At 32.4% G+C, this 67,832-nt stretch overlaps 1 protein-coding gene and 3 long non-coding RNA genes across 6 annotated transcripts; 3 read left to right on the forward strand and 1 right to left on the reverse strand.

The window, feature by feature from the left end:
* The first annotated feature begins 17,789 nt into the window (after positions 1 to 17,789).
* Positions 17,790 to 23,863, forward strand: LOC143051121 (uncharacterized). The gene is made up of 5 exons (XR_012970605.1): positions 17,790 to 17,901; positions 18,284 to 18,424; positions 18,769 to 18,909; positions 22,229 to 22,327; positions 23,744 to 23,863. It is a non-coding gene; the product is annotated as an uncharacterized LOC143051121 (long non-coding RNA).
* A 2,162-nt stretch (positions 23,864 to 26,025) lies between these two features.
* Positions 26,026 to 28,315, forward strand: LOC143052103 (uncharacterized). Of its 2 annotated transcripts, none has more exons than XR_012970983.1 (3): positions 26,026 to 26,434; positions 26,851 to 27,146; positions 27,836 to 28,315. It is a non-coding gene; the product is annotated as an uncharacterized LOC143052103 (long non-coding RNA). The 2 variants fall into 2 exon arrangements; XR_012970984.1 differs by having other exon boundaries at positions 27,024 to 27,146.
* A 1,445-nt stretch (positions 28,316 to 29,760) lies between these two features.
* Positions 29,761 to 43,916, reverse strand: LOC143052102 (endoglucanase E-4-like). Of its 2 annotated transcripts, none has more exons than XM_076225064.1 (12): positions 43,806 to 43,916; positions 41,113 to 41,322; positions 40,620 to 40,827; positions 39,778 to 39,948; positions 38,192 to 38,376; positions 37,582 to 37,741; positions 36,912 to 37,023; positions 34,425 to 34,575; positions 33,280 to 33,436; positions 32,560 to 32,725; positions 30,732 to 30,922; positions 29,761 to 29,838 (listed from the first exon to the last, which is right to left on the reverse strand). In XM_076225064.1, the coding sequence occupies exons 2-12, from the start codon at positions 41,293 to 41,295 to the stop codon at positions 29,801 to 29,803; spliced, it is 1,722 nt and encodes a 573-aa protein (XP_076081179.1). In that variant the 5' UTR covers positions 41,296 to 41,322; positions 43,806 to 43,916; the 3' UTR covers positions 29,761 to 29,800. The 2 variants fall into 2 exon arrangements, with proteins under 2 accessions (XP_076081179.1, XP_076081178.1); XM_076225063.1 differs by having other exon boundaries at positions 41,113 to 41,305; positions 43,806 to 43,894.
* A 3,040-nt stretch (positions 43,917 to 46,956) lies between these two features.
* LOC143051122 (uncharacterized) lies at positions 46,957 to 50,459 on the forward strand. The gene is made up of 4 exons (XR_012970606.1): positions 46,957 to 47,037; positions 47,512 to 47,594; positions 49,569 to 49,665; positions 50,184 to 50,459. It is a non-coding gene; the product is annotated as an uncharacterized LOC143051122 (long non-coding RNA).
* Positions 50,460 to 67,832: the final 17,373 nt, after the last annotated feature.

Raw genomic sequence — 67,832 nt, forward strand, 5'->3', positions numbered from 1 at the left:
TGACCATTCTGATAGTTCCTCTGCTGGTTACCTCCCCCTTGGTTCCTATTTTGGTTTTGGGACATACCCTTTATATTTCTGGACAATGAGATCATTTCTCTTTTAAAATCACTCAATTCATTTTTTAAGGATTTTAAATCTTCCCCCTTGTCATCATTCAACTCTGTATTAAATTTAGCATTAGTCTGAACTGAATCTGCCTGTCTAACCATCCTCCCTTTTTGTCTCTCTGCTAACTTTAACGTCTCTAGCCTAACAGCTAGTGTTTCTGCTTCATGTATGGATTTAGGGTTAGATTCCCTAAGTCTTAGTCTTAAATCAGCATCTTGTAAAACATCTATAAAATGTTCTAGTGCTAATACACTAGTTATTGTGGATTGGGCACTTGGATAAGCTTGCCTAGTCAATTTCTTAATTGACTGAGCTAACTCAGGTAAACTTTCTTCTTTACCTCTCATACGGGTCTGAAGTTTTGCCCTAAAAAGTTCTGATTTCTCAGCTGAACCATATCTATTGTCCAAAACTTTTACTAAGCTATTATAATCTTTCCTAGATTCCTTATCTAGTTCATTTAAAAGAGCTCTTGCTCCCCCTTTTAAACTACCAGCCAAATATAATGATTTGGTTGCATAATTCCAACCGTTTATTTCAGCTAAAATTTCAAATTGAGCTAAATATTCATCTAAATCTTCATCTCCCTCATACAACTGTGGCTTCATGGTTACATTACTAGACTTGGGTAAATGGGTATGGGAATTGGTCAATCTTGGAACCTGAGGTCTATCCAGTACAGCATAGTTTTGATTTATATTAGACATTTTATCTTTATTAAATGAATAAATATGATCTGTGTTTTGTTGTTGTTTTTCTGTATTTTGATTTGTCTGATTAGCTTCATCAGGAACTGCTTGCCCATCACCTTTAGATTTGTTTTCAGTGTTGACCATGTCACTCATGTGATTATTGCGATTTACTAAATCTTTATTTTGTTCCATCATTTTGTAAATAGAAGAAATATTTTTCTTGTTTTCATGTACATCATCTTCAATTTGGCTTATGCGACCTTTAATAGAAGAAATTTTGTCTTCAAAATCTCTTTTTATCTGGTTTACAGCAATAATAACTTCTTTTTGACAATTAGAAAACTCATGGGTTATCTCCCCTAATTGGTTATGAAATAAATTTTTAAGGTTTCTTAATTCATTCATAAATAAGTTTTGTTCTTTGTCATGGCTTATTGTCTGCTCTGCATAGTCAACACTATCAACCTTCTGTTCATTTAAAGGAATGGTAATTTCCCCATCATTTTCCTCTTGGAAAGAATGATTTACATCTATAATTACTTCTCTAGAATCATCCATATTGTACTAAAATTTTAATAATTCTTACTAAAAAAATTTAGTGAAATCAGGTAAATATACTAAAGCTTCTTTAGTATAATTTATAAATTATTTATTTCAACCACCAAATTCAAAGTTAATAAAATCCCACTTCTGACACCAGTGTAACGATTTCGCCCCTTAAACCGAGTGGTAAGTTAAATTGAATAAGGAGGCTCGATCGAACATAATTTGCATGGATCCTTTGAGTTGGTATATGGTTGAAATAATAACTAAGTCAGGTAACATTTCATAGGTATTTTATATAATATCTATATATAATCAAATATTTACAATTGATCATAAAAACATACATTCATATTTATAAACAATTTGCCGTAATCATCTCATAAAGGTTTCTCTCTGCTAAAGTGAAAGTAGATTTCCAGAAAACCTCTCTCGTCGTATTTATAGAAAGTTGACTAAGTGGAACGACAGCTGACGGGACTTTCCCGTAGGTCGAAGGTCGTCTTCTTCTTCAAAACAAACAATTGCCATGTGTAAGAAGGTTTAGTTTTCTTTAAAACATTCAAAACCTTCACACTAAATTATAAGGACATCAAGACAGCATAAATTCCGACTGCTCTTGCAGGCGGTCAGATTAAATCTAAAGTTCGTTTCGTCAACCTTCTATTTATAATTTTCCCGTCAGTGGATCGACCAATCAAAACGTTTGTTATGTTCACAGGCAATCTCGTGTTGCAGACCGCCAATACACAAATAAATATGGCTTCTCTTGTAAATAAACTATGGCACTGCTGGTATTTAGACGATTACGGCTAAAACACAAGTTATTACATTAAGAAAATAAATAAGCAAATAAGGTAAACACATTATCGCATCATGTATCATTGAAATACATGCCAACCAACCGTGAATATTCTGTACGAGGTGACATTCCATCGTAAAAATAGCGTTGCGAAAACGTAAACAAAAACAGCTGACTCATAAAATTACTACTATAGAATATGGAGAACACGAGTACTATTAATTTAATAATACGATCACTAAATCGTAACAATATAAATGTACACATAAGTGAACTTTCAATATCGTAGTCATAGTTTAAATCGCCTAATGAAATATGTCTCAACAACAGCAAAAACAACAAATAACCAGTTTCATTTCTACTGTTAAAGTCGATAAACTGTCAATCAAGAACACAAATAATGCCGAGGAATCAGCATTTATAGAGAAAACTGGAGTTAAATATAATTTCACAAATCCAACCAAGCGTTTCCACTCTTGCCTCTCCAGTTCCTCGGACCATAGTATTTGTATACAAGACGATGAAATCAAGCAATCCTTTTAAAAATGTCCCGAAAAAATCTGACCTTACAGAAATTTTCACAGAGATATTTAAACAATTATCCCAAAAAAACAGGAAAAAAACAAATTAAAAAAAAGATAATGACGGGAGTCAAGTCAGAAGTCAAAAATATCTCATCTACCTGACAAATTAAACACTCTCGAGTTTAAAAATGGGAATCTGCAGGAAAAAAATGCTAGTCTGCATTCTGATGTTAGAAAAAATGAGGGATGTCGTTGATGAAAACAACAGGAAAGCAATTGAAGTGTTCGGCTTGGTAACGAACAATACTCATGTAAGGAAAATGTGAAAATATACCAATTGCAAGAAAATCGAAATGAAGACCAACCACAATTTCTTCTTAACGAACTAAAGAACAAAGTATAATTCGACATCAACCCGTCAGAAATTGTTGCAATGCATAGAATACCAGGGAAAGAAGGGAGTCCAAGACCACTTCTCATAAATAATCTTAGATTGGATACCAACATTACACTTCTACGTAAAAAGAAGAGTATAAACGAAGCACTCAAATTTAGAATTGGTGATGATATTACAAAACTCAACCAGGGTTTCCTAAATAGACTGTACCAACATGACAATATTATAAGCTCGTGGTATTTTAATGGTCCTGTATATGGATCAGACGAGGAAGGAACTAGACATTGGTTCGAAATATTTGACGACATAGCCAAAAAAACTGAAAAAAATAAAATGTGTGTATACCACTTTGAACAATAACATGCTATGCTTTCAATATTTGTTTCAAGTATGTATTTTTATATAATTCCTGTTCATTTATCATTATTTTTTGTTCAGAACACAAATGAAATTTATTCCACTTTTACTTATTGATTTTGCTTTTGTTTTGTTTTGTTTTCTACATTACACAGTATCACAATAACTATTTAAAATTACTGCCCTCATCTTTGTAACTCTTAACCAAAGAATATTGCATGAACACAACCTTGCTTCTTTTTTTTTCAATAGTAGAATTTAATTCAATGATAATTAAATTCGGTTATTGTAATTATATAACTTGGTATGATTTTAATTGATTAGTGGTTGTTTTATGCCCAGTGTCGCATATTTCATACAAATATAGGACACAAATTTTCGTAAATTATTGCTACTTATCAAGGATGTTTATAGTTGATCAATTTAGAGTAAATTAGACATACTTTTTCGTTTAGATTGTTTCATAGTTTCATGTTTTATAGCCGATTATAGAGTTTAAAAAATTCTTGTTGATAAAGGCCACGTCATTTTATATTTGGGGGATACCTCAATTTACTTTTGTATGACTTGCGTCATTATAATTTTGTGATTATCATTGTGAATATACTTGAACAATTCTACACCTATGGATTCATTTTTACTGTTCACTTGCATATGCTAATTAGTTTAGCCCGCGAAATGTTAGTCCGTGCTATTTACCTCGTGTAGTTTGGTCATTTGGATTCAAACCTTACACGGAGCTTGACCAAAGCTATAAGATTTAAAAAAAAATTCTACACAGATGAATTGATAAGATGAGTATTTTTAATTCTATCTTAAGGTTTTGAATTAACAACGTTATAAAGAATAGTAGATACATAATATAAACTGTTGAACTTTAATTTCATTTGTTTGATAATTTTAACTTTGTTAAAGGTTTTTTTAAAAATAGTCGTTTAATTTTCTGTGCTGTAATATAAATGTATTTTAATTTTGTTATTGCGTAAATTGTCGATAATCTGTTATTAGTTATTATTTTGTAATTTTATTTGTAAATCGATAAATAGTTGATTATAATGCGAGTTGTAATACATAATTGTTTAACTGTTTTACTAGGCTAATGAACATTTCCCATGCAATTGAATTTTAATCCAAATCTGGCATAAAAAGTAACGGGTGAGTACGGCATATATCAATTGCGACATAAATGTACATGTATATACATTTCTTTTTGTCCTATATTTGTATGAAATGTGCGACACTGGACATAAAATAACCACCAATCAATCATTATTTTCGTAAATTATTGCTACTTATCAAGGATGTTTATAGTTGATCAATTTAGAGTAAAGTAGATATACTTTTCGTTTGAATTGTTTCATAGTTTCATGTTTTATAGCCGATTATAGGGTTTAAAATTTTCTCATTGATAAATGCCACGTCATTCTATATTTAGAGGATACCTCAATTTACTTTTGTATGACTTTCGTCATTATAATTTTGTGATTATCATTGTGAATATACTTGAAATATCTGCAACTGGACATTGAAAGCAACAATCATGTTTGTGCGTTTTTGTTTTGTTTTTGTTTTTTATATACGTGGTTTTATACATTGCACCTTATTACTAACCTGTCATTGAACATTTTGAAATATTTGTTTTTTAATATTGATTCAATTGTTTAGATTATGGATGCAGCATTGTCAAAGGTCAAACATTTTCACTTATGCATTCACTAACAGCGTATTTATTTATTTAAGTATGCCGAAAGGAAAAGGAAAGAGGGTACTGCCAAACCGTGCTGACACAGGCAGGACAATCAGGTACAGCTACCTATCAACAGAAGGCGTCGCGCAAGGACAGCTGAAATCATCGGACAAAATAAAGCCAATCCACAAATGCCAATAATGCCATCGCAACATCAATTTTTGCCACCACAACAGACATTATTGCCTTCACAACTGCCGTCAATGCCACCACATCAGCAATCATTGCCACCACAACAGCCATTATTGCCTCCACAACAGCCATGTTTGCCTCCACAACATCAATTACTGCCTCTACAACAGCCATTACTGCCACCACAACAGCCATTAATGCCACCATAACAGCCATTAATGCCACCACAACATCCATTAATGCCACCACAACAGCCATTAATGACACCACAACAGCCATTAATGCCACCACACTTGCCTCAACAGCCAATTCTACCACCACAACAGATTGGAGCTTCAAACGTCCCTCAGCAACCCGCTGAACAACAAGTATCGGGTCAGGGAGGTGTACAACTATGGCAGCCAACAGCTCGAAATACTGTAGTAAACGGTGAGAAGTTAGTTATACCTACTAGTACTGATGTTGATGTGTTTGTACCACAAAAAAATTATAACCAAATTTGGCATTTAGAATATGTTGATTTGGCCCAATTACTGTACAAAAATTTTGTTTCAAACATGATCAACCGAAAAAAGTGCTAGGTTTTGATGAAGATGGGAACATTTTAATTGAAAGAAACAAGTATTCGAAGTAAAAGCATTATCTAGCATTCGTCAGTGGACTAAAGGTTTTTTTAAATTAAATGAAAATTTCATTACAAAGATTTCCGGCTTTGGCAAATGAATTGATTAGCTACATGACTATTATTAGGGGGGGGGGGGGCTAGTGTACCTTTTGAGAACGTATATAAATATGACATGCAATTTCGACTTAGAAAAGCTAGAGATCATACGCGTGCTTGGAACGTCATTGATGGGGAGCTATGGCTTCAGTTTATTGCAGAAGGCATCAATCGTGTTCAACAGACATTTTATTATACATCTCAAACAGTCAACAACCCTTGCTACGATTATAATTTTAAGGGTGTTTGTACTCGTATAAATTATGTATACCTCCAAGATGTAGCCAGTTCCATTCTTTGATGTTCTGTACAAATAACGCATAAAACAGGAATAATCCTATAAGTTTTGCAACTTCGCACTTTTCTGCTCCTAGGTATCAAAATTACCCTAGGGCACATGTTACACAAAATTTTACACCAAGGTATTAGTCCAATGCCAGATCTGCAACGCAGTCAAATAGGTTTCCGAATCCACGAAGAAATTTTAACCAAAATTCTCGTTTTTCATATAATAATTACAAATTTCCTGGTCACCAGGCAAACGTTCCACGGATGCAATTTTATTATTTTTCAAATTTTGATTTATCTTTGTCTACAGCTTTCAATCATCAGTATGATATTTGGCGTTTGGGTTTTACCCCTATTAATACTACGGTTTAAGGGAATATGTTGAAAAACTACCCCGATATAATATCGGTAAATATATTATTTAATTGTTTTAAATATGGTTTTCGTACACATTATACAGGCCCAAGGGCTGCTTATGAAAGCAAAAAATAAAAGTCTGTTTTACAAGATCCAAGTTTAGCTTGGAGAAAAGTCATGACTGAAGAGGAAAATGGCAGAATTGCGGGCCCCTTTTATTATCGACCTAGTTCAAATCTACGAGTTTCTCCTATTGGCATTGTGCCAAAGAAAACGGGTGGTTTTTGTTTATTAACACATTTGTCATCACCAGCTAATGGCAGCGTCAATGACTTTATCGATGAATTCTACACATCAGTAAAATATTGAACTTTTGACAATGCAGTAAACATGATAAAAAAGCTAGGTTTTAAGGCGGAAATTGCAAAAATGGATATAAAGTCCGCCTTCAGATTATTGCCAATGTTTCCTGGCGAGTTTGAGTTATTGGGCTTTGAAATCGAAGATTGGTATTTTATAGAGATAACGTTGCCCATGGGGTTATCTGTGTCGTGTAGTCATTTAAATAGATTTTAATCGTTTTTGCACTGGACTGTAGAAAGAAAATGGGGAATAAGTGACATTGATCACTATATAGACGATTTTTTATTTGCTGGAGCGGACAATACCGACAACTGTCGGAAATTAATGAGAACGTTTTGCAATGAATGAGTTGAATTAGGGGTTCACTAGCTGAGGACAAAACTGAAGGGCCAAGCACACTAATAAGATATCTATGTATAAAAATTGACACAGAAAAAATGCATATTCAAATCCCAGAAAACAAAATAATTGAATTGCTCCAAAAGTTGAACGATACCAGTAATCGTAAAAAGATGACGTTAAAACAATTACAATTTTTAATTCAGTTCATTGGCTTTTTGTGCCAGGGCTTTAACAGCCGGACATGAATCTGAACTTTAAAATGATGTTAACTGATAAAACAATCCATTGGTAAACACCCAATAGCAAGTAATAAATAATAAGACTTCTAACAAGCCATACATATATTGATATCTTGAACAAAAAAATAGTTTATTCTGTGTGAATGCAAAGTACATGAAAACAATTATGTAATTTTAATTTATTTTATTTTGAATAGTAATAAATCAATTTGATGTTTCTAATTTTCTCACACACACACATGCAGAGGAATAAACAAAAAGTATATACATCAATTTGAGAATGGGAATTGGGAATGTGTCAAAGAGACAACAACCCGACCATATAACAGACAACAGCAGAAGGTTACCAATAGGTCTTCATTGCAGCGAGAAATTCCCGCACCCGGAGGCGTCCTTCAGCTGGCCCCTAAACAAATATATATACTGGTTTAGTGATAACGAACGCCATACTCAACTCCAAATTATACACAAAAAACTAAAGTTAGAAATAATACAAGACTAACAAAGGCCAGAGGCTCGTAACTTGGGGCAGGCGCAAACAATGAAGCAGGGTTAAACATGTTTATAAGATCTCAACCCTCCCCTATACCTCTAGCTAATGTAGAAAAGTAAACGTATAACAATACGCACATTTAAAATCAGCTCAAAAAAAGTCCGAGTCTGATGTCAGAAAATGTAACAATAGAAACTAGACAAAATGACAATAATACATAAATAACATCTGACTACTTGCAGTTAACAGACATGCCAGTTCCAGACTTCAATTACATACCTACACTTGCCTTGGTTAATTTATTTCACTGATACTGCTCCATATTTCGCGGTGTATTATAATTCATACTGATTCGATGCAACAGTATGATGTCTATTGGACCCACATGCTAGATTATTTTTTTTTTTCAAAATAGATTTTTTGTTCAGATATAGTTTCAAGTATTTTTTGTATAAAACCTGTCCAAATCAGGATTGGTAGGTCATTTTTGTTTCCATTCATACATATGGTTTTTGAATTAAAGTAAACTACGAACACAGCATGGTGGTCAAATGATTTAATTAGACAATGCTCTTCTAACTATTCCTTAGCACCTGATAGTACATCCAAATATTGTAGGGGTTCGTGCTTTAAAGTATAAGTCTAACTATGTAGTGTATTGCAAAGTGTGTTGCTTTTTTATATATTGGAGTTGTCAGATTCCTTCAGTTTAAGTTTTTAATACGTCCTTAGTATCTTTAGCCTTCTTTTAAAATGTGATTTTCAAAAATTAAGATATTCAGACAAACAGGAAGATCAAGGTCGGATAACAAGGAAGTAAATAACATGTTTACCCACTTGAAGAAAGTACATATACTTTCAATTACGTTAGAGAGGAAATGATTACGATATAATACTTAATGTCGTTTTAAAAAAAAGATTATAAACAATAGTCAATATAGTACCGTTCAAAATACCAACGAGTTGTTTACACTACACAAATTATTAATTTTGTTTATTTTACATGCTTCATTTCAAAATTGAATAAGTATTTCTATAACAGATGACCGACAGAGTGACATTCAAATTCATAGATTGTATATAGATTATCATCGATTATATAATTGTAGTCAAAATGTCATTTAAATGGAGAAATGGGTTAGATGAATAACACTTAAGGTAGATGGGGTGTCTAAATTATAATCCATAGAATTTCTTAATAATTTGCCAAAATGTAGTTTATGTCCTGCTTGTTTAAGAACATTAATAAAAAGAATGGGTCACCGGACTTATTTTCACACTACAGGTTGTGCAAAATTGTCAGATTTTGTATAGATTATGCATGGAAAACCCAATTTTCGGTCATAAACGAAAACTACACCATAGAATTTTGAGATAAAATATGAGAAGATAGCTCCAATAATATTCTTTCAGATAAGAAGAAGAAAAAATGGGGTCACCGGACTCGTTTTCTTGTTACATAATAAAATGGGTAAATTCCTAACACATTCTATTGTAAAAGTAACACTATCTGAATTATCTGCCCTTGCATTTGAGTTGTCTCCCCTTATTTGGCAAAGTTTGAAAAAAATGAATCAAACAAAAGTATTTGTTTTTTGGTAAAATACACCCCTACATATGATAAAACATGGCATTTTCTATATTATAATGAAAAATCTTACACATGAATTACCTACTAATCTCAAAATTTGCACATTTTATCAAAAATCTAGACCTTGATTTCTGGTATTTCAAAATCCAAAATGGAGGAAGACACCCTATCTACCTTAATGGAGGTCACAAAAACTCAATATTCAATGATTTATCACGTATAGTTCTGTTAGCAATACCATCAATAAGCTACACGCTACCGCTAGACAGCACAGGTTGTAAACTCATATTACACACAGGGTACTGTCTCTTGTATTGTTAAAAATAAGAGGAAAACAATTTACAAAATGTTTGTGCCTATTCAATGAGAAATAGATTCTTCATTAAAGTTTGTATGAAGGTATATTGTGTGCGTGTGTGCTATATTACTCCGGATCCTTACCTTTTGGATTTTTAAGAAATAATAAATGGTTCATAACACACTTATTGACTAATAATTCGTTGGTTTTTTTTACCATCACATAATGTGTTTTTTTTTTTTACATCAAATGCAACTTGTATGACATTGAGCGCTGTTAACAGTAACGTTATCATATACCTATGGACAACAATCAAATGCAACTTGTATGACATTGAGCGCTGTTAACAGTACCGTTATTATATACCTATGGACAACAAACAAAAAGAAAACCGATTGATGCAGAGTACAACTGTTATAAAATAAAGTACTGTATCATACTTATAAAGATATATATGATTGGGTTATGAGACAAATTAATAGATATCTTACATTCGCAAGCCAACTATCGAAACCCAAAAACGTCTGTCTGTGGACTTTATATTGTTAATTGAGCGACATACAACATATGGACATCCGTAACTATAATATAACGGTTAACGACTAGTAACATTAACGGCACAAATCACTGAAAAAAATGCAAAGCTAAATCGCTTTATTGTGCAATTTGATGTTTTAACTTTTCATTATAAAAGTTATGTTTCATCGTAAAAATGACATAAATGAGGAAGTATTTAGACAGTTTAATCGGTTCTACTGTAATCTGTCTGATAATATAACATATGTGTACAATATGGTCACGTTGTTAACGATCGTTGATTTTTTTTTTTATAAATACAAATATTATCAAATTAAGATATTCATTTCTTTTCTATATTTACAAACTTTTGGACCACGCATGTAACTATTAGTTACTCCAATATTTTTTTAAAACTGATGTATTCAAACATAGATAAAGAAGAAGAGTTGAACGAAGTTTTCTAAACAGGGAGTTTGCCATGCACAAGTTATTGTACGGTTCCCAGTCTCAATTCGCCTACAATTCACTGACTCTATATAACATGTATTATAGTAAACATATTTTATACAATGTATGGTTAAAAAGTAACTATATCAGTGCTTCTATATTGGCAGCTTGAGTGTATAAATATTGTCACCATAACCACAGCCACACAAAGTCAATGCAAAGGATGTGTTCGTTAAGGGATGTGGGATGTACATATATCAGTCGAGTAAAGTGTATCACTGATTTAACCTTGGGTTCAGCGTCGGCTTCACACATCATGAAGCTGTTTTCAAATTGAAAATTTTCTGGTGATCTTCTTGTAAGTCGTGATTTTTTTTAGAGAAATCAAATGTCAATCTCATGCACACCGAAGGGCTTCAAAACCTGATAAAAACAAGTAATTAAAAATTATAAAATGAAGACATTATTAGCAGGCGATGTTCATCCTGATTATCGAAGTTTTAAATGGACACTTTTTCCTTGAATGACCAAGTGATGTCTAACTTTGTTTACTTATTGTTAATCCAGTTGCTCAACGAAAATATATAGTTTGTAGAACTCTATATGAAACATATGTTAAAACATTTGGCAATTGTTATTGATATTTGCCAGAATGTTCTACTGGCAATTCCTTTTCCGTGCAATAGTATTTCAAGACATGCTAGAATTGTAAGAGAGATGATGATGATGGAGGTCGACTAAATATAAAGATTCAGCTGCCAAATGTTTGTAACATGTAATTTCATCATTTTACTTAATGTGGCATGCAATAAATTGGGAAAGTGTATCACAAAAAAAAGTGATACACTATTCGCCCTAGGGTCTATATTAGTTGACAACGAAAACCAAAGGACGATAACTGTGTCCTTGGACCAATTAAGGAATGTGTTAGTTGTTTTTCAAACGTTAAGTGTATTTGGGTTTTGATTATGCCATGTGATAAAGGAGTTTTTCGATTTGAATCCTTGGAGATTGTTGATTTGATTATTTTAATTTTTTCTTGAACTTATCTATTTAAATCAAATATTTTAAATTCCAGCCAAAATAAAGACAATAAACCAAATAGTCGGAGGTATTATTTTACACATTTCATTTTGCAAATGATGATTTATTTTTCAAATGTGTCTGATAATGTAATCTGATTCGTCATGGATGAAAAAACACATGCACATCCATGTTGATTCGGAAAGATAATATTTAAGAAGAATTTGCAGTCAGGTTTGTTACCAGGTCAATTTGTGATTCTCCATTTAGATGAGTTGATAGCGGTTATTCTAATATGACGTGCTTCTTTCGCTTTGTAAACAACACCGTGATAAAATTCCAGATATATATATACTTAGCGCAGACTCAGGGATATACATAATAATGGCTGTTACAATATACTTCCCACGTAAATCCACACGTATTGGAACCTATTTGCAAACTCTTTGACGATTATTTTGTTTTAAAAATTACAATTGAAAAAAGAAAAAAATAACTTATTCTTAGTCAGATGCATAATAAAAAGAAGTAATGCACACGAGTTCGAGTAAATCAACAAAAAAAATTAGATTAAAATTCGAAAAAGTCTATTAATAATTTTGGCGCATTTCAAAACATGACGTCATACAAATGAAAACGCTAGAGTTGAAAGTTTTCTTTTACGTGAGACATACAATTCGTAAAATATTGTATTTAAATTGATTTTTGAGGTAGGTTTTGTTTAATTTTCTATTGCATTGCATTATTCACATATTCACTGATTTCTGCAAGACAACATTAAAGCTCCCTAGTTTCGAAATTTTAACTTGAGCTTACGAGAAACAGATGTAAATTAAAACTGGCAAATGTTGGGTTGGTAAATCAAAAGAATCAAAAGATTTTTTTCTAGCGGTTATTCACGAAATAACCCATGCAAGCTATAGATTTATTAGAATCGTTGAGCTTCATTTAACGGGGAGTAAAAAAAACAGCCAACAGCATATCCAATCTCGCTTCAGTTTTTGATTGACCGTATGTGTCAAATTAGAATCAAAATAATTCATGGAAGCCATAGATTTTTTTGTAAATTTAAAGCTCAGGATAAATATCGAATATCACGACCTAGGTCATGTGAAAATTTCCAACAATCTATAGCTTCCATAACTTATTTCTTAATTTTACAAGGCAAACTTATGGCATTGACCCGGAACACCGAGTCTTCAATTAATATCAAAATGTTATGACCAAAAGAATTTAGCAAAGCAACATATTTTAACTTTCTTGTTTTGTAGGGTTATGAATCTTAATGTGCATATTGTTATGCGTTTACTTTTCTACATTGGCTAGAGGTAAATGGGAGGGTTGAGATCTCATAAATATGTTTAACACTGCTGCATTTTTGCGCCTGTCCCAAGTCAGTCTTGTATCATTTTTAATTTTAGTTTCCTGTGTTTAATTTGGAGTTTAGTATGACGTTCATTATCACTGAACTAGTATATATAATTATTTGTTAAGGTGCCAGCTGAAGGACGCCTCCGGGTGCGGGAATTTCTCGCTGCATTGAAGACCTACTGGTGACCTTCTGCTATTGTCTGTTCCATGGTCGAGTTTTGTCTCTTTGACACGTTCTCCGTTTCCATTATCAATTATATTATGTGTCCCGTACATCATTTTATATCTAAAAAAATCGTCTCATAAAGTTTCATATATGCAAACTTATAACATGAGCACCACAATATGCCACATGTAGAGCAGAATCTTCTATCCTTCTGAAGCACCTAAGATCACCCCCATTTTTTTGGTGGGTTGTGTGTTGCTTAGTCTCTTGTAACGTCACAATTTAGAAACAATTGTATTGCGCTGGTTGAAGAACTTTTTTTTAAACATATGTGGATATTTGTAACAATCGGAAATATAATCGAAGAAATGAGTTATCTTATTGAAGAAATTTCGAGTGTTTTCCCAGTAGTTACATTAACTTTTACGGTTTGCACTCTTGTTTCATTTGACCTGTATATTCATAGCTAAGATTTTCTTTTTATACTTTTTTAGTGTACTTAAATGCTAGAAATGCAATATGTTACGTCAATTTACTCAGTATTTAGATTAATTTTGTCTAGAATAATCGGTTTTTAATGTATAGTAGCTTATAAAGTACATGCTAAAACTGCATTTTGTACAGATTTAACATGCTGACTATTATAAATAAGTGTAATTTATGTGTAATGTTTGACGGTAGGCTTTTTTTTCCATTGGTGATAAGTATCACATAAATATTATAAAAAATGAAGACATATCTATAAGCGGTAACAACATATACTTAGCTCTGAAACCAAAACAATATATCAAGCTGATCATGTTGTATATGTGGATATATGTAACGCTAGCTATACAATACATTCAAGTAAGTCAATATAAGATGTTTTGATACAAAAGTCATTAAGGTTAAACAATAGAAATTAAAATAGTAGATTGAAATTCTCTCTTTTACGTGTCACTTTTACAAACATCAGCAAAATACAGGATCATGATTACACTATAATGAGACTTACGCAGAATTTGTACTTTCTCGCCATGATTTTAATTTATATATTTTTTTGTTTTTTATCCACCTTCATTGGCCATCATGAATGTTCAAAAATGTTTCCATCACCTTATACATTATTTGACGCTACACACAGAAATCGATTGTTGTATGACATCAATAGTTCAAGTATCGCAGATTCTCAGGTCAAGTGACGCAGATCCTCGGTTCGAGTGTCATACATTTAAAATGGCGATAATGTATGTTGTTCATTGGTATTGTTTTTCTTAATAACCGTTTTATCAATAGCACTCGAAACAAGTTTGATGATTTTAACAGCTGATTTTTTGGGAGGGGGATATGCATCTTTTATGCCTGTTTGTGCAATATTTCAAAACGTTGATGATTACAATAGAGTTATGCCGACATAAGATTTATCGGTTTGAATAAATGTAAATTCCACTCTATCTTAAAAAAAGGATTTAAAACGATTAAAGGGACCGATTCACTATAAAATCAAAACCGTTCATATTTCATATGAATATTGTTTAAATATAGACTATACAGTTTTACTTTCAAAACATATTTTATGCCACTGAATGAAACCTTTATCGAGCTTTATGCAAAATAGCATCCCTATCGAACATTCTTTTAAAAACATATAAAATATTGTAATATATATCAGTCACGTCTAAGCATGTAAATCGTTGTTTGTCATTTGTTTCTGTTTGCTATATTTGGTTTTTCGCTTTCGTTTGTTGTTTTATACATGAACTTATGCTTTTTTCTCGTTTGAAAAAAATGATTTTTTTTTATATTAAGTTTCTAACATAGCTGACTACACATTATGGAATTTAATCATTGTTAAAGGCCGGACGGTGACCCATTACTGCTACAATATACTTACCGTTGATTCTGTTGGATAGTTCTTTCAATCCAATTAAGTCATACCATATGTTAATATTACCCAATCAACTAGATTAATTTTTCTTATATATTTTCAGGTTGCAACAAGTCAACCCTACTCCTGTGGTAAGTAAAAATATTCAAATGAAAATGTGTATGTATCATGCCTTAAATGTATGAATCAAATATTTAATATTTAATGCGCTTTCATATCTTGCATATTTTTGAACGTAAATACAATTACTTAATTAACTCAAAATGATAAAGAAAAACTAAATCAATCATGCACGCCTTTTATTCATTGCTGTTCGGTGTGAGTCAAAGCTGCATGTCAAAGTCCGTACTTTGACCTATTACTATTTACTTTTGATGCACTTTGACTTGGATTAACAGTTGTCGCATTGACACTCATACCACATCTTTCAATTTCTACATAAACAACATTGAGGTACAATATGAGTGAAATACAGACTACAATACCGATGAATGCAAAACTGAAAACGGATGATATTTACTATTCTTGGTTTATTATTTGTCTTTACAGTATTTCATATGTCTAGTTTTCAAATACACGGAAAGTATTTATTTGTACTGAAATCTATGAAATACTTATTTGAACTTAGAAAATGACTGTTAAATTTTGTAACAGTCTGAATTCTAATCATATTACGACTTTAACTATGTGTTGTGATTACTAGTATTCTGTATTACGTGAATGAATCAATTCATCTTATTTGTTATGTAGTCCAAACCGAGTCACTTTCAATTGCATGATAATTCATATAGAAAATTATCCAATTTTAAAACACAAATCAAAGTCATAAAAGTATTAAATGATTAACTAAGCTTTAAACTCAACTTGTTGATTTTTTAAGAGCAGTTTATTGTTGAAACATTGTCGAAAATAGCTTCAACTGGTTTAAAAGAAATGTGAAATTGTAGAATTTTGCCGTCATAGAAAAATAGCAATAAGTTTTATACAATGTATAACACTTATGGTTCAGGGAATGCTACAAATATTGAACCATTACTACAACAAGTGTGTTACGATATCACTACACTCGAGACAGTTGAATTGTAATACGTAAAGCTCGAGGCTGGTCGAGCTTTTTTCTAATAATTTAAGTTTAACTGTTGAGGGGGGAGCATATCATAATATACTTGTTTAATTGGTGGAATCTGTTTCTCGTATGATTTTTATCTCTCCTTTTCACAGTTGTGTGCTTTTTTATGTGACGTCATCAGGCATGGTCGCCTTTATTCATGTCGTCACAAAAGGAAAATTAAGGAAAAAGCAAGAAAAATCAATTTCTACCAATCATTTGCCAAGAACAGATTTTTTACTAGTGAGGAGAAATGTTTTTCTCACACCGGTCAATAAATGTGGCAACAGCGCAAAATTTGAGAAATGTAATTCCACACGTCCATCTTTTGGTGTGCCTTACTAGATATGATAACTAAAACGATTGTGTTTACTTATTTGATGTTGATATGTTGGTAGTGAGTATCATATTGTTTGTTTGTTAGGCATATATATTATGCATGATATGTTATGTGAAAAATAGTTTATAATTTAAGAGTCTGTTCCATGATTGATGAGACTAAAATATATGAGGTAAATATATATAAGCATCACGACGGGAACCCCTGAGCCCCTTGTCGACCATTTGCTTATTCCAGAGTGAGTTTTACTTATTCTTGCTACTAAATTTATAATAAAATATACCTTTAAAAGTATTGTGTTAACAATTTTCGTAATAAGTAAATCTTTTAACAATGATTTTATCTTCCTTTCCTTCCAAGGGTGATTATGGAATGGAAGTATTCTAACAAAATGATAAGGATATTCATCAAAACGATTTACATCGACAGAGTTAAAAAAGGGTCCCAAAAGATTTAAAAAAAAAAAAAAACGCTACCTAGAAATATTATTAAACTACATAACACCAGGTTTTCTCACGCGAAACGCTTCCAGGCTCTTAATCAAAATTATTTAGTCAAAATCTAACACTAGAAGGTGTGGGGAAAATCGTCTATCTGAACTTATTATTTTATTTTAGACAAAAACTATTTGTAGGATATTCGTCCTGAACATGCATGAAATATTTGCCACTGAACGATAAAACAAACAAACAATCGATAAATGTATAGGACATACAGTCTTGGTATAAAGCTGGCATTTAAGGTAGCGCCTTCCTCCTATTACAAGATCCACAGCAGAGAAAAAAAGAGGCATTTGTAAATATCATCATCTTATAAAACGAGTATTTACCTGCAATTGTACACATTCTTAAGTGTTTCCATCGATAATTTATTCGCGCATATATTCTTTCTTGAAGTATTTAAATGCCTCAGCAGTACACTTAGTAATGTTATATCTTAGCTAATGGAAAACCAAATCCCAATGGTCCATGTGTTGACTTGCCAATATGCAATGTAGATAGTGATTGCCAAGGTGTACAGAAGTGTTGTCCAAATGGTTGTGGACATGAATGTTTTTTTCCAGGTAAGGTATTCATTTCAGTAAACGTAAGAAATACAATTTACCAAAGGTAAAAAGTTAAACATATTGTAAATCTTAGAGAAGTATAACATGAATAAGAAAACTATATTGTTAATATGAAAACTAACTCATCATAGAAACCAAGAATGAAATTTGGTATCTTTACCAGACGCGCGTTTTGCCTTCAGAAGACTCATCAGTGATGCCCGAATCAAGAAAAGGTTAAAAATTCAAAATAAAATACGAAGTTAAAGAGCATATGAATGAATTTATAGTTATAGTTAAATGACACACATCAAATTGTATGTACTGTTACTTACCAATCTGACACCAATAGTGATTTTAATGAATTTTCCTATTTTTTAAATGAACTTCACCATCTTAGTCGATCCAAAGCCTGGTACCTGTCCTATTCTTTCACCTGGTACCGGTGGTCCGTGTGCTGAGACATGTAGGTTAGACAGTGATTGTCAAGGTGTACAGAAGTGCTGCTATAACGGTTGTGGACATAGTTGCTTTCCGCCAGGTACGTCATTTATATAATCAAAGATCAAATCAACAATACACCTTGTCTTTCGTCAATCAGATATCCAGATCCGTATCCACTGATATGCCTTTCATCAAAGGCTTTTATTTTTTTATTCATTCCATTTTCCGTCTTCACTTCTCTTGATATACATGGAATAATTTCGTAGGGCAATAAACAACAATATCCATGTAATATTAAACATATTTTGCACAAATGTTGCCCCAAAAATTACAAGTGATTAAACTTTCCTAAAATATCTACAATATAACTACAAATTTTACCATCATAACAGTAATAATGATGTATGAAGTCACGTGTACAAGTATTTATTTCTTTCTTAGTCACTGTTAAGCCTGGTACCTGTCCAACACTTGCACCTGATACTTTTGGGACATGTGTTGACTTATGTAGTGAAGACAGCGATTGTTTAAGTGATCAGAAGTGTTGTTCTCATGGTTGTGGACACAGTTGTTCATCTCCAGGTAAGACACGTGACCAAAAGTGAGGTTATAATGGCTGTTGACACAATTGATCTTCTCCGGTAGTACACGTATATCAACAGAAGGAATGGCTTATAAAGGCAACAGTAGTATATCGCTGTTTAGACTTCATATATCGATTGAGAAAAAAAAACCAATCTGGGTTACACAAAAATTGAGGGAAACTCATCAAATATAAAAGAACTACGAAACAACAGAAACACAACACTAAAATGTAACACACACAGAAACGAATTATTATATTACAATGGCCATTTTCCTGACTTGGAATAGGTCATTTTAAGAAAAAAGAACTCGGTTGATCCTGGTTTTGTTGCTAACCAAACCTCGCACTTTCATGGCAGTGTTAAATATAACACCAAAATGAGACCATTAAATGACAGGAATACAGTACAAATGAAAAAAATGTAGGACAGATAATTCAGCAAACAGCAAAATTGACAACAAAAAAACAGAAACACTGAAGAGACCAAAAACAATTCAACAAACACAGAAACACACTATACGATAACAATTGTCGTTGTCCCAACTTGGTACAGGACATTTTTAAAGGCAAATGATGGGTTTAACCTGGTTTTGTGGCTATCCAAACCTCGCACCTTTATGGAAATGTTGAACATACCATTAAAAAGACAACATCCATGACATGACTACTGTACAAATACAAAAAAGAACATGCCGGACAAAGAAATATACACATTAACCTTACAAGAGGACATTTCGACATGTTAATAGGTACCAGGATTATAATTAAATACACCAAAGTGTCACATATTCGTTTTTCTTTTATTTTCTTTATACATTAAATACTGTGAAAGTGCTTTTATTCGTTGGAAACGAATTTTCGTGGTTTTCGTGGATGACTTCATTCACGAGTTTAAGTGTCCAACGAAATAAAACAACCGCTGTTCAAATCAAGACGTGGAAAGATCCCCATTTTTGTTAAACTACGGATATTATCTAGAGAATACATAGAATATCGCCAAATCTGAGAATACTATGATAGTATTTGTCACATGGTAAACGCACTATGAACTACAACTTCAGGCAGGATTATACCCATTTAATCTTTAAAACCCTAAACTACAACTTTTGATCTTTAAATTTTCATCAAAAAAGATAATTTTGGTCGTTGAAAGTCAGATTTCCGGTATTTATATGCTATGATAAAGTGTTCATTTTATACCCTTATAATTCTCGTACGTATTTGAAAGGAACATTTATTATTTTAAAATTCAAGATACGTTGATGGCATTTGTTTTTTACCTGTTTTCTTAAGGTGACATGTTTATGGCCTAATTAATACCTTTGATGGTATTTAATCTGTTGATCACTCTATCTAAGGTAAATTAGTGTGCTCACTACGATTTATACATTTACACGGGTCAATGTTTACTTTGCAATTTCCTTAAATCAAGACAATTTGTAACCTTCTTTTCTAAAGGCTTCATTCATCTTTATTTCTTTTAGAAAACTAAAATCCACGAAATAAAAAACCCAAGAACATGTAAATGTTGCTCAAACCACGAAAATTGATACCCACGAATCTAAGTACTTTTACAGTATACAGTTAGTTTTCTCCCATGAATTGCTCACATTTGTCATTGCTGGGTCTTTTTAAAGCTTACTATGCTGTATGAGTTATGCTAACTTTTAAGGCCGTACCGTGTACTATTGTAAAGAGATGTTTCATTGGCAATCATACCACATTTTATATTTTTAATATTGTAAAATTAAACATGTAGGCTGATGAACCTGAGGTTGTAACAAAACCAGATTAAGGTACTTTAATGGGGTTTTGATCTTGAATATTGTAATCACATTATTGTTTCAATACTGTATTGTACTAAACCTCATCGAGTTCAATTTAGTTCAAAAACTCGGCTTATCATATCATTGTTGTTTACTTTCAATAAAAACATCATGATGAAATATGATGGTGACACACATTTCATTGCTTGATTATATGAGTATTTCGCTGAAAAAAATATATTTAGGTCTAAACGGTCATATTGGTATAGATTCAGCTCTGAAAGACTTTTACTATAAATTATTAAGTTTTTCAATAAGTTTTAAGACTTTTAATATCATTTCTTTACAGTCTTTTGAAATATTTTTTTTTTATACTTTTGTTACAACACATATACTTAATATTCTGAAACCCCCAAGGGTGACTGTGCAGGTCATCCCATGTCTACGTCCAACTAACACTTAAACCCGTGGCAAAGCTGAGAATCCGTTAGGCTGTGCGAGAAGCATCAAAAACGCTGTCACATACGTTTTCTCGAGAAGTGAGAATGTCATGTTCTCTGGACGTTAATAATCTTTTATACAACTCTTTGAGGGGCGGATGGTGGCTTGTTCAAAGACATTAAGAGTAATACCACCATTGATTTTCCCTATTAGTATTTGTTTAATTTGTACTTTAAAAAAATGTGCATAAGTTATCTTTGTTTCGAATAAAGAAATACTTGGCATGTTTAAAATTTTATCCTGTCCAGTACTATAGAAAACAATTCACATAACATGTAATTGCATACAAGAAAAGAACCATCACTGGAAGTTAACTAATCAAATTTCTCCCCTTCTATAACATATGTACAAGGTTAAGGAACCTCGTAACCTCAAGTTTCCAATATATTCTTTAGAAACCAAAGATTTGTGTTCAATTTAGTTTGATTTGATTTTCATTTTTGTTAATCCTATTTTTGTGTGTTTTAACGCCACTTTTAGTCGCCGCATTCAGTCTTTTTCGTGGCGGCCAATTTTTGTTGGTGGTGGTGGAGGGGGGAGAACCGGAGTGGCTGGAGAAAACCATCGAATTTCGTTAAGAAAACTGACAATCCTAGTCAATAAAGATTTGAGTCGAGTGCTCCCACACGAGCGTTGTCCGAACTCCGTGCTGACTGACAACTGATTACAGTAGTGACTAATTAGACCACTCGGCCGCCGAGGCCCCTCAATGTTTTTGAATTATTTGATTACACAGGTGAAAATTAAGAAATGTATCTACCTCATGCAAAGCTATGATTCCTTTCTAGGATTTGGCTATACTTTTTTAACCTTTTGGATTATAGCTTATCTTTTATGTAAGCTTTGGATTTCAAATATTTTGGCAACGATCATCACTGAAGAGACATGTATTGTCGAAATGCGCATCTGGTGCAAGAAAATTGGTACCGTTAATTTTATTACATAAAATAATACTAAGCAGGATTGCCTTGGTTTCTATTTTGACAGAACATCAGATTATAACTCTGTGTATTATTTTTTTAACAAAATGTTTCAATTTATTTTTCAGCATCGACACCTACTTGTGGTCCTTTCTGTAATAAATTACCATGTCCATTTGGTTTTGTGCTAGATGAAAACAACTGCCCTATTTGTGAATGTAAAACAGGTAACATTATATATGAATAGCTAAAACGATATAGGAAGATGTGGTATGAGTGTCAATGAGACAATTCTCCATAAAAATGACAATTTATAAAAGTAAACCATTACAGGTCAAGATACGGCCTTCAACACGGAGCCTTGGCTCACACCGAACATAAGCTATAAAGGGCCCCAAAAATTACAAGTGTAAAACCAATCAAACGGAAAAACCAACGGTCCAGTCTAAATGAATAAAACGAGAAACGAGAAACATGTATAATTAACATAAACAAACGACAACTTATGTACATCAGACTCCTGACTTAATGTATACCTTGTACACCATTAATGAAACTTCTATTTCGGTATATCAACGCGTAGAAATACCACCCAATTCTTTCTATTTCTCTGAGTGATATCTAAAAAGTGTGTCGGTCAATTTAAGGAGAAAAAACATCTCTGCTAAAATTGTAGAATACGCAATGAAAGCGGGGCAAACGATAACAAAGAGACTCAAAGTCATAGATAAAAAAAAACTCACAAAGCATAGGTCATAGACAAGTAATAGTACACAAGAAACAAGAAATAAAACTAAAGACTCAGTAACACAAACCCCAACCAAAAACTGTTGGTGACCATAGTTGATATATAACTATCATTGATGAAACCAATTGACACTGTAAATTCACAAAGAGTAGAAGTCAACTTTCTGTGCCTTAAAGATTTATCAACAATGCATCAATCTTTTGCTTTTTAATGTAGTTCAGGGGTATACCGTCATCTTGATGTGTACAATGACAGGAAATAATCGGTCTAGTTCTTTGCCCAAATCTGCAAATTTGGAGACAGATTTAGAATATATTGGTTGTAGTGTTTATTTATATAAAGAAAACTTAGTAATTCATTGCATTATCGAATTTTTATGCTAAATATTTGTGCTTTAAGAATGAATTTTTCAAATAAGCCATTTAAGGGAAGGTAACTCTTTGAGTACAAAATTTATACTGGACATATAGGGAAATTTTCGTTTTTTTACTTGTAGCAAGAAAACAAGTTCGGTGAAACCATTGTTCTTTTTATTTTCTTAGAGTAAACTGTAAACCCTATCTTCTAATAATTTATTTCAAAATTATGTCTCATAGATTTCTTTTTATGCCAACAAATGTTGTTTTTTTTATGAACAATCTAAGCAAACGACTCGTACCTTGAAAAGCACAGTGACTCATATTTTTAACTTTTTTTTATAATCATTTTTAAATCTTCATTTTGGCAAAGTATAAGAAAAATCTGTCATTTTTGTCTATACCCCTGAACTACCTTGATACACATCTGATTATGTAATTATTTTTCTATTCGATACTCACTAAAACGTGTTTATTTCCACAATTCGAAGACAAAGTAGTATAGAAATATTGAAAGATAAGTATGTACTTTTCCCCAGGGTGTACCGGAAATGCAAAGCCTTTGCCATCTTTTAATTGCGTACAGGGACCAGGTTGCCCATCTAGTTAGCATTGTGTTACTGTTCCTAGAGGCACATTTGGAGTATGTTGTCCAGTTGGTAGGTTTTTTTTTCAAATTAAGCATGCACACGATTGATTAAGGTGGTAAAAATTAAAAGATATAAATATGACCATGGTCTACGTACAACAAAAAAACACACATTAGCTTACCTCTATCAAAGATGAGACCTGTTTTGCAGTGTGGAAAAATAAATATGCAGCCAAAGGGGAATGAGATATTAAATAAATACTGCGAGTACTACGTATAATACCAACAAGATGTACAGCGAAACAACAATCCAGGTGGCATAACTGTTAACCTTTCCTATACAAGACTTTTAACCATTAATTTTGTAAATCAGATTGCAAATCCTTTCGTTTTTGACCAAAATCAACCAAATAAAGTCATAGCGGATAATTGTTATGCCTAAACACCTTTGCAGTTTTCCTCTTATTATCCTTATGTTGCTGAAATAGGTGTTATTAAACAATACATTTGACACAATAAACTTCTGTTTTTTTTTATTTTAATTTGGTCATTTACATTAAATATGCAACATTAGCTTTGCTAACTTTTAATCCCGTTAAAGGAAAACGCATAAACATGTTTGCACGAAATTTATAGTATCGTATGTTATCGATTGTGCTATTTGAATTAATTGATCTATTGATTAAATCGGCTATTTTGGTACCAATCTGCTCAAGTCCTGTTCACATACTTACACTTATCCCTAAAATATCCTCAAATTGTTGTCTGTTCCCATATATGTATATGCACTACTAACCCCAAGTGTATCGCAATATGTTTGTAACTTTTCTGAAAATAATTAAGTGCCTATGTCAGAACCTTTATATTTTATGTTTCGTTTTAGAATGTCCGCAAGGGTTCTGTACTACCCAATGTCCATATGGCTATAAATTTGACGACAATGGTTGCCAGACATGTGAATGTTTACCTGGTAAGGTATTTTTTTACATCATGCTCCTGGATAACCAAACGTCTGCAATTGATTCCCAGACAAGTGAATGCTTATAGTGTAAACCGATGTAATTTGTTTGAAGAGGAATTTCATATTTTGAATAAAGAAAATGGAAATGTGGAATGTGTAAAAGAGACAATAATCGACAAGAAGACAGCCGAAGGCCACCAATACAGCGAGAATATCCCGCACCTTGAGTCTTGTTAAGGCTGGTACCTAAACAAAATGTCTACACGTTCAGTGATATTGGACGTCGTACTTAACTTCGAAATGTATTAATGAATTAGAATAAAAAATCATTCAAGACAAATAAGACATATATTCTTGACTCGGGACAGGCGCAAAAACGTGGCGGAGTTAAAAATGATTTTGAACAAGGTTTTATCTACCATTTTCTTTTTATTTATAGAATAATGAATTATTTTTCACTTGTTTTAATGTTTAATATTACTTTAAATTTTGTCAGTTTAAGGGGAATTCCGATTTTCATGATTCATCCTGAATTTCGGTATTTTTGTGATACTTTTCGATTTTTTTTCAATAGAATCTCTGTATACAAAATATATACATCAGCACTTGACTTCGGATTCAGGAGTCGATTTCACAAAAAAAACTTACGAATTATTATAGGGGGAAACCATATCCCTACCATTTTGAAGTTAAGTTGTCATTCCACTCATAGGAACATGTTCATCAACATAGGTAAATAACCTCGAAGAACATTAAAAGGTCATGCTAAATACATCATTTTATAAATGTTATTTTTGTAAAAAAATAATGTTTCTATGTTTAGTATGATGAACTTGAACTACTCATCGCCGTTTTTAATTATCGTTTAGCCATAACATTGTCGACTTTTGATTATATTTATTCGGTTTCTTTCGAATCTTTTTTAACTTAAGTCGGCTTTTATTTTGGGATTACTTTTAATGTTCATGGTAAGTCTCGTAATTGTGTTATGTTACATGTGTACATATTTCAACTACTAGCCATTTGGAATACTGCAAATGTTTGTCCGTCTTCACGTACATTTTGTGTCATAAAACTCTGTTTCCTTATACATGCAATAAAGTAATCTTTTATTGATATGATGCAAAATTTACCTTTATTTCTTTTACATTATTTTAAATTATACACAACTAATGTTTTAGTATCTTATGGTCATGAGCAGATTATCATAATATTGCATTTAGAATTTTAAAAGATTTCAGTAAAATAAAGAAATATGGTTACTCCTTTGTTTTCCTCTTATCGACAATATCTTTCTTAAGTGGGACGTCCGTTTTGTTTTGATTGCTGTGGAAACTCTAGGTCAAGTCTGTTTGAATTGGAGACTATCAATGTTAACGTGTTATCTTTTAATTACCCACCAACCGTGTCGTTTATATTATTTATATATTTTCGTCCTGATCATGCATACACTGAACGTTTTAAGCAAACAACAATACGTCAATCAACAAAAATAATTCAAATGTTCTTGCTGTCAAAATTTCATATAGCGCTCCGGGATAAAATTTGTAATATAGTCAGAAAAAATATATTTATATGTAACTTTTAATTGCAACATAATATTGTAGTGTCCAGGCAAACCAACTGGAACAGCAGTTCAACGAGATTTCCCTTCAAATCCTCCAGGAACACCCCCGGGAAGTAGGTTAATGTACCAGTATATACTTTGGAAAACTGTAAAATTGAAAATGGAATTGGGAATGTGTCAAAGAGAAAAAGACAACTTCCCGACCAAAGAGCAGAAAACAGCCGTAGGCAACCAATGGGTTTGATGTTAATTGTTTACTCATTATTATACAGGTTCAAATCGTGTAAAAATTGTAATGATATGTGTACCGATAATGTTGAAAGCAAAACCTTATTTATCTAGAGAGGTAAGTTTTAATGTATCAGAAAATCACATTTTGAAAAAAAAACATATCGTAATTTTACTATGTATGTACAAGATCGTGTATTTCAAGCAATGTTTAAGATTTATTCATACTACATTCATTTCAAATGAACTTTTTTATACTTCAGTCTGTAAACAAACTTTATAACTTGTAACTGTCTTTCAGCTTGATTGGTTAAACTCCTACCCCACTATTAGGACACTTATTGGCGTTCACAAGAAGTATTTATGTATGTCAATTGCAAAATGCAAGGATCATGTATTTCAAAACAAAACTGCCATGCTGAAATTCAAATTGATTCAATGAACCAGAATTGTTAATATAATTTTCCGTTCCAGACTGTCCCGTAGGAAATCCATTACCAGGATTTAACTGTGGACTTATACAAAACCCTGACAGATGTCCACCAGGATCTTTCTGTAACACCGACCCAATGGATAGATTTGGTGTATGCTGTCTGAGTAAGTGTTTTTAAATGACAGAATGCAATATAACAACATATCATTGAAATATACGTATAAGTATTAAATAACGCTTCTATAGAAAAACAATTATGACCAAAATCAAGGAATATGTTGTGTTTATTTTACATCAGATATGGTGCTACTATATTGTGAATAAAGGTGATTATTTTATTCATAAATTAGGAGATTTCCATTTTAATTCATCTAGGAGCTCAGTATTATTAATTTTTTTTGTTATTTTACTGTTTACCTACTTTTCCAGAGAGCGTGTCTTATATATTTGGTAAAATCCAATTGATTCATTATGTATAGGAATGGATATTGTTGTAAACACAGTATGGTGAATATCTGTTCGTTCATATCGTTAGTCTCTGCATTCTGTTTTCTGACACTTTATATTTATTTATTAATTGAAGACATTCTTCTGTGTCAAACAGATATAATGTAATCGCTAATTTGATGGACTTCTTTGTGTACAAGTGTGTCGGTTTTCACATATATTGTATCTGTCTTTTTATCTGAATTGTTTTAAATCCTTAAATTGAGATGTATTTTTTTTTCTTTCTTGCCCATGTATAATGTTAATGTATTTGTAAATTTGTAAATGTATAATTGTTATCCTGTGTATAACCATACGTGTGCCTAAGTTGTAATACATTGTCTTGTTTTGTCTGTTTTATTTTCAGATCACCGTTGTCCAGTTGATCCAGGTCCTAATTCCAACTGTTATGGACATTATCAGAGATACTGTAAAAAAGATTCATCATGCCCTAAAGGGAAAAAGTGTTGTAAGCAGGGATGTTACTACAAATGTGTAGATGCTGTTTTATCTCTCATTGATTTTATTTTTTTAAATAAAACAACAGTAATACACTTTCAAATGTATGTTTCCTTATTTGTGCAACTGTTATTGTTTAAAAAGAATTACACAGCAGTTGATCTCACCTATAATGGAATTTGAAGTAGGAAGTGTAGCTAGTTATAAAACCAGGTCACATCCAGCATTTTTACATAGGCAAATGCCTGTTCCGAGTGAGAAAAATGACAGTTGTTATCCATTCGTTTGATGGGATTTGGCTTTTGATTTTGTCATTTGATTAGGAAATTTCCGTTTTGAATTTCCCGTGGATTTCAGTATTTTTGTCATTTGACTGTTATTGATTTAATCTTTTAAAATTAAATAACTGTAAAAAAAATTGTGATTTGTTTTCCTTATTTGTGTTGTTTTTATTGTTAAAAAATGATCATATATACAGTTGATCATATTTAAGAGCCACTCAAACATGCTTACGGTAAAAATAACGAATTAAACGTCCATATGCATCAGATTTTATCGCACATGTCCACATTTTGTTTAGCATTATAGGTTATCTACACAGACAAGGGGTTTACTGACAATTTGAAGAAGACCACTAGATGACTATATATTTTAATACCGTTAAATCTTCAGGAAAGCAGAAAGCTTTAATTGATGGTTCCAATAGTCAGCACTTCTATGTTGACTTGCGTTATCATTGATATGTTCATTAATTTAAATTAACTGTTAATAAAACTTTGAATTTTTGAAATACTACGAATTTTCTATCTCAGGAATAGATTACCTAAGCTGTATTTGGCAAAACTTTAAGGAATTTGCGGACCTCAATGCTCTTTAACTTCGTATTTGTATTGATTCGAGCGTCTGATGTATATATAAATTTATAATCCTGGTTTCTATGATGAGTTTATTCACAAACATTTGAAATAGCTACATTTTGTTTGATTGATTTTTATCTTTTTTACTATCAGTGACAAATAGTTCATGCATTTGTTTTCACTTGTCCTATGTCAGTAACTTGATTTTCAGTAGTTCATGTTCGTTTTTTATATAGATCAGACCGTTAAGTTTTCCGTTTGTTCAGTTTTACACTCGTTATTGTTGGGCTTTTCGGAGTGAACCAATGCTCAGTGTTGAAGACCGTGCTTAGACCTATAATGGTTCACTTTTACACAATGTGACTTGGATGGAGAGTTGTCTCATTGACACTCCTTCCACATACTAGCATTCTGATATCTATCTACTTACATGTTTATGTATACACACAATATATTAAGTAATATATAGTATTAAAGAAAAAGACAATTTCATGAAACCGTATCTTCATTTATTAGCTTTAGGTCTGACATATAAACTTTGTATGATTTATTTTACATATTTTAATGACGTCTAGAATAGCAGACTTAAATTTCATATAAGCTATGATGAATCAAATACCGATTTTACAGATCTGTGTGTTCTACTCAAACATAAAGCGATATACAAAATGCATATACCTACATTTCGATCACCCTTTCACAAACTAAGTCTAAACGATTTTTTTTTTTTGTAGGTGAAAAACATTCAAACGAAAGATCTAAGAGTTTTGTTTGTGAACTAAAATTGAATTAAATACACTGTTCTATATTTATAAGTAATAAACATTAATAATACTGATTTTTTCGTTTATAAACGTACGCTGAGCTTGATTTTTTGTTGTTTATCATTATATAATTCATATTAACCTCTAGATTTTATTTATGTGTGCTACTATTACTATGAGTTTAGTTATATCAGGTTAAACAATACAACTAAAGGACGATATGTTTTCTTTATTTGCAATACAGTGCAATGTTCAATCTAGAATGTTTCTAAGGTGGAGTGACTTCAGACCTGTAAAAGAATGAATTATTTTAACATCTTTTAATTAAAAAAAAATGTCCCAAAAAGTTGTATTAACAATACTTCATCATGTGATTTTTATTTGTGTGTTTTTTTTAGTTAAAACTGGATTAACATGTTATCTTATCTGCATATTCAGATCAAACTTTTTTTAAATTGTTGAAAAAATGAAAAGTAAAAAAAAAGTATTTGAAAAAAGTACAATAGAATGAGATAATGGAGATAGATATTTACAATTTTAACCTGTTAACGTATGTTGTAAAGCAGGTGCGCGTTTAATCGACATTCAAAATTTTTTTTAAAATTATGTTGGTGGTTAAAAAATTATGTGATGTTACCGTCCCAAGGGATCTCGATGGCTTAGGGTCTAAGTAGTTCTACTACTTTAATCACTAGCATATTAACACCGGGATTGTGATTTTGAACCCAACTCCTGTGGGTGCATTCGACTCCAATCTAAATTTATGTAGATGAAACGTGCGTCTGGCGTACTAAATTATAATCCTGGTACCTTTGATAGCTATTGATCGGAGGTATGTGGTTTTTGTCGGTCACTTCGGCTTATGAAATAGCCGGAAAAATGCGCTTAAAAGTGTTGTTGAACATTGAAATAAATCAAATCATATCAAATTAATGTCTTGATAAGTAATAGTTGTCATAATTTGTTTACTAATAAGTAAAGGTTGATTTTAAGGTGTTTGTATAAACTGGCACTACACGATTGATTTTGTACAATAATTATTATTCGTAGATGTGTCTTTGTGGTGTGTCTTAGACTTCTTTAGTTGATATTTTTGTTAGTCTACTTGTTTCTTGTTTTGCTCATTCTTGTAGAAATACAAATGCTTAAAACCATGCTATAAGTTTAGAATTATTATGATTACCTGCAACGGCGCCCTGAAAACCAGCATTATAATCAACAGCAACTTCGTTCCGAACATAGTCCGAACGTACGTCATCGTATTCGTCATTTGGTCCCGGACCTCCAACTATTGCCCCATACAAGACGTGTGGATTCGAATACTTCATTTCATAAAAATCATGTGAACATGAGGCTGGAATAAGCGGACACGAGCTAGAAAAAAATACATTTTGTTTTGAGCTGTTAAAAAATCAGTATTTTATGATATTAGTGTAAAAAGTTACACGCATATTTTCTGAATTATTCAGTTTTATAATTTGCTTTAACTCATATGTATTGTGCTTGATACATGTAGGCATTTTAGTTGGTACAGAAGTGTACACTGAAGCATAATTGTTCACACATCGTTGTCAATATTATGGAATTTGAGGTGACTGTCATACAAGTGAGAGGTTGAATTAGCTATCAAACCAGATTTTATCCCCCATTTTCTGCATAAGAAAATGCCTGTGCCATGTCAGTTATATGAAAGTTGTTATCTATTCGTTTGATGTGTTTGAACTTTCGGTTTTGTCATTTAATCACAGACTTTCCGTTTGGAAATTTTTTTCTGAGTTAGATAATTTTGTTATTTTACTTTTTTTTAATCGTTTGACTCCATATTGAAATAACTTTAAATAAATACTGCTTCTTTCATCCGTTCATCCGTTATTAAAGTCCTCTTTTTCTCCCCTAAAACGACATGTTCAGCAAAGTATTTGGTACTACCATATAAATTTTCAATCATTACAGAATCTTACAAAGCTTACTTCCTTGCTTGAATTGGGTGCCACGTGTGTTGCAGGATATACTTCCCTACCAGAGCACCTAATATTTTGTGGTGTTCGAGCTGCTCAGTCTCAGTTTTCTATGTTAGGTTTTTTGTCCATTGTCAGTTTATTTTTACTTTGCTAATGAGTTTGAATATCCCTCAGATATCATTCACCTCTATTGAACTATAATTTAATTTTGGATGTAACGCATCTTCTGATTGGCTGACGTTATTTTGTTATGAACCCAGACATAATTTAGTCATGTGACCGTGAAGTCATCAACGTTTTTTCATGGTTTTCTATGGTTTAAAATGGAATTTAGAATTAAATTAGAAGAAATGACTGTAATATTTTTTTCTGTCTATTCGAAATAACATAAAAATTGTGGTGCACACTGTTGAATAACCCACTACGCGCGTTATTCAGTGTGCACCAAATTTTCTATGTTATTACTTTATAGACAGAAAAAATATTACAGTCATTCCTTAATTATACACACGTTACTCTCTTAAGCAACAAGACGGGTGCCACATGTGGAGCAGAATCTGCTTACCCTTCGGGAGCACCTGCGATCAACCCTAGTTTTTGATGTGGTTCTTGTTATTTGTTCTTTAGTTGTACATGTTGTGTCATGTGTACTAGTATTTATCTGTTTGTCTTTGTCATTTTTAGCCATGGCGTTGTCAGTTTTTTTTTTATTTAATAGTTTGACTGTCCCTTTGGTATCTTTCGTCCCTCTCTATTAATATCTTAAGCAACACGACGGGTGCCACATGTGGAGCAGAATCTGCTTACCCTTCGGGATCACCTGAGATCAACCCTAGTTTTTGATGTGGTTCTTGATGTTTATTCTTTTGTTGTACATTTTTTGTCATGTGTACTAGTATTTATCTGTTTGTCCTTGTCATTTTTATCCATGGCGTTGTCAGTTTATTTTTGATTTAAGAGTTTGACTGTCCCCCTGGTATCGTCAATCTTTTAACCTGTCTTACTGCTAAATTTAACCATTGAATTAGGAAGAATAAAATATAAACTCACGCTGCTCTATGATGTTCATGTGATGGAGGGTTAACACCAAACCCTACAACATAACTCCTTCCAGTATCACCTAGGATATAACCTATTTGACTTTTAGCCCAGTTTCGATATTTTGTGGGGTTTATTCCAGCTTCAGCCGCAAGAAGTGCCATAAAAGCATTATTTGCTACGAAGAAAATAAAAGTTAGTTTAGTTTTTGAACATAAAAGCCTGTGAATCTAAAAAATAAAACCAAACTGATGTACTTTAATTCGGCAATACACTTTTTTTAGTATGTCCCCTGGAGTACATGTATCTATACATTTAAATATTTGTTTAAATACTTACGCCATTCCATATTAAATAAAGAAAACACGTTTTAAATCAACTGCGTCCAAACGCATTTTTTTGTTTACTTTCATCAGAAAGTCTAAACAAAAAAAATATGAAAGCAAAATATGTACGAACGTGAAAAAACAAAGCATTTAGACCTACGTTTTACATTAAATTATCTCATCATAGATACCAGGACTAAATTTAGTATAAATGCCAGGCGCGCGTGTCGTCTACAAAAGACTCATCAGTGACGCTTGAATCCAAAAAAGTTAAAAAGGCCAAATAAAGCACGAAGTTGAAGACCAAAGTTATCTCTGTAAATTTATAATCATTGTCTATTATAAGCCTATAAATAAATATTTACTATATATGTAAGGAAAAAAAATATGTCTACTCAAACATTACCAGTATGTCTTAGAGAACCCCATTTAGTTCGGAATGCCAGGCCTTTTGGTGTGTAGGGAACTGCATTGGGACCTGTCGCCCCAGGTAACCAATTAGTGAATGTAGTTTCAATGTCTTGTTTGTAAACATCTTTCTTGGTAATCTGGTATAGCAAAACCTTACAAAGGAAAATCGAATAATGGTATAGTAGCCTTGTTAAGACAAATGTTTTGGGTTAACTGTTTACTTTTACCTGTCGACAAAAATATATTAATTTAAAGAAATTTGAACACAAAATTTCAGAAAGAAATGGATATATTGTAGTTTAAACAACTCAAATCATTGAAAAGCTTATTTTATCACTACTTTTAATATGTGATTGAAACGATAATTGCTTTTAAACGAATTACTTAATCTTTCTCTGTAGAGATGTGACCGATGAAAAATTATTTATGAAGTTTAGACATATTGTCATTACTTGCAAGGACGCCTTGAAAATGACTGGACACATTTCATTAATATTTACTTACAAATTAACTATTAAACTTTTGATTTTTTAAAATACTCAGACTTTTCTACCTCCGGAATATATAATCTTAGCTGTATTTGGCAAACTTTTAGGAATTTTGGTCCTCTATGCTTTTCAACTTCGTACTTTATTTTGCCTTTTTAACTTTGGATTCGATCGTCATTGATAAGTCTTTTGTAGAAGAAACTCAGGCGTAAATACAAAATTTATTCATGCAATCTATGATGGGTTTATGAATATATACCTGTTACAAAGATCATTGACAAGCTTGATTTTTCAATAATTAAGTATGTGATTAAAACGGCCAGCTAATTCATTTGAAGATTAAAGTTTATGTAGTGTTCTGTATCTAATGAAACGAGTAGAAACAAAAACATATTTGTTTTCCATTACAACTCGTTTCTGAGTATAGTAGTTATCAAAGGTACCAGGATTATAATTTAATACGCCAGACGCGCGTTTCATTTACATAAGACTCACCAGTGACACTCATATCAAAATATTTATAAAGCCAAACAAGTAAAAAGTTGAAGAGCATTGAGGACCCAAAATTCAAAAACGTTGTGCCGAATACGGCTAAGGTAATCTATTCCTGGGATAAGAAAATCCTTAGTTTTTCGAATAATTCTATACCTACCATTGAGGCAGTAAACTTGCTTCCCCATGATTGGCCCCACTGATTTCCGTGTTGATGATAAGTTTCGGCATCGGTCAAGTATTGAGTGTTATTTGTTGCTAAGTATAACATGGCTGCTCCAACTGCCATTTCATCTTTATATTCATCTGATCTGTAAAAAAAAATAACATACTGAGTTCCGAAGTAAATTCAAAATGGAAAGTTCCTAATCAAATTGTAAAATCAAAACTCAAACACATCAAGCGAATGGACAGCAACTGACCTGGTTGATAAAACCAGGTTTTATAGCTAGCTAAACCTCTCCAATATATGACCACCACATTCAATTTCATTATATTGAAAAAGATGTAATCCACATTAAGTCTTATTATAACGTCTTTCACAAAAACAATGTTATGTCTATGCAAATTTTATTTATTGTCAATAAAGGCAACAGTAGTATACTGCTGTTCAAAATTCTTAAATCTATGGACAAAAAACAAAATCGGGGTAACAAACTAAAACTGAAGGAAACGCATTAAATATTAGAGGAGAACAACGACACAACATTAAAATGTAACACACACAGCAACGGACTAAGCATTAGACAACATCCGATGAGAATAACCAATATAACATCAAAACCAAATACATGAATTTGGGATAGAAAAGTACCGTGACACATCTTATAGTAATGTGAATTCACACTCAAAAATAGGAGAAAACAAACGACACAACGTAAAAATGTTACACACACAGAAACGAACTATGATATAAAAATGGCCATTTTCCTGACTTGGTACAGGACATTTTTAAAGAAAAAAAATGGTGGGTTGAACCTGGTTTTGTGGCATGCCAAACCTCGCACTTTGATGGCATTGTTAAATATAACATTAAAATGACAACATAATAATACAGGACTACAATACAAATAAATAGCAGAACGTATTAGGCATAGAAACACATGAATAATAGATAACAAAAGGCATCAGGTTTAAAATTCATTACGTCAAAAACGCGCCTCGTCCAAACAAGACATACCAGTGACGCCCAGATATAAAAGTTCGAAAGTAAAAAAAAGTGGGACAAAGTTGTACAGCTCTGAGGATCAAAAGTTGAAATAGATTGTGCAAATACGGCTAGGTTTTTTTGCTTGTGATAAGAACATCCTTATAATATAGAACAATTTATGCTATTGCAAACAGTAAATTTTATCAAATGAATATAAAAGAGTTACATGATCAAACTGACGTTAACTAATTACAGAAAACAAAACCATAATACGTAATGTATTGAAGACCAACACAGAAAATAGACACATCCGACTCAGTGACAAACCAGGCCTGAACCGAAAAAGTCATAACCATGACGTCACATACGAAGTGTTGAAAAGGTACAATATTACGTCATGCAGACATTTGAATTTCTGAAACAGCACAAATATGACGTCATATTTGAAAAATTATTTCTAAAAAATAAGATAGAAATAGGATTGAATAAAGATTATAATAGAACTAAATACTGATGTTACATCTAAACACAATGCACATTGCAATACTAATTAATAGCAATTAACTATGTTATATATATGTCCGGTTTGTTTTGAATCTAACTTCAAACATAAAAATCGTACAGATTACCTTGAACAAAATCAAAACTAATAAATGAAGGCGGTGATTAATTTTCTTTACCATAACACATGAATTTAATAGAAAAGACGTCAACCAATTTGACAAAATCCGATGAAAATTACAAATATAACATCAAACTAAATACATGAATTTGGGATAGATAAGTACCGTAACACGTAACACGTTGTGTTTTCTACATCTCACAATATGCGTAAACGCTGTCACGAATTGTTGCCTTTGTGCACCTGGAGATATGTTTGCATTGTGTTATACTTTACGACACCGCCGATTCACATTCCAATTTTTCAGCATTTGTTGAAGACAAAGATCTAATTTCAAGTAGAAAAAATCTGTTTTTCATTTTGTGTTTGATTTATAAAGTATGCAAGATTAATCAATTAGACTCGAGTGGGATAATATCAAACAATTATCACAAATAGAACCAATTAAAACATGCGTATAAAAGAATGAACTATTTGGACACAAAATCACTAGCAAATACATATCAAGAATCACAATACACATGCTATGACTGCTGACACTCGGACCCAAACATAAGCAAAGTAGTAAACAATAATTCCAGTTTAAATAGAAATTTGGGGAATGAGATGTCGATGAAGTAAATTTTCCAGCACTTTACTATGGGTGACAATTTGAAGTTTCATATAGGATTTGAGGTTCATTTTGTTGAGAAAACCAGCTGCAAAATAAGTAGAAAACATAATCTCATTTAAATAAGAACATATTAAGACATTTGTAATGATTTTCTACATCTCACAAATTTGGAAACACGTACGGAAATACTTAGACAAACCTACAAGATTTGAGTAGACATCATACACATTCTTAAGATATTAATTTGGTTTAAATATCATACCCGTAGAAGGGGCCAGCTTCCTTTACACTTTGACTGTATATTCCTGGATAAGTCTTTCCAAAAGTGTAGATCTGCTTGGAATGATTTAAAAGCTTGGCAGAAAACGCTGGATCTGAAAACATGAACATATAATTCATGCCAGTGAATCTATATGCAATATTACAATTTAATATATAAGCAAAACCCTTTACGTTTACACTTGCATTATTTGGGTAGACAACAAGAATTCGTAGTGAAATAATATAATATCTTATGTTAAGTACACGGGCAAACATGATAATATTATATATTGGTCGTATTCCATGTTAGTTACCATATTGACTATCAGATGACATTTAACAAAAAAGAGATACAGAGTATACCTCAATGGGACGGTCACCTATCTAAGTTTCATTCTACTTTCATATGCCTATGTGATCTTTTTTCATAGAGACTTATCCTTACATGTTCATCGATGTTCTCTTGAATCCAGAAATGAAGCCAGAGCTATAACACACATTAAGAGAAAGGGTTGAGTCATGCAAAATTGTATCATATCAACAGGATCAATTTTTTTTTTTTTTTTGAAATGGTAAAAACTTGTATAGGATATATATTTTGTAAAAAGTAAAATAACAAAAATACTGAGATCCGAGGAAAATTCATTGTTCATTAAATCACTATTATTAACCTTTATCTTTAAACACCATTGATGCAACAGCCATTGCGGCTGCGTATTCCCCAGCTACGTCACTTCCTGGTTTATCAGATGTCACTTTAAATGATGGTCTCGCCATTGTCATGTCTTCTGGTCTTCCCCAGAAATTGTGATCTAGATTGCCATCTCCTACCTTTATATAGAATACAATATTTATTATTACAAGACCGTGAATTAGATCAGCTCATTCTTTATTTCATTTGAAGCAATGTTAATGTAAAATGCGTGACTGGAGTCCTACTGCATATACAATGATTTCAATTATTAAATGGGCTTAGACATTTCATACTTTTTTCTTAACCTATCTGACATTAAATATCATAAACTAAGGAACATGTGGATTGTAAATAGTAATTGACTAGTGTTTTTACAGTATATTCACCATTGATTGATTCAAATCCGTACGTCGTGTACATTTGCATCTCTCCCTTCATGAGAAAGGAGAGTCAATTTTATCTATCTTCAAGCATGTGTCTTTTAACAAATAATTACTTGTTATTTCTACTATAATTGAAGATAAAAATTGATCAGTTATAAAAAAATCTTCATTTATTTTAATATCAATGATAACATTAGGCTGTACCTGAATATAAAGTTCATTTGGTCCTGTATGACATTTGAGTAACCATTCTAGTGGCCAACGAATACAGTCATACATGTCATCCAATTGTCCGCTTGCTTTGTATGCGTCTTTGTATTGTAGGAGACCCCAGGTCAGTAAAGTAACAGCACTGGCTTGTGGAAATCCAAATTTTACATGATCACCAGCTACAAATACAAGAAAACATATCACATTAATGATAATGGTCCAACTAAAATATAGTTCATCTTTCATGAAATGCGTTTCTATTTTTCTGTAGTTGAAAGTACTATTCCATGTCTTATGTTTTATGATATCGACAAGCTATAAAGTTCTCGAGCAGTTGGAAATGCATGATATCACAATGGTTAAAAAAAAAATGATAATGCCTAGATAGATTCGAACAACGATTAAAAGACAATTATCGTATATCTAAAAACAAAATACTGTGGTTTCGTTTATTTTCGTGATTCCAACTCTCGTTAACTTAGGATAACTTGCATTTTAGTCGAAAGGAGTAGGTCTGGTAATGGCCTCAACGTTACGGTTCATCAGATGAAAGATTTTGGACACTTTGCAAACACTAAAGTGTCTACTTCAGTCTAATCGTATAGTGTATGTAAAAGATTTGAATCGATGTAGTCATAAAAGACGCCCAAATTCAAGCTTTAATATGAAAAATCTATCAAATATGCCATAAATTGTCACTATTCAGATGGTTTTTGACAAAAATGAAAGTGGCCGCATCCGTGTACATTCTCAATCTTTATATATGTTATGTATAATCATCAAATACAATAAACATTTACACATAAAGAATGAACACAAATGCGGCCGCTTCGATTTCAGACGGAAACAGTCTAAAAATTAACCAACATGCTAAAATTTGAAGATTTCAGTAATTTAGTATGACTTTAGGATGCTAGTACACGATAAATGTGCATTGTATTGTCAAAAAAGTCCATACATATATATAACAGAAGTTTTCTACTTTCCAATAAATAGCAAAATGTTTACATGTTGACGATTTTATAAAACTTTGCTGTATTTTGGGGCCAAAAACGGGTCTCACTGGGCCTACTCCTTTAATTAGTGTTGCAAAAATCTGCATCAGTCTGGTTCTGAAAATGGCTATCTAATTTACAAGTTATCCAAGCCTTAGTAAAAATGTAAAACATGAACCAAAGGAAATATTGACATTTTGCATTTTATTGTAGTTTTGTCCAACAAAAACGAACAGAGCTTATCTACGGACGCCAAAAAAAACTATGTGTTACATCTTAAAAACAAACGTCATTGCTTTTTGATAGAAAGTATCCGTTTTAAAACAGACACATGTAGTTATGAATATCATTTCCAGATAACTGTTTGATTCACTTGTCTTCCGCTAACCTTTGCTATTGAATTTTTCAACGGTTTGTTTCGAGCATTGAAACAAAGAAGACGAAAACACGTCTCGCGTACCAAATTACAAACTAAGAAGACTCACACATGGGTGTAAAACAGACAATAGTAAATCCATGTGCTAACCCTATTTTTGTCTTAATCATTTATTTTCACAAAAAACATGATTCTGGAAATGAACCTACCATCATACCATCCGCCTGTTAAATCCTCTCCGTTTTGTCCCCTGTCATTCAGTGCTGAGTCTCCTCTCCACGGTATTTTATTATTAGCAGGTAGTTTGCCGGACCGTTGCGCACGATAGAACATAATAGATTTCATTAGGACTTCATCGTAATTGTATTTTGTACCATCGTCTGCAAATAAATTAAAAAGTAAATAATGATAACATATTTCTATCTTTCTTTGTGCAGGATTAATGCCTGAAAAGTTGATGAAAAATCTAGAATACAAAATTACAGACAGAGCACTCTCGGCATATTCAGGACAATTGCGGTTTAGAATTCAGATATATGCGAACATTTTTTTTTATAAAACTTATGAATTTGAAAGTTGCATTTTAATCGTTTAGAAATGTTTATGTGTATTGAAAAATTTGTCATCAAAATACAATTTCTGCAATGCAAATAGGCAAATAAATCGATAATCTGACGTATGATCCATTAAAGAGGAATTAAGATAGGATATAGGATAGACAATTAAAAGGCATTAAAAAAGGATCATAACGTCATCTGAAATAACTTAACATAAAAGTTCTATAATTTGCTTATAGTTTAGATATGTTCCTCGTAGTATATTATGTATTTTGTATACTTATTTGTGTCAATGATTTAACACACAAAGTTCCATATTATTGAAAAACTGGTAACTCTATTGACATTTGACGAAAATTCAAAGTTAATCTATTTGCTATATTACTTGTTCACATCCATTCATTATGCTCATAAAAATCAACAGATTTTTGAAACCCTGAAATTTTTTCTTAATATTCACAATATGGTATCATTGATCTTTGATAATAACGTACTATTTGGTGGTGTTGGTACATTGTAAGTGTCGTGCCCCATGTTTTGCAAAATTGCTTGCGCAGATGGAACACTTCCGTCCTTTGTTTTTCCTTCTACCATAATATCAAACTGGTGTTTAGTCGTCTGAATGCCAGTGTGATCTTTGTTAACAATATAATGAACTGTTTCATTGCTCGAATCTTTTACAAATTCCAGGCCGACTGAAGACTAAAAAAGACAAAATATAACAAATTTAATAAGTCTGTGTTTAATTAGAAATACTGAATTGTCTAAAAAATACTACTGAACAGAACTGAATTGACTGTGAGAGAACTGTCTCAACATTACAAAAATTTCCTCATTGAAAATTAACTGAAAAAATCAACATATCTGAATTTATTGATCAGACTTTTCACACCTTAACATTAATCTCATTTACCAGTGAAAGACAAACAAAAATGTCCATTTTACAACAACTTAGGAACAACAAGATACATCTAGATGTTAACTTACCGTGAGTCCCGTAACTGCTTTGGAAAAGTCTATCTGCATTTTCCATCCGACTAAATCTTCAGTTAGGTTGAATATGAAGTGACCCTTGAATAGTCCGTTGCCTTTATCTGTCACTTGAACCATAGGAGTTGCATCAAGTACACCAACTATGATAGACAGAAGACAAAACCAGCGAATCAGCATCTTATTTTTTCTAAAATTAGAAAACTCCTAAAACATACAGCATACTTTTAAATACCCTAAATGGAGAACATTTTCCATTTCACTCAATATATATGAGTTACTCATATTAATGATTGATAACTTTTGTATTTTTTATTTTCTTTCAGTACCAATTCACACAGTGATACATTGAATAATACTTAACTCTTTGTATAAATATATTATATTTGAGTTTTAGAAGTTATATAGAAGAAAATTTTCAGAGCTACATGACTTTATAAACTAGCTAGTCTTGAATATTTTATAAGTATCGATTGACTAACAGTTATTTTATCCGTATAACCCTAGCTTCAAAATTTAACAAAAATACAACTACACATACCTTTCAGTCTTTTTGCATTTGTTGCATGGAACATTACTTATAAATAAGAAGTGTTATTGGAGCCAAAAGAATAAATACAAATTTCAAATACAATGGTTGGACGCAAGTATAGGCCACTTAACGGTCTTTGACAGTCTGGAAAACTCAAACCTGATAGCTGTCTACAAAAGGCACTTGCATAGAAACGCGAACCATGGCTAACAAGAAAGTGAACAGCGTTATTTCTTACGAAACAACGAAGATAAACAGAAATGACCGACCAGATGCTTTAAGAGAACATCATGATTTGCCACAACGTTAGAAAAAACTGAAAAACCATTTGCAACTAATTTAACTTCAATGATTGGTACGAATTGTCAGAGTAAGGGAAATATTACTTTTGTGAAACATTGTGTTCACTAAAAAAAAATGCAATTTATTTTTTGAGAGGAAATTAGTTATTTTCCCTCTTTTTGACTAAATGTTTTTTAACCACTTCACACTTGAAATTCCTAGATGTTTGGAATAGTAAAATCATCGGCGCCTTAACGTTGAACAAAGATCTTACCTGTCATAGAATATATATATTACAGACACTAACTAAGATAGCATGATATACCAATACCTTATCAATGATCTATATTTTGAACTTAAGTAATGACCAATATTCCGTCCAATGTCAATAGTCTTAGAGAATAAACCCGAGGAAACACGTCTTTCCTGTACCAAGTCAGGAAAATTGCCATTGTTACATAATAGTTCGTTTCTGTGTGTGTTACGTTTCGGTGTTGTGTCTCTGCTGTGTCGTAGTTCTCTTATATTTGATACGTTTCCCTCAGTTTTAGTTTGTAACCCGGATTAGTTTTTTCTCTATCGATTTATGAGTTGTGAACAGCGGTATACTACTTTTGCCTTTATTTATTAATAAATTTTAGTGAACAATTTCTTCTATTAATGAAGAATAATATTAATGAAGACACTAAGGGGAATTAAAAAAAATGTCAAAATGAAAAGCCTGGTATACGATACATTAGTGATTCAAATATGATTCTAAAAGGCTAATGGACTCCGAAGTAAATGAAGTTTTTTGCTTTATTGGGTGTATATATATGAAGCTATGTCCCGTTTGCATGGGGACGTGAAATGTAATCATAATTTCAACTGTGATATCTAAATAATTTTAGATATTCGGTAAGCAATTTAGAGAGAATGTTGAAAATTATAATTGGTAAAGTGCATATTTATGTATCAATCCTACATGTAGGTCAAAACACATTGAATGTAAAGTGTTATATTTCACAACGAAGATTGTCGTGAATAGTGCATGATGTGAATGGTTGTGTGAGGAAAAGGTGGCTGTTTTAATGAGTGTTGTACATTAATCATGTTCTTGATAAAATGTGCATGATCACATACTGATGAATCAAATTGCTATCTTCAGTATTTTTTCTCGTATTAGACAATAATCACATTTGAATGTAATTGATTTTAGTAAATCATATACTATCACATCGTTGGTTTACCCTATTGAAATGTTTCACATGATCAGTTGTAACAAGGATTAAATGTGGGGGTTGGGTAGCATGTGAGGGCTTACACATACATCATGATCTCCAAGACGGGAATAAATCAATTAGTACACACCCAACGAATCTAGTGGAAAGACGCCACGAACGGTCCGAGAACCGCATGACCGTTGCTTATAAGAAATGTATCGGTGAAAAAAATTAGCCTGAATAAAACATAAACACTTTCTAAAGTTTGATCCCGCCGATGTATTTATCCATTATCTTTGATTAACCCTAACCTCAGCGCAAACGCCGCTTATTGGGGAATAATAAACTATATCCCTTTATAATCGAAAAAAACCTCTTTGGAGTTACAACCACACATGATGTGGGTAGAAAACGCCGAAAATGATAAATGATTAAGCCTTACACGATTACACCGTAAAATGACCAAACAGAAAGACGATAAGTCAATATAGATATGGAGGGTCAACGAGATACATTCTTTAATTACAAATTATGCTCATTATACAATTTACTTTCTGAAGAGGAAAATTATTTTCCTGTTATGTCAAACATTATTTTCTACCACTTCATACGCTAGTATCGTAGAGGTATTTTAAGGTCATCTACGGAGCATAAACTTTGAACAAAGATCTTACCTGTCATAGGATATGCCACACACTGAATAAGATAGCATGCTATACCAATACCTTATCAATGATTCTTATTTTTGAACGGAGATCAAAATCAATATATTATGGCCTATGTTATGTTTAAGTTCTAAGTCTGATATACGACGCAAGTCGTATGATAATTAAAAGCTGTGAAACTCATATGTAAATGTATTTTTCAGTTTATTGGGTGTATACATGTCCAGTAAGGATTGAGTTGTGAAATACAATGCTTTTTTTAACTGTTATATCGAAATCATTAAAGCATTTCAGTAAGCTCAACGTAATTCAGGAGAAAACATTGAAAATTATGATTGGTATATGCATTTTGTTAGATCAAAAACATTTTTTTTTTGGACTCGAGCGTCACTGATGAGCTTTTGTAGACGAAACGCGCTTCTAGCGTAAATACAAAATGTAATCCTGGTATCTATGATTAGTTCATTCACAACCTCTAGGTCGATGCCACTCCTGGTGAAGTTTTAATTCTCCGAGGGTACCACCAGCCCAGAGGTCAGCACTCCTGTGCTGACATGAATTATCATTTATATGGTCATATAGACAAATTAACTATTTACAAAACTTTTGATTTTTTGAAATACCAAGGCTTTTCTACCACAGGAATAGATAACCTAAGCTGTACTTTTAAGAGTTTTGGTCCTCAATGCTCTTCAACTTCGTACTTTATTTTGCCTTTTAATTATTTTTGGATTCGACCGTCACTGATGAGTCTTTTAAAGACGAAAATCGCGCCTAGTATCTATGATGAGTTTATTCACATTTAGAGAAAGTTTTCTATTTAATAATAAAGATTGTCGTGTAAAGTGTAAGATGTAAATGTTTGTATGAGGGAAAGGATATTGTGTTCATGATTGTTAAAGTGTGGTATGATCACACAATGATAACTAAAATTGTTATCTGCAGATATTCGTATTCGGATAATAATTACAGTAATATAATAGATTTTTTTTGTAAAATTATATACTATCATAACGTTGGCTTAAATGTTTTACATGATCAGTTGTAACAATCGTTCATTTTTTTAGGAGAGACAATTAATTGATTTCCCTTTTTTGCAATTAAGTTTTTTCAGCCACTTCATACTTTAATCCCTAGTGGTGCTGACCAGTAAAGTTTCTGCGTCTAAACGTTGAACCACGAACTTACCTGTCACAGGATATACTACACAATGAGTTATATATCATAACATAACAATGCTTATCAATGATTCATATTTTGAACGCAGTCATGACCAATATTCCGTCCAATGTCAATCGTCTCAAGGCATATAACATAGGACATTTGTCTTCCTTCAAAGACCTTAATGGTTCATTTCACTAGGATTTTAATCCATGACACAATTGGCGTATTTACTCTTTTATCATTAAAAAATGACCATAGGTACTAAGGGGATAAGGCTTGAAAAAGATGTGTGTGAAAGTAAAAAGAATAATATATTATACAAACGTTATTTACCTATTCTAATCTGCTCTTGAACTCATGAGGTTTCCGTTTTATTTGGTGTGTATATATGTAGCTTTGTCCTTTTGAACTCAATTGCTTCTTGTTATATATGAATAATGGATAATATATTCAGTTAGCCGAAAGCAATCATGCGAGAACATTAAAAAATACGATTGGAAAAGTGCACGTGTAGATGTTGTTTGGTCAATACACATTTCATATAAATTATTTATTAAATAATGAAGACTGTCGTAAAGAGAGCGTGATGTGAATGTGTGTTTAAGCGAAAGTGTGGTTGTTTACTTGTTGTTATAAATAATTCACGTCGTTGGCGAAATATTTGATGATCACATTATGAGTAAAGCCAAATCGACTTGATCACTTCAGTTATTCACCTTATATAATGATCACATTAAAACAGTTGTTTGATTGTAGTATCACAATCATGGTTCCTTCTTATTCCTATTTTAATGTAAATATACGATGTGTTGTAGTCATGAGGTATGGAACAAAAACAGAATGACACATATTGCTCAGTGATAAGTTTTATGTTGTATCGTGTGTGCTGCTTTTTGTTGTTTTTTTGTTTTTGTTTTTAGCCATGCCATTATCAGTCCCCCCACTTATGGAGGCGTACCATAAAATCATAGTACATCACATCCGATGGCATACAAAAAAGGGTAGAACATACATAATCCCTTAAATTTGACAGTTGTAGGAAAATAATCCTACATTTCATTGCAGTAAACAAATTCTGGATCGAAATACATATTTTGAGTGTTTCAAACCACCATTATTTTTTGGTTTCTAAGGAATATTTTGTTTGTTGTTTATTCTTTAGTTTTCTATGTTGTGGCATGTGTACTATTGTTTGTCTATTTGTCTTTTTCATTTTTAGCCATGGCGTTGTCAGTTTATTTTAGATTTATGAGTTTGACTGTCCCTTTGGTATCTTTCGTCCCTCTTTGATAACTTGAAGTTATATGGTTAATAAACATTGTACACAGGTGAAACAGACGTGAACATTTGATTGGTTAACTGTGATGGTTGTTTTCTTTTATATGCAGAGAAATGTTATGTGAAATGTTGTGTATGGTACTGTACTGTATAAAACTTTACTCATGAAAAGTATTTCTCTATTTGAAACAAATAAATTCATACAATATGAACACTTAAAGGATCCTGATGAGAATGATTACTGTATTGCTAAGAGCAGATGTAGACCTACTGGTAAACCTTTCATTAATTTATAGTTACACATTTTCCATCAATTGATCTGAAACAAAAAAAGAAAAAAATGGTATTCCAAATCAAAATATTTTACACTATACTGAAAGAAAAAAAAACACAAAGAGTCCAAACATTTGACACAGTCCCATAAACTTCACCCATATAGATCCTTACTGGCAATTTGTAAGACAAAATTCAAATAGATAGAGACCGATTTATGTATGTTTTCCTTTTTTTCACTATGATAAAATGTTTAAAAAGGGAAATGGTTATATTAATTACAAAAATAACGTTTTTAAAGCAATAAAGCTTAAATATCTTTGATCAGGGATAGTGCATTGTACAATTTGAAACAATACGAAGAACATACGTTAGGTTATTGAGGTACGTTTGAATTAAGAAATATTGGTGAGGAAATGACCTCTTGAAATTTTATCTTATCTCTGTATACCGTTTATAAACATCATGGTGAATAGTTCGTCTGTATATTGTCTGGTTCTTCTGTCCATTATTCCTGTAGTTCAAGGTATTCATTTTAATTCAATTTGATGTTTTACGATATAACTTGTGACAACCATGCATTCTGAAGATAGCAGATTTTCTTTTATGATAGACAAGTATGAATTCCGTAAAGGTCGTGTTTGACCTGTCTTATTGCTATTGCCATAAACGTGGTTGACATTATTGTGAAATTCGATGAAAAAAGTAATGGTATTTGTTTTTATAAACAAACTGTAAAATATGAAGTTCTGAAATAAATTAAAGAAAAAAAGCAGAACAATATTTTGTCTTGGCATATACAGTCTATCTGTAAAAGCCTTAGAAACAATGAACATGTGAGTCTTTTCACTATTTTTGAGTTATAGCCACATTTTACAAGTCAATATCGGAACAGATTAATTGATTTGCAGCAATATTATGCAGGAATACCAGATGAATAAATCATGTCTTTTTATAGACTGAAGTTTATTATATAACAAGTTGATTTGCTTACTTGTAGGAAAATGTCATGCTGGATGGACGGTATGGAGGAATACTTGTTTTATGTTCTCTGACATAAAGGAAGATTGGATACAGGCTGAGGTTCTTTTTTTTTTTTTTTTTTTTTTTTAATTTAACGGTTTTTGCATTTCAAGTTACCACTTCTGCTGGTGCATGAAAACTTGTATTGGGTGTTGGGCATGTTGGAATAAAACAGAAGCTATATGTAATTACTCTCTAAATATAAATTCATGTAAAGCCTTTTGCAAACTTTCTGTCTGTGTGTCTCTTGCACGCTAAATATTAACTTTCAATTAACTCTGGAGGACAACTTTTAATGCATTGGTATGATAATAATATATATATATGTTGTACAATTTGGACCCTTTTTAGCGAAAAACAGTCAAAGAGGGTCTTTTACGTGTTTTCTACCCTTGTTGGCTGTTCGAGTGCAGCAAATTCTTAATTCGAACTGCAAACCATTAGTTACTCGTATAAAAAAATTCACGCGAGGTCGACCATCGCTTTCATAAAGATGATATATAACGAGAGGTTATTTCTTCAATTTGATGAAAACATCTTAATGTTCTAGTTCTAAGCTGGAAACAAAAGAGCAAAAACAGCATACAAATTATAATATGAATTAAAAATAATGAAAATCTGTTTACATATTTTATAGATATAAAAAAGTCCTTCCTAATTACTCCCTAAGAAGCAAGATTATCTTCATTTAAAACGTATTTTCTGTTTTGTTGCAAAACAAAAACGAACTCCATAGAAAATTCAAAACCACGAGCCCTTAAGTGAATGCATAAATCAAAAGCTAAGGCAACAACCATTTTCTTATCTGGGGGGGGGGGGGGGGGGGGGCCTGGGATTTTTTTGAAAAAAATATTTTGATGGCCTAGCTGAACGAAAAAAAAATTATGTTTTGCACTGTAGCTGAAAAAAAAATTATGCTGTCACCTGCTTGAAAAAAAATTTTGCACTGCTGAATTTGAGAATAGTGAAAATAACAGTTGAGACAGTGAAACAGCAGATTATAAACATCTGTCCAGTCTACAGATTAAGCTAAGATTTATATTTATACCTTATTACTTTTTGTATTTTCCTGTAATAGTGTTTGATCCAGAAATATTTAAAAGCACTCCAAATCTCCCGCATGTATGCTACTACATTAAGACATACTTTACACTGTAACTATTATAAACATGAAATGGTCATTTTATAACAGGGATAGATATGGTATCATATTAAAGCAGTCTTTTAAAGTAGCCCTGATTGTGTATGACACAGACTTGTATACCGGTAGTAGTTTCCTTTGTATCATTCTGTATCATTCTGTATACCTCTTTTTTCAATGGAATGTCAATTATCATAGTTGGAAACAGTGGATGTTTATAATTTGGAGCTACTCACTCTTTGCCATTACATATATGGCAATGGTGGCCACTTCAATTGCAGTATTAAAATTCAAGGTCTGTGGTACCTGTATGACGGACTCAGAGAATATCCTAATGTAGAAAGTGGGCTAAAAAAACAACAGAGACAACAGCCAATGCCAGGATATAGACAGAGCCATGCACTTTACACTTTACATCAATTAAAAAATTAAAATGAATTTTATGTAAATGTTATGGTTTTGAGAAAAAAAAATGTATTTCTGTTCCACATTATAGGAAAAAAAAATTTGCTTTCCTTCTCATAAGAAAAAAAAAATTTATCGGTGGAAGGTTCTGAAAAAAAAATTTATGAACATAATAAAAATCCCAGGCCTCTCCCCCCCCCCCCCCACCCCAGATAAGAAAATGGTTGTTGCCTAAATCACATCAAAAGAAATGATATTAATTGTCATGTATCTGACTTGGGACAGGCATTTTTTTGTATGTAAACAAATGGTGGATAAGCATTGTGTTATAGCTAGTTAAACTTCTCACTTGTATGGCAGTTGTTTATAATTTTGTTATCTTGACAAAATGTACGAACAGTTTTACAGACAAATGCCAAAATAAGGGGTACAATTTGCAAGTAACATGTATTGAAAAAATTTTCAACTCCGTGTTATAAAATTTGTAGTTTCGATGCAGGGCTTTCCATGGAAGACTGTTGGAAATACTAGACTCTGATACAAACACATTTGTAAAAGATCATTTGGTTTCACTTGGCGCGGTTGGTAAGTTAGCTTATTCTTTTTTCACTGTGTCCTATATTTAAGTTATCGATGCAATTGCATTACGTTAACCTTTTCTAGATGTTACTATTGCAACATGCTATATTATATTCAAATGGAAAACAAATCATTACCTTAAAAAGACAAAACGTCCATACCCTTTAACAAGTAAACATGCTTACACGTTACATTCTTTCATCTTAAAGCTGCTAAACATGTTGTGATTGTGGTCAGGTTTGGATACAAGCTAAGGTTAATGTGTGACTCACATTTGAAATAATTTACCAACTTTTGATATTTTCATGAAAGCAGAACTTGCGTTCATAATAGAAAAAACAATGGATATTGGGTATCCATCCATTGCACAAACTCAGTAAATGCACAGAAACAAACAAAAAGCAAAATGAACAGCCCTTTAATCGCTGTTCTACATCTCAAAGTCAAGGTCATGTATCGTAAGTCAAGTGTCGTTGGATTGGTTTGAAAAATACGAGTTTATACTTCTTCTTGTTTATTTTTAGCAAAGTCACGTGCTTATTTTGTCGGAGCCACTGACGTTGCAAACGAGGGAACATGGGAATGGAATGATAGCAAAGAAGTATTTGACTTTTCTGACTGGGGCAATAATCAACCGGATGGCCAACATGTAGAAAATTGTTTAGCTCTTGGAGGACACGATGGCTTTAAATGGCATGATTACCCTTGTCATGATCAGCATGAATTCATTTGTACTGCTGAAAACACATTTTGACTTAAAAAAAGATAATTTTTAATAAAGGATATCTGTATTGAACCAATTTTTAAATCTTCATCATTATTCTGATATTGAAATTAGTGGGAAAACTCATTATGGATGTAATGAATAAGTTTTGATAAATTCACTTTTTAAATGGTTTTATTCCACACTAATTTATGTTCAAATTGTTTGTTGTAGTAAGAAAACAACTGATGTACGAAAGGGGAAACACGTATCAAAATTTAGAGGAAGGAGAAAAGTAAAAACAACGATATATATTTAAATAACTAGAAACAACGGACCTGACATGTGGGTTTGAAATCCTAAATCTTAAATTTAAGGATGAATTCTTTTTACGTTTCAGTCTCGTTGAAATATCGTTTTGGAATTATTTCCAAAACATGTGATACAAGTGGCAAGTATCCATGAATTTTGAAAGTATTATAATCAAACATAACTCTGTGAAAAATTGTGTATTTACAATGAACATTTTTTTAGTAATCCAGTTTTAAATTCTACGATCATTCAAGTCAGTCTTTTTAGCCAAAACTTTGAGAAAATGGGTGAGGGATACAAAAAATGATTTTACAATATTCATGTACATCCCATGTAATTATTATCTTTTAAAATTTCTTAGATATGCATTTTTTCAATCTTTTATATTAACAAAAAAAGTTGAATATTTTATTTAAATTAATAATTTAGTTGTCCCTAAAACTGAGAAAAATCACAAATTGACAAAATTGACAGCATGGTAAATTTAACACAAAACAGTATCAAAATATGATAAAACTTTCTTATATTAACACCTATCTTTAGTTTTTTTTTTTTAACTTAAAGTTAAATTTATTCAGATTGGTCCACTTCATCTTTATCTAAAGTATGAAAAAAAGTTTAATTGTGGAAGTATGATTTTTTTCATGATAATAGCCTAAAAATAGGTTAAAATTGATGACAAGTGGGAAAATCATTAACAATTGGTATTTTCAAAGGGCAGCAGCAAAAAAAGAAGTGCACCACCATAGGATTTTTTCTTCATCAAATTATTTTTTTACAGTCATTAAAAAAACAAAAATTAGGTTAAGAAAAAAAAATTCTAGAAATGTTTGGCTAGTTAGAGATGTACATCTTTAATGTTGACTCTGTTGCACGTTAGCTTATAGTGTTGTTTATCTGTTCTCTTTCGTTTTCTGTAAATCGACTATTATCAAATTCGCTACAGTGGTTATTAGAAACCGTCTGGAATATGCTATAGTTTAGTCAAGTGCAAAAAGTTATTATACTGTAATTTATGAATACACATTAACACTTGATTTTGAAACCAAGAATGAAAAATAACAATGGATAGACTATGATAACACAGGAGATGCAGGGGACGGTAACTAAAACCATCGATTTTTTAAGTTCAATTATTAGTAAAATGATTTCTGCAAAAGTTGAACAGTTTTTGAGATATGCTTAAATCATTTAAAGTTTTGCTAAAATAACTTAAAATAATTTAAGCATACCCTTTAATGCCATTAAAATCGATAATTATGACAAGATTTCGCGCTTTACATTAGACTTAAGTGGTGCCAAAAGAATCATGATTTTCCATTAAAATTGTCCTGGGTCAAAGCCTTTTACAAACTCGACATTTGCTTTGGGTTAGTCAAGTGCCTACATTGATTACTTCCAGTATTTTTTGTCGGTATCCAAATGGAACAAACAATATGGTAAAGAGTTGACTAACATTTAATTTCATAAGACATGCAGGTTCCAAGTTGTTGGGACGGCAAACAATAAGCATCGATTCGTCCAATAATAGTATCGAGCATTTGAAAAATAATTGATATATGTGATAGAAAAGACCGCTTATCGAAATTTTGGTTCTTTTGTAGATTTATTTGTTTATAATTTAGTATGTACAACGTGAATCAACATAAGGACAGTTATTTTGATTTATCCTTTTTTATTAATGATACATTGTAGGTACCCCCAGGTAAACTATCGTGGTAACATTAAAATAACTCAACAAAACGGATATCAATAGAGCAATATTTTTCATACATGATAGACAGGTATCTATGAAATATTTACCTCTTAAAGTCTTGAGCAAATCAGAATACTTGATATAGCAACTATTATATAACTAATCGAGTGTTGTAAGTGTAGCTGATTTATGAACAACTAGTATACAAGCGAGAGGTTAAGCTATCTATCAAACCAGGTTTAACCCACCGCTTCACTCGGAAATCAATGCTACAAAGTCAGGAATATGAGAGTTGTTTTCTATATGTTCTTTGGTTGATAAAGTATAACTGGATATAGTGTTTCAACAATAAATTGTTAGTGGACGCTCGTGTAAGATAAAACAATGATCTCTTAATTTTTGTTTTTGTTTTGATAGATGCAAAAAAATAATAATCATTACAGTAGACTTTATATTATTTAGTATATATTTTAGGTTGGTTTTAAACCTGAATAAAATGATAATTAAAATCTAATATCACAGTTTCCGTTTCCTTTATGTCTTTTTTTCGAAACTCTCTTATATAGTAGGTTTACAATCTATGGGTATATTGTATTTATTTTTAAATACTATTGTGTTCGCAAAAACAATATAATAATAGATCATTGAAACATCGCAAATAGATCATGATGTTTGACCAAGTGTATGTTGTCTGAATGACAAACTTGGCATTGATTCAATTTTAAAAATCAAACCAAACATTTGATTTTATTATCTGCAATGTCATATAGATATACAAAGATGTGGTATGAATTCTAATGAGACAACGCTCCATCAAAGTCGCAATTTGTTAAAAGTAAACCATCAAAGTACGGCCTTTAATATTGAGCTTTGGCTCCATATGAACAGCATAATTTAGCTTGATCACTGTTTGTATTTTTTGAAATACATTTTACTGTAAAATACATTTCAAGAATTGTACGTAACATTCCTGAATAACATTCATAAACCAAAACAATGTAAACTTAAAGGGGCACTATATAAATCCTCGTTTTATATTATTTTATCGAAGAAGAATCATTTAACCAAAACAGAAATTAAAGTAGACATTCAAGTAGCTTGTGAAGTGTCGGCATGTTTTTATTTATTGAAATAACTTGTAATATTTGATAGTTATTTTAAAATAATAGTTTAGATAAAATAATTAAGATGATGATTACAAGAAAAGAAAAAAAAAGAAAACTAAGTTACGATTTGTGGTAAATCTATTTTGTAATTTGTAGAGTTAATCGAAAAGTATCTGTAATAGTTTTAATAAACTGCATAGTGATTAAGTTTATTACACAATATTGACCGATGAACCCCAATTTTGACATTTCACCTGTCACATCTGTTTGTCCACATATTGTGATCAATATTATATTATTTTACGCGACTGTTATACAAGTGAGAGGATTGGGTGTCTTTAAAGCCACGTTTATTACACTTAAAAATTTCTTAAAAAGCATGATTTCCTAATTCAGATAATTAACGATATTTATTCTATGTAGGAATACTTCAACATTTCAAAAGAAACAATTATCAAAAAGATTACTATACACAAAATCTAATTGTGTTACGAAAAATCAAAAGACCAGCTATGATTGTCTCTTAAAACAAAAACATTCCCTAACATTTGTGTTATCGTTGTAGCGAGCTCGTCCTGAATGAAGGTGTCAAGGATTGATTTCCGACATGGTCAAATCAATGGCTTTAAAATTAGTAATTGTTATCTCTCCTCTTACAGGTGGCAATAAAGATTGATTGACTCGATTGTCGGGTTAGATTTTTTTTCATATCTCAGTGAACAAAATTTGGGTTGAAATTAGATTAGTTTACATCTCAAGATACATGTTCTGCAATGCAGTTCGTTGAGCTCCATACACTCGTGTAGAGATTTTAAAGATTGGTCCTGCTTTCACATATTCAGCTTCCTAGTTAAAACGAAATATATTAGAAGGTCAAACTTAAAGATGAGCTGCAATATATTAAAGAAGAAAATTTGGGAGTGGGGAGATTCCCCAAATGATGTTATTTATGACTGTCACAAATTCAGCTTCCTATTTCAAAGGCATATAAAAAAAACGATGAAAGCCGAACTGCAACAACATTCAAATAAAAAAAAATCTCCAACATATCTTTCTAATGTGTTTTCTTATATCTAGCTTCCTAGTCTATTTAAGTGAAATGTTCCAAGGAGCCTAATGGTAAGTGGTCCTTGATTTATTTTAAGCATAGTCAAGAGCGATTTAAGGTTGGCTTCCTGTACTTGAAATTATTAAACGATTCAACAAAATAAACAAGATTGATAATATTCATTACCAACCAGAGATATCAAAGTTACTGTAATGAATGATGAAAACGATATAATACTTTGTAGATTTTTTAGGTGTCAACAAATTATATATATAAAAAAAGTTAACATGATTACGATTTGTTAATAAACACTGTATTTAATTTTCGATTTTCAGTTTGATATTTTAAAACATATTGTTTTGTTTTCTAAACGTATATTTCTAGTGTGAAAAATGAAATAATTATGGCAATTTCAAAGTATTTTCTAGTTTTGTAGAGGTTTGTTCTAGTAAATAGTCAGTATTAGTGTTAGTGGAATACACTGAATTGAAAAAAAATATCAACATCTTTGGATTGAAATTTGAATGGTACGCTTTTACTAAACTATTCTGATATTTAAAATTTCGAACATAACTAGCTGATCGATTATAATGTGTTCATACGACATCTCAGTTTGTTAATGTCAGCTTATTGGACATATACTGAGAGACAAAAGAAAAGATACACTTATTTATTATCAAATTTTCAAGGTTTTACAACAAAATTAATAATATCAAATGTATAAATTACTGACAATGAATTATGCATACTAAAAAAATAAAGTACAGCGGAGTAACAGTTTTGGCACAATTTCAAAAACAACAGACGCGATAAAAAATCTCGAATCCCAGTACGTTCCATCAGATGTTTACAGTTTAAAAACTCAATATCTCGTGTGTCCACCATTGGCATTAATTACTGCTTGAAGCCTACGTCGCATAGACAAGACAATTTTGGAAATTTTAGCCTGCGGCATGTTGTTCCACTCCTGTTGTAATGATTGGGACAATTCTTGCAGTGTAACAGGTTGGCGTTGCCTTGAGCGAACTATGCGATTCAGTTCATCCCATATGTGCTCGATGGGATTCATGCCAGGAGATTTCGATGGCCATGGCAACACATCGATGTTTTGTTGCTACAAGTAGGCATTTGAAACACGAGCAGTGTGGGGACGGGCATTGTCATGCTGAAATGTTATTCCAGGTTCACATCTGTTAATGAAATTAACCACTTCCGTTGACAGAATTTCTTCTCTATAGCGTTGGGCATTTAGTGTTCCATTGACTATCACAAGATTAGTTCGGTTGCGCGTAGATATGCCACCCCAAACCATGATACTACCACCACCAAATCTGTCATGCTGTTTGACACAACAATCTGCGAATCGTTCATCTGGTCTATAAACTCTTGCTCGACCATCTGAATGCTAAAGAGTGACTCATCAGAAAACAAAATATTGCTCCATTCATTATTGAGTCTCCATCGTAAACGAGCTTGACACCATCTTAACCGCTCTTGTCGGTGTCGTTGTGTCAGTGTCGGTCCCCTATAAGCACGTCTAAGACGAAGATTAAAAGACCAGAGTCTTCTACGGACTGTTTGTGCACTGATACGTCTGCCCTGGACACCAGTCGATGCCCTAGGAGGCATAAACCTATCCCGCAAATGCCGTATACGAATGAATCTGTCGTCAGCAATTGTTGTTACCCGTGGCCGCCCAGACCGAGGTCTATCCACCGTAGATCCAGTCCCTTTGAATCTATGCTGTAGCCGATATAATGTCAAACGTTTACAGTCAATTGCTCTTGACACATCAGTCATACCCATGCCGGCTTGAATCATGCCAATTGCACTTTCCCGTAATGCGGGCGTAAGACGGGTCATTTTGAAAGGTTTTCTTGAAATTTTGTGAACTTACGAGTGGATACAGTAACAGGTATTGAACAACATCAAATTATGTCGAATTTTACTAACAGATTTTTCTGCACGTGCAAATTTTCAAAAATTAGAATTTTAAATCTGTGAAGATCTCACCTGTTGCACAGGTAAAAAATCAATATGTATGGGACGTAGTTTTACCTAATTAATGCGTGTATCAAGTTTCATTTTTATATCTTTACTTTTTTTTAAAATATAAAAAAATTAAAAGTGTATCCTTTCTTTTGTCGCTCAGTATATTACCTTGTATGTACCGATTGTCACTGGCCGTAAACATTTGCCTCACAGTCCATGACTTTATAGAGAAAATAAATAACTGTCCATTCTTGCTAAATAATGTAGCGGAGTCCCTTACATATATACTCTAAGTTTCCTTATTAAATAATGTAAAAGTGTTCAATATTACAAAAAATTCAACTGAGTTAACACATTTGATATATTTCTAGATGCAACGAAAAGGAATGGACTCAATGGAAAATGTTCGTTTTTTACCGCTTGGATACTATCAGTGACAAGTGTTCAGTCAAGATTTGCATCGGAAAACAAATGATGATTATCATGATTATTGCAAATGTAATGTGTAATTTTTAAAGATGAATGAATATTTGTATAATGTAGATCAGATGGATTCAAGGAGTCAATTTTGTATATATTTTAAATGAACAAGTATCCACAAGAAACCAAAATGACACAGAAATGTAACAACTATAAGTCACCGTACAACCTTAAACAATGAACAAAGCCCATACCGCATAGTCAGGTATAAAAGGCCCCCAAATGACAATGTTAAACAATTCAAATGAGAAAACTAACGACCTTATTTATATCAAAAAATGAACAAAAAACAAATATGTAACACACAAACAAAACGACAACTACTGAAATACAGGCTCCTGACTTGGGACAGGCACATACATACATAATGTGGCGGGATAAAACATGTTAGCGGGATCCCAATCCTCCCCTTAACCTCGACAGTGGTGTGGAGTTTCTTATTGACAACATACTTGACTTTTTCAATAAATTTTCGGCATTCCTATATAACAGAGCAAACTGTTGAGCGCCTCTCATCGCAGATCCTTCTTATTTTCATATGAGTCAGACACTTGTCAAAAACAAGAATCCAGTTTATTTATATCACATTTAGATCACAGTTCCAATGTAATGACAATAATTTCAAAATATGATATAAAAAAGAAAATGTGGTATGATTGCCAATGAGACAACTATCCACAAAAGACCAAAATGACACAGACATTAACAACTATAGGTCACCGTACGGCCTTCAACAATGAGCAAAGCTCATACCGCATAGTCAGCTATAAAAGGCCCCGATAAGACAATGTAAACAATGCAAACGAGAAAACTAACGGCCTTATTTATGTAAAAAAAAATAACGAAAAACAAATATGTAACACATAAACAAACGACAACCACTGAAATACAGGCTCCTGACTTGGGACAGGTACATACATAAATAATGTGGCGGGGTTAAACATGTTAGCGGGATCCCAACCCTCCCCTAACCTGGGACAGTGGTATAACAGTACAAAATAAGAACGAACTATAAAAATCAGATGAAAAAGGCTTAACTCATCAGATGGACAAAAATACAAGTGGACGTGGCCCGGTACTTATACATCCCGACACAAAAAGACACAATGAACAGATCTGAGAGTACTCGCAGTTATCTGACTGCTAGTTCAAAGCCACTAACAACTAATAACAACTAATAAAAAAATCATACATCTAAGACTATCAATCCGTACACATCCAACATCCAATGGATTTAGTGTAAAGACGTCATAAACAGCCAGAGAAAATCATGACCTTGTGCAATGCCAAGTTATAGGTATCGACAGATTGTATATCCATGAATATGTATATGCATATAACATACTAGTAATATTTAGTTAGCTTTTAATTTACTGATAACAAAATCAATATTTATACCAATAAAAACAATATTCAATGATCTTATTACAGTGTTGAATAGGTAACCTTTTAGAATAAGTTTATTTAAAGGAGCGATGGTGCCAAAGGAACATCACCATCTAAAAATGGAAAATTAACAATAGGGAACGAATAAATCGTCTCTTTTGTCGTAAATTTTAGTGTGGCACATCACACCAACTTCACCAGATATAAAAGAGTAGGATAATCTCACGATCAAAAATTTATCCATTTACCGTTACGCTTGAACATAAAACATGAACAAATTCGATAAATAACATGGTTGTCTTCTTCTTCTTCTTCCAGGTAAGGAGCCGGATTCAAAGCTGAATGTTAATGGTTCCGTGCGAAAACTTTACAGTGTCGGGCAACACAGAAAGTTTCTCTTGGCTATTTACAAATTACATTTAAAACGTTCGCAAAAATATACAATTAAGATTATTTACAACTGGTTTTTCCTACTTCCTTTCAGAGCATGCCTTTAGGGCAGCTCTGAATTCCTCAACGGTGTTGGTCGCTGTAACTGTTGTTGGTAGGTTGTTCCAGTCCCTGATTGTCCTCGGTAAGAAAGATTGGCCGTAGGTGTCTGTACTTGTTCTTTCTTGGAAGAAGCGGTTTTTACCTCTGGTCCGGTTATCATTCGGGGTCAAATATTGGTGGCGGTCTATGTCTATAACATCATGCTGGATATTGAATAGCATGCATAATCTGTTTGTTTTCCTCCGTTCTTCGAGGCTTTCCCACTTTAGATTTTTGACCATAGGTGTGACACAGCCAGGTGTTAGGTCTGTGTAGTTATTCACAAATCGTGCAGCTCTTTTCTGTACCTGTTCAATTGCCTTGATTTTATTTTGGGTGATTGGGTCCCATACTGTGCTTGCATATTCCACTTAATTTAAATGAAGGATGAGAGGTAAGCAATAAATCTAAGGTGTTCTCTTTTCGTGTTGAAAAGTCCACAACTTGTTCTAGTCCGTTGTCAGTTACAAGTTCTAATAATGCCTGGTTGGTTCTGGTAGGATACTGTCGATGGTCTATAGATGTTCTGCCCAGTTAATATCTGGAAAGTTGAAATCACCACCAATAAGGAATATATCTGTTTGATGTTTTGTTCTGATGTTATTTATTTCGTCTTTCATTTTATTCAGGTAGGTGTCATCTGTTTTATCAGGTGGTCGATAAAATGCACCTATAAGTATTTTCTTTTTTCCTTCTAAGTTAATAGTGCCTGTCAGTAGTTCTATGTCTGTGCTTTTTATGATGATACCCAGCTGTAATGTTTGTTTAGCTGCTATCATCACCCCTCCGTGAGGGTCCTTTAGTCGATCTCGGCGTTCCGTGTCAAAATGGAAGTAGTCTGGTATGATCTCACTTGATTTATGGATCAAGCCATGTTTCCGTGCCTACTATTACGTCTGACTCAGTTAAATTGATGATTGCTTCAAGTAGTTTACCCTTTTTTCTGAGACTTTGGAAATTGATATTTAACATTCTTAACTGCTTTTTAGTGGCTGGCTTGGTTTTAGTTGGTTTTATTGATGATGTCATGATCGGTATATCAGTTCTGAAAGATGTTGTGTTGAATGATGGTGAATTAATGCTTGATCCTGATGTTGATGGTATTGATGATTCTGATATACTGTCTACCATTAATGGATTGGTCGATATATTTTGTATTGAGTGCTTGCTGTTATCTCCATTTGGTATAAAATATATTTTTGTTGAAGAACTGTTTGGTTTGCAGCAAGATGGGCAAGTTCATGTGTCTTCACCTTTGACTAGGTTGCTGTATTCTGATGTTGAAATACCAATGCAGTTTATATGTGTCCACAAGCTATGGATGGTATTTTACATGCTTTTCGGCATATCGTGCATGGAAATCTTCGTCGTCTTGGTCCTGGGCTTGTCTCAATGCCACTCGGTAAGACTGTTTTAAATTTTTGTTGAGTCAATTGCATATGTTTTTTACAGCTTTTTATCCAGTAGTAAGTTTGTACAGATGATGTTACTGGGTTAAGATGGTGTTCAGATACGTATATATTCACCCCTTCTAGAGCATTGTTTTTATAAATGCAGTTCTGATATGTTGGTTTGTATTTATGTTGTGGGTAAGTATTACTTGATGTACAGTGAAAGCTTGTCTTATTTTTACTGATGTTTTGTTGAGTCTTCTGCTGAGTTCATATATTTTACCATTTAGTTCCTGTATTTGTTTTGTCGCTAGGAAATCCTTAACTTTGTATGTTTCTGGTCTTTTATGCCCTTTTTTCTTGTTTCAGTTTGATATAGATATGAGTTGGCAATCAATAAATTTTATTTCAGCATTGAGTCAGAGATTACTCTGACGTCAAACGGCTGTTTTGAAAGACAAGATGGGGCCGTGGGACGTCAGAGCTCGTCCCATATAAAACAAGTGGATATCTGCCCACCCAAAATAGATGCGCTGCTTCATCGCTTCTAGTGCCAATTAACGGCCTTGGAATTATAAAAATCGGGTATCAATGTGTTCATTTTTCATTTATCTCTTCATTTATGTAAGCTTCACCTACCTGCCACCCTTTATTTTTCCATATTTAAACAGTTTTCACAGTGACCCATTGATTCAGACATTTTTTACTTTTATTTCGGAGTGATCTCGGACTATTCAGCATGTTGATAATTGTCAATAATACTTATAGCTCTTTTGTATGGCTCTGTTATTGTAAAATTTTAATTTTATGTATTTTCCTTCCTTTGTGGTGAGATCACAGGTCCCAGATCAGAGGTAAATAATTATGTGGTGGTGTCTCTTGATGGCCTTCGCAATTCTAGTTTTGATCAGGTTAACCTGAATTTAAAAAAAAAAACCTACAGTTCACTCCTCTTGTTGGCCTGTCCTACTTCCTTCGCCCTGTGTTGCTTGAAGTGTACCCAGTTTGGGAAAAGGATTGTTGGTCGGCATCGTTTATAACGGAGCGGCCCTGTTCATATGAGTCTCTTTGCTCTTTTTTCTGGTCTTGGTTGTATGGGTGGGCTTTGCTGATTGAGTTTGTTAATACTTTCATTGTTTAATAAAGAAATTTCCGGTTTGGCAATGAACTCTTTTCCATCGATGTATATTTTGTCTCTAACAAGTACTGCAGTTGTTGCCCCCGATTTACACCAAGTTTCCAGTGGAAATTCGTTTTGCAACCAATTGTTTCGTAGAGTATAGCCTAAGATTGCAGTTTTATGTTGGAAGCCAGGAGGAAATTGTGGCTGGTCTGCAATGTATTTTTCTAATTTTCTGCTCATATGGTGATTTTGTAAATTGATTTATCCCGCTAGATTGTTTACATAGAGATAAACAAGAAGTTGGAATGTCAAACAAAGAGGTGCGTTCCCGCCAGTTGTCAAATTTTGAAATCAAATTTGTTAATATAAAGATCTGCATTTGTTTACATTTTCCCTCCTGATTTTAATTTGTTGCTCTACAAGAGAACTCCGTAAAGGGAGGTAATTCGATTAGGTAAATACAGGGCAGTGGCAACGTATATTTGTTCCGCCTTAAGCCCCAATCACACTGTTGTGTTTGAAGAGCAACGTTTTACTACGTTTGGAAAGCGTAGCGAAATGGGAATATATGACAAGCGTATCGAAACGTAGGGATCCTTTGTTTAAATCGGGACCTGCCCCATATGTTTTGAAAATTCAACAACAAACGTAGCGAAAATTGAAACAAAGTAGAAACCTAGTAAATGCGTATCAAAGCCTAGCGGAACGTAACAAAACGTGCTTACTACGTATCAACGTATCGAAACGTATCAATGCGTGACGGAAACATTGGTCTACACGTACTAATACCGGCGTAGCAAAACGTGATATGAACGTAGCCCAAACCTAGTAAAAAGTAAAATCACAAAAGAAAACTAGCTTTCAAAATAACGGAACATTTTTATTCAAAACGTAGTTGAAACGTAGCATTTTAAAACGGGATAAAACGTGACAGTGTGACTGGGACTTAACAGAAGTTCCAATGGAAACTTTGTTATAAACATTGTCATAAAATCTATTCCTGTTGGAACAAATACTCTATACCATTTATTCCGTTTGGAACATATACTGTTATATTTATTCCTGTGGAAATAATATTCCAGAATATTTTTTTCCTTGGAACTTACATTAAGAAGGAACTTCTATTCCGTGACAGGACAACTCAACTTTTCAGTGTCAATTAATTTCAACATAGTCAATTTAACCACTATTTTTTTCTTGTATAACCTTAATCCAGTCTCTCTATTCATATAATCAACAATATAAGATATAACTGCATTTTTTACAACACCTGATCAAAATAGGATCTAAAACACCCTTTTATTGCACTTTTTACCCTATTTTAGCTAAATAATTTTTTTTTTAAAGAAAGTTTTCTGTTGAACACAATTTTTATTTGGTTTTTTTTTAAACTGATTTTTTTTTTTATACTTCATGGACAAAGTTAGAGGATTTCGAATATATAACAAAACAATGAAAAACGTCGCCAGCTAATATAATATAATATAATTGTATTATATTATATGTATGTTACTTGATGATCGCTGTATAACATCTGTTATGTTATGTAACATCTCAAAGGCTTTTGATAGGGTATGGCATAATGGCCTCTTGGTAAAACTAAACGCATATGCTATTGATAGAAATATGTACAAATATTTTGAAAGTTGTATTTCAAATAATTACATTATATGTATGTTTCATTATATTCTGATTAACTAACTGCACATCACGTGTTATTCCTTAAGCAATTGCATCCCTCAATAAAACTTATCAATCATGAAAACACGTGGTTCCACAAAAAAGTGCACAGGTGAATTAAATTAAAAAAAATATGAAATTCGTGTTTTCATGATCATAGCTAAAAAATGTAATTATAAGTATTGCATTTTTCGTTTTGTAACTTCATAGGGTTGTAAAAGCGTTGACCGTGCGTACATTTTTAGAATGAAGCGCTTCCGCACTTCATACAAAATGTACTTCGGTCAACGTTTTTACACCCCAATAAAGTTACAAAAAGAAGCATTCAATTCTTAAATAAAAAAAACAAAGCGATGTCATATTCGCCTTTTTAGAATACTAGTGCAAGAGTTCCACAAGGCGCTTTATTGGGTCAGCTACTATTTCTTATTTATGTAAATGACATAGGTGATACTCTGTTATCTTCCCAAGATGGAATTAAAATAGAATTTCTAAATCAAGCAGTAGATATTGTCTCCTGTCATTAATACTTAGGAATTTCTTTTTATTCCGATGGAAAATTACATGCACATATAGAAAACATTTCTAACTGTGCAAGCACAAGATTAAATGTTTATTTAAAATTGAAATATGTACTGAATAGAAATTATCTTGCTCGTATAAACTTAACATTTATAAGACCCATTATGGAATAGCATGTGAATTATTGGATGGTGTTGTACTCAACAAGGTGTCAACAATTTAAAACATGTTCAGTTAGAGGCAGGAAGATTATTAACTGAGTTGCCCGTGTTAGCTAGTCGGGAAGCTATTTATTTTGAAAAAGACCGGCAATTACTAGTGGACAGAAGAAAGTCCATGTGTGCTATTCTTTTCATAATGGGACTGCACCTAATTATCTCTACTGTGTTGATAAATATTCCGTATCAACTTCACAAATAATTTTGGTCTTGTGTTTCGTGAGATGCATTTCTATTTGTATCCATCTGATGAGTTAAGCCTTCTTCAAATCATGTTTACAGAGTATACTGTTGTTGCTATTACACTATTGTACAGGCTTAGGGTGCGGTTTAATCCCACAATTTTTTGTATGCGCCTGTCCCAAATCAGGAGCATGTAATCCAGTGGTTATCGTTAGTTCTTGTCTGTCAAACTTATTTTTAGTATATTTTTTATTTGTTATTGATAAGGCCGTTAGTTTTCTCATTTGTATGATTTCACATTTTTCATGTCGGGGCCTTTTGTATGACTTCTTCTCATTGATGACGGCCGTACTTTCGTTTTTGCGTATGCGCTTCGTCTTCATGCATGCGTTTTTTAAATTTATTTTTTGGACAATTTGTTTGTTTTTCTTGTGATTAAGATTATAATGATAATATTGACTGCTGCCCCCCCCCCCTTTTAACATTTGTATCTTATATATCTAATTTGTATTGTTTACACAGTGATGTCAATATTATAATAATGGAATTGTATTTTCAGATAAGTGAACAGTTTAACTAACAGATCTGTACCAAGTCAGGCATATGGCAGTTATTTTCGTTTAGTTTAGCTAAATTTGATAGAGGACTTTCCAATTTGAACTCCTTGGGGTTCGGTATATCCAGGATATATTTAGGAATTGAATGCTTCTTTTTGTAAATTTTTGGGGTGTAAAAGCGTTGACCGAAGTACATTTTGTATGAAGCGCGGAAGCGCTTCATTCTAAAAATGTACGCACGGTCAACGCTTTTACAACCCTATAAAGTTACAAAAAGAAGCATTCAATACTTATAATTACATTTTTTAGCTATGATCATGAAAACACGAATTTTATATATTTTATTATTTAATTCACCTGTGCACTTTATTGTTGGAGCACTTGTTATCATGAGTGAAAAGTTGTATTGAGCAATGCAACTGCTTACGGAATAACACGTGATGTGCAGTTAGCCAATCAGAATTAAATATTATAATGAAACATACATCTAATGTAATTATTGTAATTTAAGCTCCGACGGCATCAATTGGTTATTTGGCGACGCGTTACCAAAGACGGTATACTGGTATTTGCGACCATCAAATCACCAATTCATTGATGCCATCTGAGCTAAAACAATATTGTTATCTCCTTTCCAATGGTTTTAGACTAGTAATTTTGGGGTCCTTTATAGGTTTTTGTTTTGTGTGAGCCAAGGCTCCGTGTTGAAGGCCGTACATTGACCTATAATGGTTTACTTCTATAGTAATTGTTATTTGGATGGAGAGTTGTCTCATTGGCACTCACACCACAGCTTCCTATATCTTTATATTAAATACATGCACAAAGAAACCAATAAAAAACAATATTCGAACCCACAAACGTACTTTGTGATTCATCAATATTTACCGAGTCTGGATTGTCCATGGATTAAGCGTTTTTTTATGTGTCCCTTATGGCCTCCGTATATTTTAGAAAAAGAACTTGTACTTTTAAAATATTTGTGTAAAACGTAAACTAGGTAAGATTATTTTTTTCTTGTGTTTCATTTTTTCCATCTGTTAAGATTTATATTTTGATCATGGATGTAGGCATTATTTATGCATATATATATAGTATTGACTTTATGAATTTATGAATAAGATAAACAATAATGCACAATAAGAACAAATTGTTTTTTTACTGTTGAACGGGTGATAACTCTATCAAGATAATTAAATACGAGAACATATTATGTTGTTGTGCAGTTTTAATATAGAGGAAATTTTATTTCTATTGCTATATATCATAATCGAAAAAATCTTCAACATTAACTTTCTGTGGACAAGACATTATGTAATAACCCACCATACTTTCTTACTTTGCAAAGGTTTCACTGTGTTTTAAAGTATTGCACAAAACTATATTTGATTTCTGTTTTTTTTTTCCATTAATTTCCGGCAGTATCTGATCTAAAACTGAGAGTAAACTAGTACTGTTATGATTGTTATTGTACTTTTCACTGTAATGAGACATAATTCTGTGTTACTATAACCTACTCTTCGATTATCATGTTTACTTCAATCTTTTTCTGTGTTTTGATATTTTCCTCTTTACCTTGGACAGCAGGGTGTATATATATATATATATGCACAACATGAGAACAAAGTATAGAAATCTGCGGAAAAAAACTCAACTCGTCATATTGACACAAAGCAGGGAAAATCATCAAGTAAAGACACAGACCGGACTTTAAGTCAGTATCATTTATTACAAACCCATAAAAGTGTCCAGCTGGATTTCTGTAAGGAGGATCAATATACGTTAATGTAAGAAAATACGGTGGGGTCATCCCATAGGTGTTTGGGAACAGACGTACATGTGGAGGATCCCCACCCCACCCCATCCCCCTATTATGTATCATGACTGAAGATATGACCCATAAATATTTCATCACCATCCTATATACATAAAAAGACGATGTGGTATGGTTGACAATGAGACGAATCTCCACAAGAGACAAAATGACACAGAAATTAACAATTTATAGGTCACCGTACGGTCTTCAATAATGACCAAAGCCCATACTGCATAGTCAGCTATAAAAGGCCCCGATATGACAATTGTAAAACAATTCAAACGAGAAAACTGACGGCCTTATGAATGTACGAAAAATGAAAGAAAAACAAATATGTAACGCATCAACAATCGACAACTAATGAATTACAGGCTCCTGATTTGGGACAAGTACATACATGCAGAATGTGGTGGGGTTAAACATGTTAGCGGGATCCTAACACTCCTCTAACCTGGAACAGTGCTGTAACAGTACAACATAAGAACGATCTATAAAAATCAGTTGAAAAGGCTTAGCTCCTCAGAAGGTTACAATTAGAAATACATCCAACAAACACACATAGGGCTCACTTGTATACATATTTATTCCTTAATATTTGCTATAAATACACTTGAACGAATTATAACAAAAAAGAGAGGCAAAAGATACCTGAGGGACATTCAAACTCATAAGTCGAGTGTCTTAACTTTTGACAGTTTAAGTTTCATCCGAAAACTGAAATGTTTTAAAAATGGGTCATTCATATTAAATAGACATAAGGGTGGACTGTGTTTGATATGTCTAATCGAAATATGAAAGTTACTCATCCATTGACACGTACGTTCTTAAAGGGTATTGATGGAGAGGGTTGATCTTTTCTGTATTTTATAGATAACTTATTGTAGGTTGGTTTTTTTTTATCTATTCTTTATTCATATTGTCCATTCGTTTCTATATTCTTTATATTAAGCACCATATATTAACTCTAGTATACTTTGTGTTCAGTGGCGGATCCAAAGGGGGGAGCCCCCTTTTTTGACTATCTTTTTCTAATGGTCCCATATGGTTGGAACCCCTCTTTATCCTGGAAGGAACCCCCTCCTTTTTTATTGGTCAGATCCCCGTGCGGTTTGTCTATATCATGCTATTTTTTTTATATTCCTTTGATGTATCCCTTAATCTCTACCTTTAATATATTGTGTTAACCCGATCCAAACCATCAAAATACAGTCGTGAAATTGCGACCAGTTGACAAATTAGTAAATGACTCATTCAAGCCACACGTCTGTGTATATTTCAGATAGGAAGAATCCGGTCCCCTCGCGAAATGTAGCGTACAGGTACAATGGAATAATATCCTAGACACTGCAGTTCCCTGGTGCCCAGAGTCCACGTATATTGAGTTCTACAAGGATAATATGAAAGGGTAGGGGTCCTATTTCTATATTCT

This window comes from Mytilus galloprovincialis, chromosome 11 (genome assembly GCF_965363235.1).
Source record: "Mytilus galloprovincialis chromosome 11, xbMytGall1.hap1.1, whole genome shotgun sequence".
NCBI classification, from domain to species: Eukaryota; Metazoa; Mollusca; class Bivalvia; order Mytilida; family Mytilidae; genus Mytilus; species Mytilus galloprovincialis.

Bases quoted from the DNA above. Each gene is read 5' to 3' on its own strand.
- LOC143052102 (XM_076225063.1), bottom strand. From the start codon at position 43,843: ATGCTATCTTATTCAGTGTGTGGCATATCCTATGACAG. The intron at 37,742-38,191 runs GTACAGCCTAAT...TTCTATATAAAG, and splicing joins CAAATGAACTTTATATTCAG to GTAGGAGATGGCAATCTAGA. The intron at 33,437-34,424 runs GTAGGTATAGAA...TTCCTTTGTAAG, and splicing joins GCAAGTTTACTGCCTCAATG to GTTTTGCTATACCAGATTAC.